Genomic DNA, 66,749 nt, shown 5'->3' on the forward strand with positions numbered 1-66,749 from the left:
CCAACACCCTTGTTAGGAGTTGGATACGAGGTGTAGAGTTCACCATTACCCCTCGGGTGGTGGCTGGGGCTCTTGGGGTGCCGGTTGTTCGGGATGCTGACTATCCCTATGATGAGTCACCCTCTTTAGATGTTGTCATGTCTTACATCACTGGGTCATTTATCTAGTGGGGTTCTGATCCTTGGATCACGTCCACTGAGCTTACCGAGACTGCCTATCTCTTCTTTAGGATTGCGTGTCATTCCTTGTGACCTATCTCTCACTTCCAGACCATCTCTTTAGAGCGATGTGTGTTTTTGTACGCCTTTGCTTCTTGAGCGTCTATTAGTTTTCCTCACTTATTTCTTCGTTCTTTGAACGAGGTTCATAGGAGTTCTGCCGTAGGGCATGCGCTGATTCATCCTATTTTCATTCATAGGATTCTGCTCTATTTAGGTCTAGATGGTTTTCTGTCAGGTGAGCCTGTTCATGTGATAGCTCCCATAGGTGCCACCTTTCTTCGTCAGAGGGCTGCTCAGTTGAGGGTTCCTCCTTCTCGTCCTAGAGGTGTGTCATCTAGTAGTGTTCCCCCTCCTCCCTCTTCTACAGGTTCAGCTGTTGTTGAGCCTTCAGGTGTTGCTGTTGATGCTGATGCTGTTGTTCCTCCACCGACTGCTACGGATGATTCAGACATTCGTCGCACATTGGATCATGTCTTGACCGTTCAGGCGGCTCAAGGACAGATTTTGGTGGATGTGCTTGATGAGATCCGTGCCTTGCGTGCGGAGTTGGCGCAGTTTAGACCACCTCCCTTTTGATGATAGATACCTTGTTTGCCCTTTGGCATTCTGTCACAAAAAGGGGGAGTACTTGTAGAGTTTTTTGCTTTCAGGGGGAGACTTTTTGTTTTTGGTTGGAGCTTGTGGAGTTTTAGATTGTATCTAGGTGCTTCACTGTGTACTTAACATTTTTAGCTCTTACCTTGTTTTTGATGGGATATTCATGTTAGGGGGAGTTTTATGTTTTTGTTGGTACTTTGTTTGTTTCTTGTTTCAAACTACTTATTGATTTATATTTATGAGTTATTCATTGATATATGTCTTTATTTGTGTGTTGTTTGAAATCAAGAAGTTATTTTGTTTACTTGTATTATTTCCACACATGCGGTTATGCATTTTGTTTAGTGTTTCAGGAAATATACAGGTTGATTCAATTGAGCTACTGTCTACACTTGCAATTGATGGATAGTAGTTAGGATTGAATTTGGTTTATGAGCATTATTTTGTAAAGGGCTTTTCATTTTGTAAACTTTGAACTTCTAAATTGTGTTTTGTCACGGATTGCCAAAGGGGGAGTTTGTTAGGTTCTAAAGTGTAGGACTTTATGTATTTAGAACTCTAATTTGTATTGTTGGCAAACCATGATCAAAACAATGCGTTTAGAAGTGTTTGAAGCTAGCTCAAAGTTGTATGTCAATGTAAAGTTGGAATCGAGTGTAAAGCAGAAAGCACTGTGGCTTTCGGCCTGGCTCGATCGATCGAAGCTTAGGCTCGACCGATCGAAGCTCGGGCAGATCGCTTTTCTGCAGAATTTTCCAACTCAGCCCTAGTTGTTTTAAAACGTTTTTAGGGTTTCTTATTTGTCCTAAGTATAAAAGGCAAACCCTAGCCACGTTTTAGTGTTACTCATATTGCGGTTTGTGTAAATCTCTTGTGAGATCTAGATGAGCTTTCCTTTACACAAACTTAGGGTTTTCAAGGAGGAGATATTCTCTACACCTTGATGATCGAAACGGTTGCTGCCATTAAAGCTTAAAGAATACACAAGCGGGGGTGCTTGTAGCTGGTGGGAATCCAAGAAAGAAGGAGTCCGTGGATTCGGAGCTTGCACGCGGTCGTGTCAGTAAGTTCTACTGGTTGGTAGCATTAGGAAGTCAAGCAGGGGTGCTTGTAAGTCCTTTTGTATGAACTTCGATTCTTTCAAGCTAGTGGATTCAAGTTTACCTTGAGGATAGCTAGGTCAAATCCTCCCCAGGTTTTTACCGATTTGGTTTCTTGGGTGATCATATCGTGTGTTATTTATTTTCCGCTGCTTTGCATGATTTAATCTTTATTATTGTGATAACCTAGACTTGTTTAATTGGACTAAGTAACAACTTGACTAATTACCTAGGTTTAATCAATTGTTTAAGGGGTCTAAAAACTGTCATAAAGCAATTCAGGTTTGGAGGGCCTAAAAGGCATTTTGACACCCAACTTTGGGCTTCGTGAGTAGCCTTCCAGTAAGACTTGGAATGCTTGCAGTCCCATGAGGGGTACAAGTGTATAAACTAAGTACAAGGAGAATCTCACTGACATATTAAATAAAATGATTTTTCTCATCAATCTTAAGACAATTAAAATTTTGCAAATGGCCATAACCCCCGAGAATAAGACACCATGCAATAACCAAACACTGAAACACGTGTAGAAGGGGCCTTGCATCTATTGGGCGTGCATTCATCTCTGTCACACCTTAAAACTTTATTTGGTTGCAACTAAGGGAAAAAAAAAAACTAACGCTTTGACTTTTCATGGCATGAAATTTAATATTTTGTTCAAGATTTTAAATTCATCTCTTTCAAATTCACGTGGATATAGAAGTAAAAAAAACATATATCTATCTTTTCATGTCCTTTCCCCTTACAAACCAAACATAGGAAAGCATATTAATTATGTTCTTTTCTTTCTTATTTTCTTCTTATTTCCAAACATACATGGGAGAAGTGTTTTCCTTTCCTTTTTTTATCCATTCTTTTACCTCTATTAATTTCTTCTTTTCTTTCCTCTTAGTTGCAACCAAACAAAGTTTTAGTAGATCCAAAAGCCACAATTCCCCTTTTATTAACAAACCAAATTGAGCTAGTTTAACCCGATTGTCTAGTTTGGTGCAAAATTGGATTAGTCCATTCTCCCGAAAGTCCCTACTTGAGTTTAAAATCACATCGAAACTGGTTCTTCTTAATTCAGCGGGACTCTCGAACTCACTCCTAAAACTGATCTCTTTTCATCTTTTATATTTCACTTAATATCTCACAAAAAACAAACTCATGTTTATTATCTTTATTGAAGTTTCTTCAATTCTTTTGCACATTACTAATGTGACAATGACCAAGATCTAATTATAGTTGTTGTTAAACCAAGGGAGTCAATACCGTACCAGTACTAGCTAGCTGTACTGGGGAGATATACCATACAAGCTGTAAAGTTGTGATTTACAACTATATTTTATGTTGGCTTTATTCCATGACAAAAAGTGTTGTAATTGCTCTAATTTTGTTCATTGTATTTTGTGGGATTTAATTTATATTGGGTTTAGTATTAAGTTGGTGAAGACTCAAGCTTAAATGAAGAATTAGTGGATTTCGCGAGAAGCTCGCGAGAAGCTAAGCCGCGAAAGAGCATGTAGCAAATGACTAGAAGCTGAAAAGTCGTGCTAGGCTGTCATTTTCGCAAGTGTCTTGCGGGTAAGGCCTTCCCGCGAGACAATTGCGAAACATTCTACCTGGAGGATTTTTATGTGTGAATTCCTTACCCTTCACCCATACTATATATACCCTCATTACCCACAAATGTAAGAGAGGTCATTCAGAGAGAAAAAACCCTAAATAGATTTTTTACAACACACACCCATCTTTTTGAGAGAGAGCTACTCATCCTTAGTGAGAATTCATCGTAGCCTCTTCTCCTTCCCTCTCCCATTATCGTACATTGAGAGGAGAATTTGTACCAAAATACAATCCACAGCTTTTCAGAGTGTAGTGAGTGTTTTTGGAGTTGCTGGAAAGCATTGGAAGAAGCCAAGGATGGCAGATGCAACATGGAGCTTGTTGCGGGATCCAGAGAGCTAGATAAGACTCGGTTCCGAGAAACCTTGTTGGAGTAGGAGCTTGGAGGGCTTAGGTACATCGGGTAGATTAGGCTTGGAGGGTCTTTTGCTAACCTATGTATCCCAATTGATTGTCTAGTGGATCGATTATCGCTTGGAGGGCGGCGAGGAGGTTTTTCGCCAAGTTCTTCGATTTCCTCTTCGATAACACGTCTCGGTGTTATCTATGTTTTCATCTCTCTTCCTTACTCTTGTTTATTTCATTTTACTGCTGTGTTGCTTTAATTATGAAGTAGAGTAGTTCTCTTATTTGTTTGCTTGCGTTTACACTATTCTGCACTTAGTATTAAGTTAGTGTAAAATCAATCAAGTCGTAATTTGAATTGGGGGTCTAAACAAGCTCTTGTGTTTTCATAAATTTCGAACTTTCAATTGGTATCAGAGCAGGTACACTTATTTTGGTTTCATTACCTAAGTGTGATCCTTGACCCCTTGTGTGTTTTGCCATGGATAATGTTTTGTATGCTTCTATGGATATTGTTGATTGTAACATGCCATGTGTTTGTGAAAATGCCTCTATGAGTGTTAATCCTCATAATTGTGATGACATGTTATTTAAATCTATAGGTGTTGTTGACAAACTCTTTAAAAAAAAAAAAAAAAACTAAGAAGTTTAATAAGGATTTAAGCAAGTTATTTTGTGAAAATGATGATTTGATTGCTAAACTCAATGAATCCAACAAATTGGTTGAAAAATATAAAAATCTTGCTGAAATTTCTCTTGAAAAGCTGAAAGAGTTTGAGTGTTTGAATATGGACTTGAATGTTAAACTTGTTTTGTCTAACAAACTTGTTGATGATCTTAAATCTGAAAACGAATCTCTTAAGATGCATGCCAAGTGTTTGATTGTTGAACATGTTGCTAAAACGGAAGAAAATATATGTTGCAATCATGTTGTGGTACCCGATTTTGTACCTATTATGTGTTCTACCTCAAAGGACAAATCAGTGTACATTCCTCCACACAAAAGAAATCAAAAAGTGGAGAGAAAGGCCTTTAAGCCTAAGCCTCTGTTTAGATCCTATCCTAAGGATTTAAGTAGATCTAAGTTTGTTCCTAATTGCCACCATTGTGGTGTGATCGGTCACATAAGACCTCAATGCCCTAAGTTAAAGAGAAAACAAACTCATGTTGCTAGATCCCTTCCTAAAAGGCCTAGTGGACCTAAACCCATTGTTTGTCACCATTGTGGTGCCTTTGGTCATCTTAGACCACATTGCTCTAAGTTTCAAGCTCTTAAAAGAATAAAAAGAAATGAGAAACTTGAGCTGTTTAGAAGGTGTGCTATGAAAGCAAAACCGGATTTAGGGGAAAATTATATGTTGTTGAGACAAGTTGTTAACGCTCTTACCTCCTTGTTTATGTGCGTCTCCGGTTCTCATTCTTCCAACCCTTGTCTCACTTCTCTTGAGACACTCATTCCAAACAATCATTCCGTTTGGATGAGGAAGGGTTCCTATGGTTGAGTTTTTGCTCCTTTGGTCCTTGATCTAATTCTTTCGATTTTTGTAGGACCCTTCATGCATTAGATACTTCATTGTCATGCATTTGTGCATTATGCATCTCTTTATATGCATTGTTTTTTTTTTTTTTTTTTATCTTACTTTTATGTCTTTGTTTTGTGTGTGTAAAAATCCAAAATCACATAAAAAGTGAAAAATTCAAAAAGTGAAAAATTCAAAAGGTTTGATCGTATATGTTTCAGCACTTTTCACATGTGAGTTTGGCCTAGTACCTTCGTACTTACGGCGTAGTGCATTTACGAGCTTAGCTTGTTATGTATGCACATATATTTTTGTGGGAGAAATCTTGAAATTTATGTGTGATTGTTGTAAACAGATCTTCAAACTTGTCATGAATGATTGGTCAATAGTCTTGATGATCTTAATACTTGCATAGACTTGAGTCTATATCTCTTCCCACTTTATTTTTATGTTTTTGCTATAGAGCTCACCAAATGTAAATCTCTAAATGAAAAGAAATAATGAGCAGCAAAAGCCTGTCGTACATACTAGTATTTGACTAGGAAAAAGGGAAAGCGACTTTTAAATTAAAATGAAAAGGTGCTCAAAAGCCAAATGCTAACTCTCATTGTTGAAATATCAAAATTTTCAAACACCAATCTCAAAAAGAGATGAAATATCCAAAAATGATCAATTGTAATGAATTATGCAGAGGCCAAATGAAAAGCTTCTAATTTTTGTAATCATTCTCTTGTGGGAGGTCATATATGCTCATTTCTATAATTGAGATAAATTACTTGATTTCGTACTAGTTGTGTATGACTTGATTGAATTGATCATTGAAGCTTCACTCTGGTCTAAGGACTATTCCACAATTGATCCACACACACAACACACAAGTCTAATGTTCTATGAATGTCTATTTCATTTGTGTGATTGTAAATGTTCAAATGTGATATGTGTGTGCTCAACCATATATGGATCAAACCAAAAAGATTTTTGTTCTTTTTGTTTGCTTTTGGAAGTGATTTGTATCACCCATGTCTTTCAAAGATTTTCAAATTGTTTTTGTGTGAAAAACATGTTTTCTAGGTGTTTTCGTGACCCATTTCACGTGTAAGCTCAGCTAGGAGTTAAATGGTCCAAGTCTCAAGTTTTTCAGATTTACACAGAGAGTTTCGCGACTGTTTTGTGCCTGTTTTGCGAGTAAGGCTTGCCAATGAAATACTAGTGAGATACCAACGAAATTTTTGCAGAAAGCTAACCAGCAAGATACTAGCGAAAATTTCCAAATAAGCTTTTTAAAGGGCATTTCGTGGGTCATTTGTTTTAAACGTCTCCCATCTTATCCCAAACCTTTGTTTTAGTGTTTCTACATCAAAACCCAACTAAATTCAAGTGTTTTTCATTTCATTTTCATTAACATCTCTAAGGTAATCTTTAACATTTTTCATTGATTTTGATCTTTAGATTATGTTTTTAGGGGTTTTATGTTCATAGTTGGGATTTTCTCAAATGGGAGTTGGAAAACTTATTTTTTGTCAATCCTTTTTATTGGACTTTGTTTTAAATGATAATTTGCTTTGGATGTTGGTCCTTTGTGGCAAAAATAACATGTATTAAAGCAAGTTTTTCATATGTTCTTGCATTGTTTATCATACATGTGTAGTGTGTGCACTTTAAATGCTTGATAAAATGTCCAAATAGCATTTTCTCGCTGTTTTGGACTCCGATGAGTACCAAACTTTGGGGATCACCATAATTATTTATGTTTATCATGTTTTGATCATTGGTGGTGTGTTTTATGCACTTTTTCCCGTGAGTGCTTATCCATGCATTGGTCATGCATCTTGTAAGGTTGAATTTAATCAACCATCTTGTTGCCTTTATTCCATGCCAAATTTGCTTGTATTTCAGCATTTAGTAACCCTATATTTAGGTGGGATTGTTGTAAGGATAGTGAGTGAGATAGAGTATTAAAATGCTCAAGAGTGTGCAAGAAAACAGAGACTTGCGATCTGATCTCGCGGGTGACTCGTGGCTTCAAGTCGCCAGAAGCAACACACGTGCCAAGCATGCCAGAAGTTGAAACGTCATGCTAGCTGGAGCACTACAAGACAAAATAGGACAACTAACCGTTCTGTTATCTCGCGGCTGGATCTCGCGACTCAGTCAAGTCGCGAGCCAGTCCTGTTTTGAAAATCCTGACTCTTCACATTCCATTCTCACTCCAATATAAATACCCCTTATACCCACAAATGTAAGAGGGCTTCCAGAGAGAATTTTGAGAGAGAAACCCTATAGTAAAACAAGATTGATTCATCCACAATCTTTATATAAGAGACTCTTCAAATTCCTCAACTCTCTTCCTCCCCATTGTTAAACCCTTGAGAGGTCTTTTTACCAAAACCTTTTCTCACCATATCCATTATTGTGAGAGGGCTGTTTGGTGTCCTGGGAAGCAATTAGGAAGGAACCAATCTACATTGGTTGATGCTATGGTCAAGCAGCGGAATCCAGGAAGCTAGAAAAGAAATAGGTTCAGCGCAACCTCGTTGGAGCAAGAAGCTTGGAGGGCTTAGGTACATTGGGTAGATTAGGCTTGGAGGGTCTATTACTGTTCATGTATCCCAACTACATTTTCTAGTGGATTACTTACCTCTTGGAGGGTGGCGGAGAGGTTTTACGCCGAGGGCTTCGGTTTCCTCTTCGATAACACATCGTGTGTTGTCCTTGTGTTTGCATCTTCCTTCCCTTTTATCTTTGCCTTTTATTATTTGCTGTGGTTGTGATTTTAATTGGCTTAGATTGTTTACCAAGTATGTTTATAGCTTTTGTTCATTTTTCGCACACTAGTTGTTTGTCATAAAGTTAGAATTGGTTATTTTGTAATTGGTGGTCTAAACGTTTAAGGATGTTTCATACACTATTTGAACCTTCAATTGGTATCAGAGCCAGGTACACTTTTAGTGGTTTCATTACCATAGTGTGATCCTCTCTATTGAGATGGATCAATCTCAATCTCTAAATGCACCTCCATACTTTGATGGTAGTAATTATGCTTTTTGGAAGGTTCGCATGAAAGCATTTCTATACTCCATTGATGAATCTATTTGGGATGATGTTGATATAGGTTGGACCAAGCCTGAGGAAGCCAAATCCACATGGGATAAGGCAACACTCGCTGCATCTAATGCTAACAGTAAAGCACTTAATGCAATTTTCTGTGGTGTCTCCAGATGAGTTTCATAGGATTTCTCACATTACCGTTGCCAAAGAAGCATGAGAGATATTAGAGACTACCTACGAAGGAACGAAGAAAGTAAAAGATACCAAGTTGCAAATGTTGACCACTCGGTTTGTGGAGCTAAAAATGAGTGAGGATGAGTCCTTTAACTCTTTCTATAGCAAGCTGAATGAGGCGGTTGTAAGCAAGTTCAATTTGGAAGAGAAAACGGAGGATTCAGAAATTGTAAGGAAGATCCTTCGATCATTGTCGGAAAGTTTTCGTGCCAAAGTAATAGCGATTGAAGAGAGTAAGGACCTTAATGACATCAAAGTACAAGAGCTGGTTGGTTCTCTTTAAACTTATGAAATGTCGCTGCCCAATCAACGAAAGAGCAAATCTCTTGCTCTTAAGTCCATTAATGAGAAGGTGGAAGTTCATGACTCATCGGATGAAGATGTGGTTGACAAAGATGTTGCATACCTTGTAAAAAATTTCCGAAAATTCTTGAAATTCAAGAATAATGGCAAATTTGGTGATAAAGGGAAATTCTAAAGTTCAAGAAGGGAGAAAAGGAAATTCAAAAAGAAAGATGGAAAAGAATCCCAATCTACACAAGGTGTCACTTGTTTGGAATGCAACGGACATGGACACTTTAAGAAAGAATGTCCGAATCATTTGAAATCGAAAGGCAAAGTGTATGCCACGACATTGAGTGACTCGGATTCTTCTGACTCAGATTCTGAGGAAAGTTGTGAGGGAGAAGGGAATTATTCAACTTTTATGACTATTGCCCATGTTGAGTCTTCAGACGAGTTGAATTTGCTTGTATGAGAACTTGGAGAACATAGTGATGAAGAATCATTGGGAGTTGTTGAAGAATCAGATGCTGAAGAAGATGAAAGCACAGCCAATCTTCAAGAGAATTATAACTCACTCCTAGAGAAGTCGGGTGAGTACACAAGGTTGGCCAAGGCAACTGTGAGAAAGATAAAGAAGGCAGAGGAGGACTATAAAAGTCTCCTAATTCGCTATAAGGAGGCCAAATGTGAGGTAGAAATACTGAACGGTGAGTTGTCAGAAGTCTACACAAAAGTGAGATTTCTTGAGAAAGAGGTTGTGCAAGCAAATGCTAAGATAGAGAGGGTCACCACCAAGAAGCTAGATGATGTTATTTCATCACAAAAGAGCTTTTCAGACAAATCCAGGTTGGGATATACCGGAGGGAGTAACTCATCTAGCAATATCACTAAAGAAGTGAAGTTTATAAAGGCTAAAGAGTCAGTTAAAGTTGGCCCTACTACTGAAAAGCCCAAGATTGAGGAGAAGAGGAATGTGGAGAACCAACGGATGGTGAACAACCCTCGTAATCAATATGTGGACAGGTCTAAATCTCGAGCCAAGTCTCGTCCACGATCACAAAGAGGTCCTAGATCGAACTATGTGTGTCATCATTGCGGACTTCAAGGGCATATTCGGCCAAATTGTCAAAAACTAAGAGCAATGAATAATACAACTACTCCAAGGTCATGAGGACCTAAAAATGACAGGTGAAATTGGGCTGGTGAACCATCAACAGATCAAAGTGGTGATACCGGAATGATGGACGTGATGAAGATGATTGGTACTTTCACCAACTGCTTGGAAAGCTTCACACGAAAGTTTGAAAGCCCTAACTCTCGTACCCAATCCTATAAGGAAATCACCCCAAACGCAAGTGACGTGTGGGTGAAAAATGGTACTCATGCATAAGCATTACAACATGTCCATGCATCAATACTTCCTATGCTTTGTGACTTTGTTTGGTTGTTTGCTTTTGAATTGTGTCTATTTATTTTTGCATTCTATCGTTTATTCTTTTTTATTGTTTTTGATCAATATTTTCCTTCTTATGTGTCAAAAATCCAAAAACCACATAAAAAGTAGAAAATCAAAAAGTTTGATCGACATTGTTGAGTTTTGTCTCAAAACTTGTTTTGCCTTGTACCTTTGTTCTAATGGCTTTGTGCATTTACGAGCGTAGCTTGTTTCTTTGCACTCTTATCACTGTGGAAGAAATCTTGAAATCTACGTGACTATTGTAAATAGATCTTCAAACTTGTCATAAATGATTAGTAAATGGTTATGTTGATCTTGAGACATGCATAGACTTGTGCCTATATATCTTCCCACTCTTTAATTTTGTTTTTGCTAAAAAGAGCTCACCAAATGTAAATCTCTAAATCAAAAGAGATATTGAGCTGCAAAAGCCTGTCGCACATACTAGTATTTGACTAGGAAAAATGGAAAGCGACCAAAAAATTAAAGTGAATGATTATTCAAAAAGCCAAAGGCTATCTCATCAAGATGAAATATCAAATATCACTCTCACAATGAGATGTGATTGTCTCAAAAGGATCAAAAAGATCAAACATTTTGATTGAAAGTGGAGTCAAATGTAAAACTCCAAAGTTTATAATCAAGTCTTGTGAGAGGTCATATATGCATACTTCTGTAATTGAGATGAGTCACATGATCTAGTGCTAATTGTGTATGCCTTGGTTGAATTGATCATTGAAGCTTCACATTAGACTAAGAACTATCTCATTGTTGATACCCATACACAATACACAAGTTTATGTTCAATGAATGTCATATTCATTTGTGTGATTGTACTTGATAAAATGTGTTTTTCACATGCTCAATCTTTGTTGATTCAAACACAAAAAGATTTTTGAGTGTTTTAGGTGTTTTTGGAAAGTATTTTGTTCTTCAAAAACTGAAAATTTCAAAAAATAGTGTTGCCCTGTTTTGGCGACTCAGTCGCGGGTCATTCAAGTCGCATGCCACAATCACGTGCTCGCAGGTCAGTTTTGGCGACTTGTTCGCGATTGGAAGGTCCAGTCGCGAGGGGTACACAGAGATTTTCGCGGCTCAGCTCGCGACTCCCTCGCGAGTGAGACTTCCAGTCGCGAAAAACACTTAGAAAATTTTTCAAATCTTTTGACTTGAAGTGTTTTGGCGGGTGTATCTGGCGACTTACCTCAGCCGCGAAAAACTCGTGTTTTGCACAGTAAGGGCAGTTTTTTAAATCTCTATCAGTTTTCCCTCGAACTTTATGTCACTGTTCATTTTCTCTTTTGTCTGAAACTTCCCAAACACTCCGTGTAACCCATTTCGAACTCCATTGTTGCTTCATTTCTTCTCAAAATCATCAAGAAAAGGTATGGGTCTTCTCATATTTTATGTTTTGAGTATTATTTTCTTGCATTTTGAGTTGATACTGTATTTTGTAACATACTGTGTTCGAACATTTTACTCTTAGATTGCTGGGTATGGTTGGTTGTGTTTGATGCTGATTTCATCTGTTTTCATATTGTTGGTCACATTGTGCTAATCTTTGTTTAATGCTTTAGTTTTTGTTGGTTTTCATACTCATTTGGTAAATGGGTTTGGTGCTTTTCTGTGCTATACTCCGTTTATGAGTATGAGAGTTTACATATGTCTGTGGCTTTGGTCTGCCTATCTTATATTATTGTGTTTTTATGTTGACATAACATGTGTGTGCTTCTGTCTTGAGGGTATTACTTTAAAACATTCCATTTTCAGTATGTTATGTCCCTCCACCATTTAGTTTATTTTGGTTGTATGTGGTTTTCATTTTTTTAATGTTCTATGCCTGTTCCTATCTTCTGTGGTCTAAGTTGTTCTCTACTGTATTTGATCTGTACATATCATACTCGTGGTAGATTGTCTTTTTGAAAGTTATTTATAAATTTGTGTTACTCTATGCTCTATTGCACTTTCACCATTTTGATGCACCTGCCTCATTCTATACTTTCACCTGACTTATGTTTGTAATTGTGTGCGATATCTTTGGTTTACACTTATATCTGAATCTAATCAAGTTGATATCTCTCCTTTGTGGTGCTGTTTTTGGTTCTTTGCTGTGTGCCTATTCTCTTGCAGATGCCTCGTCGATCCTCTAAGGGCAAAGACATTGTAACTGATGATCCATCAACCCCAGTTGCTAAAAGGACTCGACTCTCATCTCAGTCATCTCAAGACTCCAATTTGGAGAGGTTTAGAACCCCGCTTACCTCACACATCTACTCAAACATTTTTGATAGGGCATCTCCTATAGTGGAACGGGTGGTTGAGTTTGACACCTTGGGGACCACTTTTATCCCTCAAATCTTTGAGCCAAGAGATTGGGCAAACTTATTTGGGAATTTTGACGACCCAATGGATGAACTAGTTAAGGAATGCTACTCTAATTCAAGTGATCTTGGAGTTGAGTTAATTTGCTGGGTAAGAGGAAAGGAATTTATCATCACCCCAAACTCCATAGCCGAAATTCTCCGCATCACTAGACCTACGAATGTGGATCTAGCTCCGTATGATGATCAAACTCCAGAGACTTAAGACATTCTACAAGTTCTTGGATCTGACCATGAAGTCTCTAGTATAGGCACATCCATAAGTACTGTCAAGTTTGCACCTGAGCTGACCACACTAAAGCTGATCATGTTCTCCAATCTCTACCCATTGTCCAACACGACTTTCATCAATCTTGGAAGAGCTCAAATCCTCTATGATCTTATTACAGGAGCCCCCATTGATATTTGTGCCCACATCTTTCAAACCATAAGGAAGAATGCAGCTCTATCAGTAGCTCAAGGATGTATTCCATTTTGCAGTCTCATCATGAAGTTCATTCTTCGTGAAGGTATTATTCCTCCCTTAGATGGGAAAATGATGACCCATCTACGTCCAATTTCCATGTTCACTCTACAAGCCAGCAAAAGTCATTCCTCTAAAACACCAAAGAATGCACACTTCTCTCCAGTTACTCCATCTGCTCCTGAGTCAGAGACACATGTACATACCACACCCACTTCGCGTGTCATCCCTGAAGTTTAACAAACTAGCATTCCACAAGCACAGTCTGATCCTCAAACTGATAGAGTGGGTAGTTTGCTTGAAAGTATTCAGAAGCGCATTGAGGAAATGGTGACACTTCTCTACTCCACCAACAACCATGTTCAAATGTGACTCGAGACCATGGAGAATCAGCTAGAAGCTATTCAACAAAAGTTAGACGACAGCCTTTAACTATTCGTGCCAAAAAGGGGGAGAGCATGCAGTAAGGGGGAGAAGAGTTCAAAGGGAAGTGTGCATAGTAATAGGGGGAGTATACATACTTTTGTTTTAGTCTTACCTTTTAATTTATAGGTTTATGTTTTTGGATAATTATTGTTTCTATGGGTTTGATACACTATGCTTGTTTCTAACTCATATCACATGGATGATTTTGAAACTTGGTTTACTTTATATATATATATATATATATATATATTGTTGATGTTATTCAGTTTATAATTTTGTTTGTACCCATGTTGCTTTTGTAAGCTTTTAAGGTTTATGTTCTTTATCTATAGTCTTTATGGTCTGTACCATGCTTTATGCAGCCTTTTATACTTTGTTAAATCAGTACTGTTAACTAAATGTCATGCATTTTCTTGTTAAGTATTGTCACTCTTGTGCCCTTGTAGGATTGTTCCTAGATGCATATGCATATGCTTAGTGTATTGTTCATTGGTTGAGTGTTGGGCATGCAAGTGACTTGCATTGAGCTTGTTAGCTTGTTTGTTCAAGTGTTCATTCCGAGTGTGAATGAGCATTGTGGTCACTACCTTGTAGTGATTGCTTAGTTGATCAAGCCATGGTTTGTTTCATAACTCCATCTTTGCTTGATCACATATTGCTTGCTTCATATGCATTTCATGCTTTTCTGCATACAATGATCATGGTGTATTGTTGTGTTTCAGGAGTTTCATGTTCATATGATTCAAGAGCTTCACAGTTTCTAGAGTTAGGTGTGAATGAGTTTTGCTCAACTGTTCCCAACTCACATGTTAAGTCTAGAGTCTGTTTTAGGGTTTTGTCACAGAATAGCCAAAGGGGGAGATTGTAAGGTTGAATTTATTCAACCATCTTATTGGCTTTATTCCGTGCCAAATTTGCTTGTATTTCAGCATTTAGTAACCTTGTATTTAGGTGGGATTGTAGTAATGGTAGTGAGTGAGATAGAGTGTTGAAATGCTCAAGAGTGTGTAAGAAAACAGAGACCCGTGACTTGATCTCGCGGGTGACTCGCGGCTTCAAGTCGCCAGAAGCAGCACACGTGCCAAGCATGCCAGAAGTTGAAGCGTCATGCTAGTTGGAGCACTACAGGACAAAATAGGACAACTGGCCGTTCTGTTATCTCGCGGCTGGATCTCGCGACTCAGTCAAGCTGCGAGGCCAAGTCGCGAGCAGGCCAAGTCGCGAGCTAGCCCTGTTTTGAAAATCCTGACTCTTCACATTCCATTCTCACTCCAGTATAAATACCCCTTATACCCACAAAAGAAAGAAGGCTTCCAGAGAGAATTTTGAGAGAGAAACCCTAGAGTAAAACAAGATTAATTCATCCATAATTTTTACATAAAAGACTCTTCAAATTCCTCAACTCTCTTCCTCTCCATTGTTAAACCCTTGAAAGGTCTTTTTACCAAAACATTTTCTCACCATATCCATTACTGTGAGAGGGCTGTTTGGTGTTCTGGGAAGCAGTTAGGAAGGAACCAATCTACATTGGTTGATGCTTTGGTCAAGTTGCGGAATCCGGAAAGCTAAAAAAGAAATAGGTTCGGCGTAACCTCGTTGGAGCAAAAAGCTTGGAGGGCTGAGGTACACTGGGTAGATTAGGCTTGGAGGGTCTATTGCTATTCATGTATCCCAACTACATTTTCTAGTGGATTACTTACCGCTTGGAGGGTGGCAGAAAGGTTTTACGCCGAGGGCTTCGGTTTCCTCTTCGATAACACATCGTGTGTTGTCCTTGTGTTTGCATCTTCCTTCCGTTTTATCTTTACCTTTTATTATTTGCTGTGGTTGTGATTTTAATTGGCTTAGATTGTTTACCAATTATGTTTATAGCTTTTGTTCATTTTCCGCACACTAGTTGTTTGTCATAAAATTTGAATTGGTTATTTTGTAATTGGGGGTCTAAACATTCAATGGTGTTTTATACACTATTTGAACTTTCACATCTCACATGCACACTATATGCACCTTTGTTGCACACACTCTTACACTTGACATGTTTTGCACTTCTTTCATGCTAATCAAGTCTTTTTAGATATTTTAGCACTTAACATGTTCTTGTGTCTTTGTCATGCCTAGGTTTACATCATGTTCCATCATCCTTAGCATGTCATGTTCTTTATGCTTTGTAGCATTTTTTTTTTTTTTTTGACTTATGTTTGAGCTTCATTTTTTCATTCATCTTGCACCCCTCATGCATCATACCCTTGCTCAAATATTCTTTTCTTTCCCTCATTCCTCTTGATTGTTTTGTCTATTCATGACAAAAAGGGAGAGAGTATACCGGAAAGTATACAGATTTGTATCATCATTTCTATATGACTCATGTGCACACTCTTAGGGGGAGTAATTCTACCTCGTGCACATTCGTAGGGGGAGAAAGTTATAGGGGAGATGCATATACTAAGGGTGAGAAGAAATTTTCCTTGTTTTGTTTTGATTTATATTACTCTTGTGCCTTTAGTAGGATTGTTCCTAGATGCATATACTTCATGTATTTTGCATTGGTCGAGTGTTGGACATGCATTTATCCTTATGCTATTGTGCTTTATAGATTGCATGTTTGGATGATCATTTGCTTTGTTATATGATCATTGTGGTCATTTCCATATGACTGTCATATGTTCGATCATGTTGTTCATATGTTTCACAACATGTTTACTTGATTGTATTTTACTTATTACATTATACTTGTTCTTTTATCACTTGATTTACCTTGAGGGTCTAATGTATTTTGTGCAAGTATTTCAGGTTACAGATATATATGTTCCAAGTGCTACACAGCTTCTAAATTTAGGTGTGAGTGAGTTTTGCCATTGTTCCCAAACTCACGTTTAAGTATGGAGTCTGTTATAGGGTGTTTTGTCATGGAATAGCCAAAGGGGGAGATTGTAAAGTTGTGATTTACAACTATGTTTTATGTTGGCTTTATTCCATTACAAAAAGTGTTGTAATTGCTCTAATTTTGGTCCTTGTATTTTGTGGGATTTTATTGTATTGGGTTTAGTATTAGGTTGGTGAAGACTCAAGCTTAAATGAAGAATCAGTGTATTTCGCGAGAAGCTCACGAGAAGCTAAGCCGCAAAAAAGCATGGGAGGAGCACATGACTAGAAGTTGAAGAGTCGTGCCAGGCTGTCGTTTTCGCGAGTGTCTTGCGGGTAAGGTCTTCTCGCAAGACAGTCGCGAAACATTCTGCCTAGAGGATTTTTATGTGCGAATTCCTTACCCTTCACCCATACTATATATACCCTCATTACCCACAAATGTAATAGAGGCCATTCAGAGAGAAAAACCCTAGATAGGTTTTCTACAACACACGCCCATCTTTTTGAGAGAGAGCTACTCATCCTTAGTGAGAATTCATTGTAGCCTCTTCTCCTTCTCTCTCCCATTATCATACATTTAGAGGATATTTGTACCAAAACATAATCCACACCTTTTCAGAGTGTAGTGAGTGTTTTTGGAGTTGCTGGGAAGTATTGGAAGAAGCCAAGGATGGCAAATGCAACATGGAGCTTGTTGCGGGATCCGGAGAGTTAGACAAGACACGGTTCCGAGAAGCCTTGTTGGAGTAGGAGCTTGGAGGGCTTAGGTATATTGGGTAGATTAGGCTTGGAGGGTCTTTTGCTAACCCATGTATCTCAACTGATTGTCTAGTAGATCAATTACCACTTGGAGGGCAGCGGAGAGGTTTTTCGCCAAGTTCTTCGGTTTCCTCTTCGATAACACGTCTCAGTGTTATCTGTGTTTGCATCTCTCTTCCCTACTCTTGTTTATTTCATTTTACTGCTGTGTTGCTTTAATTATGAAGTAGAGTAGTTCTCTTGTCTGTTTGCTTGCGTTTACACTATTCCGAACTTAGTATTAAGTTAGTGTAAAATCAATCAAGCCGTAATTTGAATTGGGGGTCTAAACAAGCTCTTGTGTTTTCATACATTTCGAGCTTTCACAAGCCATTAAATTGGTATTGATACTCCTCCAAAACGTACCAAAAAAATACCATGTTTTACAAGCCTATTTCAGCTATACCGACTTGTACCAGCTAATATTTGGCGTTTTGGCCAGTACCAAAAAAAAAAAAAATATATATATATATATATATATAATCTAATATATTCGTAAATATACATAAGCTAATATGTAGGCTTATAAAATATGTGGAATTTAAATTTTATGTTGATAAACATAAAAATTAATAACTTCTTACTTACATAAATAATATATATATATATATATAGATATATTTATGTATAGAAATATATAAATAGCGGTAAACTCGAAACAGTACAGCAGTATCAACTGGTACCAAAATATTTTGTTCATCTTGTCAAATTGAAACAGCTTATAGTATGAAATTGACTCCCTTGTGTCAAACACATTTGTTGGTATGAATCCTTGAGCTTGACATCTCGTCTCTATTTTTCGCATTTGTTTTTACAAAGAGAGAAAGATGAGTTATTCATTATCCTTATCGGCACACGCAAGTAAAATAATTTTATCTCCCTTTCTATTTCACTTTTTTATTTATTTCTTGATGTCTTTGTTTACTACATAATATTGACTTTGATTTATTATTGAATATGCTTATCTACGCATTACCTAACACATTTTTTAAATCTTACTAATTGTATTTGTTTGGTCATCGTGATATATAATACACTAGCATATATCTTCACCTCTATTTATATGTTTAAGAACCTAAATAACTTTTTTTTTTTTTTAATTTAGCCAAAATAAATAAATAAGAAAATCTAAATAACATTGACTTGAAAAAAAATCTCTTTTTCTTATAAATGTTTTTTTTCCCCTAGTTTATTGTTTAAGGGAAAAACAATAGTAACTGTTAACAAACAACCCATTGGACTTAATTACCCAAAAAACTTAGGTCAAGCCCCTAACCAAAATGTGACATATGTCACAGCCAAAAAAAAAACATCAATTATTGAGCAAAATTATTTAATATAATATATTCGTAAATATACATAAGCTAATATGTAGGCTTATAAAATATGTGGAATTTAAATTTTATGTTGATAAACATAAAAATTAAAAACTTCTTACTTACATAAATAATAAATGTATATATATATATATATATATATTTATGTATAGAAATATATAAATAGCAATAAACTCAAAACAGTACAGCGGTATCAATTGGTATCGAAATATTTCGTTTATCTGGCCAAATCGAAATAGCTTACAGGATGAAATTGACTCCTTATGTCAAACACATTTGTTGGTATGAATCCTTAAGCTTGACATCTAGTCTCTATTTTTCGCATTTGTTTTTACAAAGAAAGAAAGATGAATTATTCCTTATCCTTATCGGCACGTGCAAGTAAAATAATTTTATCTCCCTTTCTATTTCACTTTTTTATTTATTTCTTGATATCTTTGTTTACTCCATAATATTGACTTTTATTTATTATTGAATATGCTTATCTATGCATTACCTAACACATTTTTTAAATCTTACTAATTGTATTTGTTTGGTCATCATGATAATACACTAGCATATATCTTCACCTCTATTTATATGTTTAAGAACCTTTTTTTAATTTTAGCCAAAATAAATAAATAAGAAAATCTATGTAACATTGACTTGAAAAAAAAATCTCTTTTTCTTATAAATATTTTTTTCCCTAGTTTATTGTTTAAGGGAAACACAATGGTAACTGTCAACACACAACCCATTGGACTTAATTACCCAAAAAACTTAGGTCAAGCCCCTAACCAAAATGTGACATATGTCACAGCCGAAAAAAAAAACATCAATTATTGAGCAAAAAGAAACACAATAGTAACTGTCAACAAACAACCCATTGGATTTAATTACCCAAAAAACTTAGGTCAAGCCCCTAACCAAAATGTGACATATGTCACAGGCGAAAAGAAAAAACATCAATTATTGAGCAAAAAGTTGTTTTCTTTGATGAGGCATCTGTATGGTGAGGCATTTGTACCTCATCTATAAAGACATTAGTTTTCTTTGATGTTATGAAAGCGGTAGCTACTTAATAAGTTAAAATACTTAATGCTAGAGAAAAAGGTTGATTTACTTAATATTAAGGGCAAACGTTTAATGAACACGGGGGATGGAAGGAGAAATTATAAGATTTTTATTGTGTATAAGTGATGTGGTCCACTATTCTAGTAAAAGACTTCCACTTGTTTAAAAGTGTGAAGTTTTAAATAAAAACTGAATATTGATTCAGCAATTTTAAATAGGTGAAAGTTTTTTACTGGAATTATGGACAAATGATTAAGGTTTTCAGACCCGGACCGTTCATTGAACCGTTAAAGGGAGAGGTTCAAGGTTTTTGAGGTCGAACCGGGGTCGAACCGTGATGACGTCATAATTAATTAAAGCCTAAATATAGATATTAAATTTATAGAACTAGCAAAATTGACAATATATCTATATATGTGAGGGAAATTTAATGATTTTCAAGCATATATTTAATAATTAAATAAGAAAGTTAATAAAATAAAATAATAACCATGAAAATATTAAAATTTATGATTAATTTTTGAAGTAAAGTTGAATATCTTTGAAGGATTTTAATTATAATTTTTTTTTATTCCTTGTAAGAGATGGATAATTTAATTAAGTAAAATAAAATTGTAAAAAAAAAAAAAATTGCTAAGGGGTTGGATCGCACGGTTCTCACCGGTTCGTACGGTCCAACCCCGGTTTTAACTGTTCACGGAATTAACAAAAAATCCGGTTCTTTATGCTTAAAAAATCGGTTTTCATCCCGGTTCCCGGTTTTTACAGTCCGACCTCCCGGTCCAGTCCGGTTCTGAAAACTATGCAAATGATATGGTCCACCATGAGGACCATATAATTTCTCGGATGGAAGAGGATTATTTTTTTTTTTGGGGGGGACAAATGCGGGTGTCCAGATTTCTTCGAGTAATTGACTATTTTCTTGAGTGTATATAATTTGTCCATTTCATACACACTAGTTTATAATAGGGAGTAATTTCTTGAAGGAGACCTTAGAAGTTTCGAACTCAAAACCTCATAGATATCATGAGACCTTAAAAATCATTAAGGCATTCACTTGAGGAAGAGGATCATTTTGATGACTGAAAAATGAAGCGAGAGAAGCAAGTGGAGCGGACCAGGTTAGTTATCCCTTGCAAAATCGAAAGGTACAAGTTCCTCAAAAAAAAAAAAAAAAATCGAAAGGAACAATGAATCTTTTAGCTAGATGCTTCGGTTTGGGAGTTGGGACAATATTGAAAGGAATGTAACAATTGGTCTTTGTTGTCATGGTGGAGGCCCTAGTTAGTAGCAGCTCGATCAGGAAGAAATAATGGCTTTAAATCAAAGCCTCTTTCACATGTGATTTCAAAAAACGTACAACCACCTTTATAAACTTTTAAATACACCGTACGTAGTTAGACACGTTCTAAATCTTTAACGACAGACAAAATCTTCACAATCAAACAGTTAAACAGTTCATGCCACGTACACATGTCTGTTGTCGGTGGCCACAGCTTGTTCAACGAATTTAAGAGGCAAACCCAACATTCAACGTTTCGGATGCCTTGGGGACCAAACATTTAAAACCTTTAAGGAAAATATTTAAGACCGTTTCATAGAGAAGTTTGAATTTAGTATTTGTAATTTGGTGGAGGTGAAAAAGTGTGTAGTATTGTTTAAAAATTAAAAATGAGTTGTTTAAAAAGAACACTACCAAAGGGCCTATCATTTTTGTGGTGCATTTTTCTTAGAATTGTTTAAAGTTTGGCCCACGGCACTAGGAATCCGCCTCAAAAAATTTGAGTTGCCTCAAGGGTCATCATATAAAAAAAGTTATAAAGATAAGAGGTTTTGTTAGATATTTACTGAATTGAAAGTTGCTATCTTCTGAACGGTTAAGGTGGTAAACTACGTCCAACTAAGTATTAAAAATTATGGGTTGTTTATTTCATTTTTATTTTAAACATAAGTTGAGCTCAAGCTCATCAATAAAACAGATTAAATGTTTAATTCTGTTTTTTTTTTTTTTTTGAATAAGCTTTAAGCTTATTCACTAACTAATTGTCTAACTTAATTTTTTATCATATAAAGTAAAATATATTGACTAAAATTGTTTACCTCTTTTACTAATATTTTAAAAACTAACTTTTAGTTAAAATTATATTTTTTGAATTAATTCGATAGAATTTTTTTTTTTTTAACTTATAAAAATTAGATTCATCAACCTTATATTGTTAAAAAAAAAATTTAAAAAAATTATGTTATGCAAAGGTAGAAGATTTGATACCAATTTATTGTGATATGGGGCCCGTAGAAGCATTTTCACACGAACAAGAAAAACAACCAAACAATACCAAGGGAGTCAATTCCGTACCGTACCGGCTGGTACGACCGGAATATACCGTACCGGTTAGCAATCCGATACGTTCAACCCCCCTGTTTCGTACCAGAAAAAATACCGGCCGGTACAGAAATTTTTTTTTTTTTTTTTTTTTTAAAGTTTTGTAATTTTTGAATTTTTGTTAGGGCAGAATGATAACTTGTTTGCATTAAATTATTAACATTATTTGTTTTCTTAGTATGCAATGGTAACTTTTAAGATTTTTGTAAGGTTGAATTTATTCAACCATCTAATTGGCTTTATTCCGTGCCAAATTTGCTTGTAATTCAGCATTTAGTAACCCTGTATTTAGGTGGGATTGTTGTAAGGGTAGTGAGTGAGATAGTGTGAAGATTGCTCAAGAGTGTGCAAGAAAACAGAGTGTCGCGGTTGGGACTCGCGGCTGGACTCGCGGCTTCAACCCGCCAGAAGATGCACACGTGCCAAGCATGCTGGAAGATGAACAGTCATGCTAGCTGGAGCACTACAGGACAAAACAGGACAACTGGCCATACGGTTAACTCGCGACTGGAACTCGCGACTTAGTCAAGCCGCGAGGTCAAGCCGCGAGCCACCCCTGTTTTGGAAAAACCTGACGTTTCGCATTCCACTCCACTTCAGTATAAATACCCTTTTAACCCACGATTGAAAGAGAGCTTCCAGAGAGAATTTTGAGAGAGAAACCCTAAAGAAAAACCAGATTGTTTCACCCACAATCTCTACCTTAGAGTCTCATCAAATTCCCTCACTCTCTTCCTCTCCATTGTCAAATCCTTGAGAGGCCTTTATACCAAACCTGGTTCTCATCATTATCATCCCTGTGAGACAGTCGTTTGGAGTTCTGGGAAGCAGTTAGGAAGGAGCCAATATTCATTGGTTGATGCTACGGTGTAGTAGCGGAATCCGGAAAGCTAGAAAAGAAAAAGGTTCGGCGCAACCTCGTTGGAGCAAGAAGCTTGGAGGGCTTAGGTGCATTGGGTAGATTAGGCTTGGAGGGTCTATTGCTGTCCTTGTATCCCAACTGTATTTTCTAGTGGATTGATTACCGCTTGGAGGGCGGCGGAGAGGTTTTTCGCCGAGGTCTTCGGTTTCCTCTTCGATAACATATCTGGTGTTATCGCTGTGTTTGCATCTTCCTTCCTCTCTATCTCTGCCTTTACATTAATCTGCTGTGGTTTATTTTGATGTGGCTTAGATAGTTGTTTAATCAATTCCATGTTATAGCATATGTTAAGTTTCCGCACACTAGTTGTTTAACATATTGCTTGTATTGATTAAATTGGTTTTTGGGGGTCTAAACGTTCAAAAGTGTTTTTGTACACGTTTTTGAACTTTCAATTTTTATTTTTTATATTGTGTTTTTTTTTTTTTTCTTCTTTTAATTGATACTAAAGTCTAAACCCATGAATAATTAGTTCTGAATTGAGGAAATGTTTTATGGTAAACTTTTATATTTATTATAATACACACACACACACACACACACACACACATATATATATATATATATATATATTTATAAATATAAAAAATAGCAGTAAACCCGAAACGGTACACCGGTATTAACCGATATCCGAAATATATCGTACCGCTGGCCAAACCGGTACAGCCTTCGGTACGATATTGACTCCCTTGAACAATACAACAATATTTAACGTAGTTTTGCTAACTCTAAAAAAAATCCACTATCAAATATATGAATTACAACCACTCCCAATCAAACCTAACAAATCAAACTCACAGACTCACACAAACAATACTCAGAAACCTTGTAAACATAGAGAAAATATTTCACAAACCACACTCATACAAACTCATAAACCCAAAGTCCCAATATACCCAATAACATTCACACTGACACCCCCCCCCCCCCCCCCCTCCCCAAAAAAATAAAAATCCCTCAACAAACATATATGGGTAGCTTTGAACTCAATCTACCAATTAACCATTTGAAGAAACTCACTCATATTCTTCTAGGAGTTTTCTACTATCCCCATGTAGGATGACCATTTGAAATAATGTCTATTTATAAAACTTCAATTTTATCTCTTGATATGGACAAAGAATACCCCATTACTTTTTTAATAAGAAATAAATTTCCTTCCATATCAAAGAAGTCTTTTTCTTCCACACCAAGCCCAATAACAAAACAAAACCCAAATAAGAATTTACGAAAATTTATAACAGTCTCTAATTGGACTCAAATTCTATCAAACAATTTTCAAGTTCTATCCAAAATATCTCCTTCAAGAAGACAATTATTGTATTCATTGCCAAAGTCAATTTTGCGTGCAAATCTAAATCCCAAGTAATATCGTACATGATACAAATATCGCCTTTATGCCAAGATCAATATCGAGCTCTAATACTTGTTAATGTGCAATAACAGAAACTCTGATACTAATTTGTTGTAATTTGGGGCTAGCAAAAATGTTTTCACACAAATAAGAAACACAAGCACACAAGACAACAATGTTAAATGTGGTTCGACTAATTAACTTCGAGCTTTAAGTCCATCGGTGACGCCAATGGAAAAAATTCACTATCAACACAATATGAATTACAATGACTCTTATCTCACACCACTCACAAACTTTGCAAACATAGACAAAATCTCTCACAATTACAAATACAAAATGACTCACGATCTTCACGCAGTAAAACTCACACTCACAAATCTCCAATGCACTCATAAATTCAATATATTTATATATTAAAAAAACTAATGATATTACTTGTAAAATTGATAGGAATTTGTCAAATAGTGATCCATTTGACAGGTCATAACACAAAAGCTAAAAGGAAAATTATCTTTTACATGTAAACACACACAAAGTAACAAATATTATACACACTTAAAAAGTGCACAATATTTATCACTTTTTACAAATATGTACATTATTGATCACCCTTTGTGAATCTATAATGGAAGTTTACATTGCAAACATAACCGTAAACAAAGTAAACGTATAAAAGTCCATGTAAGCACGGCCCAAAGTTGTGGTCTGTGGCATTGTGGCGTTGACGCCAAAGGAATCCAAACAAAAGCTGACCTTTCATTTGTAAATGGTATGGTAAAAGGTTCCACTGATAGAAAAGCATTTATAGTGCCTCCAACAACTATTGGAAATTTCTGGAATATGACTTTTCAATGTTTTAAATGACCAAAATGGCTCTTCTAGGTCATTCCAATTTCGACCCGTTGTAACAAATAAAAGAGTGAGTGAGAAGCTGCAATCATGAAAAGTTTCCCCACTCCCAACCATATATAATAGCGTTGACTGTAAGTCCGTCTAAAAATCTGATGAATCCTTAAATCCTAATTACTATCACACTCCCAGTAGCCCATCGAATACGTCAGTCCAGACCGAAGGAGCATTATATATCACACACTCATTAGTGGACCAGACAGTGCCAGCCCATACAATCATAATATCTCTCTCTCTCTATATGTACCCCAATGGCCCAGTGTTCGTTGTGCTTATAAAATCATATTATCGTTTGTTTTTGTTTCATTGTTGTCGCTTAATTTGTACTGTACGTGTAACAAGGTTAGAGAAAACTTAAATGGCGAAGTCACCAGAGGTTGAACACCCCAAGAAGGCCTTTGGCTGGGCAGCCAGGGATTCTTCTGGGATATTCTCTCCCTTCAAATTCTCTAGAAGGTCATCTCTCTCTCTCAAACATCCCATCTTGTCTGTTTCATTTATATTTTAGTTCTTGAAAAATGTAAGGAATTGAAAAGGGTAATGGTTTATATGTGACTATCAACAGTTCAACACAAGTACATGCTATGTGTTATACTCATTTGGATAAGCCAAAAAGAAGAGGAAAAAAAGTGTTATACTCATTTGGGAAAAATCTAAAACCACGAATGTTTGTTAATTTGTTATAACAAGTGTAGCAGAGATTTGAATCTTGACTAAGATATCAGATTATATCATTATATTACATCCAGCTATACACTTAAATTCACAACATGCTTAGTGTAACATTGTGGTTGGTACAACTAATTTATTTATTTATTTTCGATCATTAAGTTCTTGTGGTTGATCATGATGCAAATACTGCAATCCGATCACACAATAACACCCAGGATTGGGTGCCAGTTTTGTTTTTGTTTTTGTTTTTATATATTAATAATAGTTGAGAGTGAGAGGATTTGAACTTGAATGTTATTAAATATCTTGTAATCTTGTAGATATTTGAGTCTTGTAGATATCTGTGAGTCATGTAGTTAGTCATGTAGCTATCTGTAGTATCTTGTAGATATTAGTTTAGTTTAGTAGTTTTATATTGTAGTTTGTAAATAAAGTGTTAAGCTACATGCCACTTGTCATGTTTGTATTGGCTGACTTGGGATTGAATATTGTTGGTCAAATATGGCTACTCTGTTTCTATTATATATAAAGAAACAGAGTCAGATAATTATATGATATGAAAATCATTCTCTCATTCCGAATGTTCATTCTCTCTCTTTGCATGCCTTCACGTCTCTGCATGCTTTCCGCCATTGCTGAACCTTCTTTAAGCTTGATTTTCAACATGGTATCAGAGCTGAACTAGATCAGAGAATCGTTCAAGTCTGGTATTCTCTGATTCTTCCTAGTTCAATTTCATTTTCTTTTCGATTTCTTGGTGCTTCTTTCAGATTAATTAGTAATTTTCTTCATTGTGTTTCTGATTGATTCTAGCACTAAGTTCATCATCTTCTAGATCTTGATTTCTTTAGCATATTGAAATCTAGATTCCCCTCTTCATAATTGGAAATTGATTCCTTTCAATCTTAGGGTTTCAATTCCCAATTTGCAGTGAGTTCATCAAGATTGTAAATTGAATCTTGATCTGATCTGACGTTACATTGTATCACAGTGTTCATTACTTGTTCCTTGAAGATTTTTTTTAAGGACAATTCTTGATTTTTCGTTTGCTAAATCCTGTTTGGGACTCTGAATCTTTTTCGTTTGCTAAATCCTGTTTGGGACCTTGAATCTTCAATCAAGTTTCATTTTTTTTCTTGATAAACATTGCACTAAGTATGACTGAAAGTACTTTCAGTGCTACTGCTCCAACTGTTCAGCCTTGGGAAAATTCCTCTAGCCCTTATTTTCTATCCAGTGGTGATAATCCTGGTATTTCATTGGTGGTTCAACCTCTCACTGAGGAGAATTATAGCACCTGGAGTAGGGCAATCCTCATTTCTCTAGATGCCAAGACCAAACTAGGATTCATTGATGGTTCTATTCCCAAACCTCAATCTGTTGATCATCCCTATTACAGAGCTTGGTGTAAATGTAATAGCACAGTCTTGGCTTGGTTGTTTAATTCTGTCTCCAAGGATTTACAACCAAGCATAGTCTATTTCAAGACTGCCCGAGATGTGTGGATTGACTTACAGTTCAGATTTGGACAAGGCAATGGCCCTAGGATCTTTGAGTTGAGAAAGGACATTAGTTCTTTGACTCAAGACAATTTAACCATCAATGCATATTACACCAAATTTAAGGGACTTTGGGATGAATTTTCCAATTATAGGACATGTACCTGTGGTCATCAAGTGGAGGAGTGTACTATGTCTTTTCTGATGGGGTTGAATGAGACTTATGCAGCTGTCAGAGGACAGATTCTGATTATGGATCCTGTGCCTCCCTTGAGCAAGGTGTTTTCTCTTATACTTCAAGATGAGAAGCAAAGGAAGGTTGGTGCTGCCAAGAAAGTACAGCTTGACACAGCAGCTGCTTTGGCATCAGCATTAGCAGCAAAGAATGTCAAGAACTTCAAGAAGGGTAGGCCACAATGTACTCACTGTGGTGCAATGGGTCATGTGGTTGACAAATGCTATAAGTTGCATGGATACCCTCCTGGCTATAAGTTCAAGTCCACTAAAGGCCAGGTTGCAGCTACTCTACCACCTTTTGCCAACAATGTAATTGCTCCTGAAGATGATGCAAGTGGAGGTGTTAGCCTTACTAAGTCAGAATATCAACAGTTACTTAGTTTGTTAAACTCCAACTGCCATTTTGGTACTCAAGGACCTTCTGAGGGAGCTGCAGATACCCATCGGGTTGCAAATATCATCACTCAGCCTTCATTTGATCTTCAAGGACATGAGATATCAGGTATATGGTCTGTTCCCTCTCTTGAATATTCAATTTTTTCTTCTTCCATCAGTACTTCTCATATTCAGTCCACTGATTGGATTCTTGACAGTGGAGCCACTGATCATATGATTCATTCTTTAGCCTTTTTCACTTCCATTACTTCTGTTGTACAAATTTCTGTTAGACTTCCCAATGGTGACTTGGCCAAAGTTACACATATTGGCACCGTGCAACTATCTTCTACCTTAGTTCTTGACAATGTGCTTTGCATTCCTAGTTTTTCCTTTAATCTGATTTCCATTAGTAAACTGACCCAACATCCTTCTTGTTGTTGCATTTTTCTTTCACAATACTGTTTCATTCAGGACTTACAGCACTGGAAGATGATTGGGTTGGGTAGAAATCAAGGTGGATTATACACATTGCAAAGCAGCTTGCCAGATAGTCTACCATCATGTGTTTCCAATGCTCTTTCCAAGCTTTCACCTTCTTTTCCTACTGTAACAGCTACTGTAACAGCTCTTAATTCTTGTGATGTGAATTCTGTTGATACTACTAGTCTATGGCATTGTAGATTAGGTCATCCCTCTGCCAAGAGACTTGATTTGTTGCAATCTGTTGTACCTACCATCATTTCTTGCAATAATAAGAACTTTGATTGTTCTATCTGTCCATTAGCTAAGCAAAAGAGATTGTCTTTTCCTATTTCTACTTCTCATTCATCTGCATGTTTTGATTTAATACATGTTGATATCTGGGGCCCTTACTCTACACCTTCCCTAAATGGCTCTAGGTATTTTCTTACCTTAGTGGATGACTATAGTAGGTGCACTTGGGTGTTTCTAATGAGATACAAGTCAGAGGCTTCATCTTTGATTCAATCCTTTTACAATCTCATTCTTACTCAATTTAAACTTCCTATAAAGGTCATTAGATCAGATAATGGACCTGAATTTGCTTTGAATTCCTTTTATGATTCTAAAGGAATTATACACCAACTGTCTTGTGTGGAAACACCTCAACAAAATTCAGTTGTTGAGAGGAAACACCAACATCTTCTCACTGTGGCTAGAGCTTTGAGATTTCAAGCTAATTTACCTCTCAAATTCTGGGGTGATTGTGTTCTCACTGCCACTTATTTGATTAATAGAACACCTAGTCCACTTCTTCAAAATCTCACTCCTTATGAAAAACTGTTAGGGCATTCACCTTCCTATGGTCATTTAAGAATTTTTGGTTGTTTGTGTTTTGTTTCAACCTTATCTAGAGATAGGACTAAGTTTGATGCCAGGGCTAAGCCTTGTATGTTCCTTGGTTATCCTTTTGGCACTAAAGGCTATAAAGTTTATGATTTGGCTACTAAAACTTGTTTTGTCTCTAGAGATGTTGTTTTTAAAGAAAGTATCTTTCCTTTCAAACATTGGTTGTCCAATTCTAAGTCTGTTCCCATTTCTTCCTGCCCTAACATGTTTCCTTCTCAACCTATCATACCAGATTCCTCTTCTTCTTTTCCCACTGCAGAATTCACTCCCTCTTTCTCCACAGACTTGGCTGTACCTCCTGATGAGTTCCCTGACCTTGTTCATCCTGATTCTAACCATTCTAATTCTTCTTGTGATGTTCCTCAATCCCAACCTAATGATCAACCTGTTAGACAGTCCACTAGAGTTAGGAAACCTCCTAGTTATCTTCAGGACTATCATTGCAACTTGGCTTCTGCACATGTGTCTGCCTCGGTTTCACTTCCTCAATCAGATGCTTCCACTGCTCCTGGTGATACAGGTATTCTTTATCCTCTTGCTTCAACACTTTCCTATGCCAAACTTTCTTCTTCCCATAAATCTTTTGCTCTTGCATTAACCATTGCTAAGGAACCTGAAACTTATGCTCAAGCTTTGAATGATCCTAAGTGGCTTGATGCCATGAAGGCTGAAATTGATGCACTTCAAGCTAACCGTACTTGGGTTATGTGCAAGCTTCCTCCTGGTAAGGTACCAATTGGGTGTAAATGGGTTTATAAAATCAAGTTGAAGGCTGATGGTTCTGTTGAGAGGTATAAGGCTAGGTTAGTGGCCAAAGGTTTTACACAAACTGAAGGTATAGACTTTTATGAGACCTTTTCTCCTGTGGTTAAGTTTGTTACTGTCAGGACTCTTTTGGCTCTTGCTGCTATTCATGGTTGGCATTTAACTCAATTAGATGTCAACAATGCTTTCTTGCATGGAGACTTACATGAAGAGGTTTACATGCTCCCTCCACCTGGGTTTGGCAGCAAGGGGGAGGTTTGTAGACTGACAAAGTCCCTTTATGGGCTTAAACAAGCAAGCAGACAATGGTTTGCAAAGTTATCCTCTACAATTGTGGATCAAGGCTTTGTACAATCAAAGGCTGACTATTCTGTTTTTACTAGGATTAAGGGAGGTTCTATGATCATCATACTCGTTTATGTTGATGATATTCTTATTGCCAGTAATGATGTGGATGCTGTGAATGTGTTTAAGCAATTTCTGGACAGCAAGTTCAAGCTCAAAGATTTGGGAACCTTGAAGTATTTCCTAGGTCTTGAGGTAGCAAGAACTGCCAATGGAATCTCATTATGTCAGAGAAAATACACTCTTGAGCTTCTGTCTGATGCTGGTATGTTAGCTTGTAAGCCAACAAACATTCCTATGGATCAATCAGCTAAATTCAGTAGTTTAGTTGGTGATGCAGTCCCAGATGCTTCATTGTACAGAAGGTTAATAGGAAGACTTTTGTATTTGACATTGACTAGGCCTGACATTTGTTATTCAATCCACAAGTTAAGTCAATTCATGAGTTCACCTAAAGTACCTCACCTTCAAGCTGCTTACAAAATCCTCAAGTACTTGAAGAAAACACCAGGTCAAGGCTTGTTCCTGTCTGCAAGATCAGAATTGCAATTGAAGTCCTATTGCGATGCTGACTGGGCAGCCTGCCCTGATACCAGAAGGTCAATCACAGGGTTTTGTGTGTTTTTAGGAGATTCACTAATCTCTTGGAAGAGTAAAAAACAGCAGGTGGTGTCCAGATCCTCTGCTGAGTCAGAGTATAGATCAATGGCAACAGTCACTAGTGAGGTGGTTTGGCTCATTACTTTGCTCAACACTTTTGGCTTAAATCATTCTCAACCTGCTTTCCTTTATTGTGATAGTAAAGCAGCCCTCTATATAGCTGCTAATCCTGTGTATCATGAACGAACGAAACATATTGAAATAGACTGCCATTTCATTCGAGAAAAGATTGAAGATGGAGTTATTAAAACATTTCATATTCCTACACGGCACCAGATTGCAGATTTCTTTACCAAAGCTCTTGGGCAGAAGCAGTTTCATCACTTACTTTCCAAGATGAACTTTATTAACATATACGGTTCATCTTGAGGGGGAGTATTAAATATCTTGTAATCTTGTAGATATTTGAGTCTTGTAGATATCTGTGAGTCATGTAGTTAGTCATGTAGCTATCTGTAGTATCTTGTAGATATTAGTTTAGTTTAGTAGTTTTATATTGTAGTTTGTAAATAAAGTGTTAAGCTACATGCCACTTGTCATGTTTGTATTGGCTGACTTGGGATTGAATATTGTTGGTCAAATATGGCTACTCTGTTTCTATTATATATAAAGAAACAGAGTCAGATAATTATATGATATGAAAATCATTCTCTCATTCCGAATGTTCATTCTCTCTCTTTGCATGCCTTCACGTCTCTGCATGCTTTCCGCCATTGCTGAACCTTCTTTAAGCTTGATTTTCAACAAATGTCACAATTGAAAGTATCAATAAGTGTTAATCAATTGAGCTATAAGGCTATCAAATGTGCCAATATAAACCACTTATTTTATGCAAGAATAAATTAAATCACATACTTCCATTAGTGTGACAATCAAAATTCCCAACCTCACTCTAAAAAACTCTATCTTAACTGCAAGACATTTGGCGCACTAATACGCACAAAATTGACATTATTTTTCTGAAAAAACTAGTAGTGTTATATTGAACTCTGTGAGAGAGAATTTTTGCTTTTTTGTTTTATAAAGTTTTCCCTAAAGTAAGGAATAAAATAATGAGCTATACTGATAGAATAAAGTGTGCGTATATATATATATATATATATTTTTTTTTTTTTCCTAACTACTTGGATTTTGCTAAAATGGTATGTCTGCAGGGCAACAGGGGAGAAAGATGTAACGTTCAAAATTCTTTATTGTGGAATATGCCACTCGGACCTTCACATGGTCAAGAACGAATGGGGCATGTCCACCTACCCGCTTGTGCCTGGGTATGTTTCTTAGAAATCATCATATTTTTATATATTATCCATATGGTACTAGGTTGAGCACTTTTCTGTTTTGTTTTGTTTTGGAGAAGGGTGTGATTTTGACTGACTAGACTTAATGGTTTATTGCTTAATTATTATATCAGGATTGAGTTGCCAAAAGAAATTCCACAAAACATATCAGTTTTCTGATGCACAGAACAATTTTTGTTTTCCTGAAACAGTTTAGAATACCAAAAGCTCAATCCTTTGACCCGATGTTTTCCTGAAGCATAAATCATGATTTTAATGATGTTGCTAATATTATCGTCTGTTTCCACAAATTCAGTAAATGTTTTAATCATAGCTTTTCCCCTGTGGTCTCTATCACCACATAATGAAAATAATCTTTACAAAAAAAAAAGTTGACAAAAAATGTTAAATGGCTGGATGTCTTATTTTGTACTATTTATAATCCTTACTAAATAAAGATTGCTTGAAAGTAGTACCAGATATTCTACTTTATAAAATGACAGTTCATATTTATGAGTGCTGTTACAATTATTTGACTATGCTACAGATTCAAGTATAGTCAAATAATTGGCTTACATGCAAATGAGTTGCAGAATGTTTGGCTTATATAGTTGCCTGCGAGGGATCAAACTGAGTCATAAAAAATAGATAGAACTGAAGAATTATAGTAGGAGAAGTTTTAAATGCAAAAAATTATGGAAGAAGAACATGTCCTGAATTTTTTTTTTCTAACCAATTTTGGATGAATGAACACGAACATTGCAAGATCTTTTTCACAATTCAAATAAATGAAATAGCCATTTCAATTCAACACTCCTAAAAATGCCTGAACTTACATGCTATTTATCTTTTTTTACATGTAAACACATTATCAATCAAATGCGTGAATGGATTTCATGCCAACTGAATTGGATAATGCAGGCATGAGATTGTGGGCGTGGTGACAGAGGTGGGGAGCAAGGTACATAGATTCAAAGTTGGAGACAAGGTTGGCGTGGGATGCCTTGTTGGAGCATGTCGCTCTTGCAATGACTGTTCCAACAACCTTGAGAATTACTGCCCCAAAGCGATTCTTACTTATGGTGCCGTGTACCATGATGGAACCACCACATATGGAGGCTACTCTGACATCATGGTTGCGGATGAGCACTTTGTGATCCGTATTCCAGACAATCTTCCACTTGATGCTGGTGCCCCCCTTCTCTGTGCTGGGATCACAGTGTACAGCCCCTTGAAATTTTATGGGCTTGACAAACCTGGTTTGCATGTGGGTGTGGTTGGCCTTGGTGGTCTAGGCCATGTTGCAGTGAAGTTTGCTAAAGCTATGGGGGTTAAGATCACAGTGATTAGTACATCGCCTAACAAGAAAACGGAAGCTTTAGAACATCTTGGTGCAGACTCTTTTTTGGTTAGCACAGACCAAGGTCAGATACAGGTATTTGGTTCCTAACATGTTGCATTGACAAGTAGAAGTGAGTTAAACATAAGTGTATTGTATCTATGTTTCTAACTTTATCAACCATATAGGCTGCTCTGGGCACATTGGATGGTATCATTGATACGGTCTCTGCTGTGCACCCTCTCCTACCTCTAATTGGTCTATTGAAGTCACATGGCAAGCTCATTATGGTTGGTGCACCCGAGAAGCCACTTGAGCTACCTATCTTTCCTATACTCTTGGGTAAGCATATGACATTTAAGAATTGTTACTTTGGTGGAGAAAGGAGGATCTGATATTGACTTGTAATCATATAAGAATTTATGTGTTCTATACCCTTGCATTGTACAAGCCTAATTGCTTGTTTGAGCGCTTGCTGATTGGCATTTAGGTGCTTGGTATCTTTTCTTCATTGCTCTTTGCCCTTAGGTGGAAGCCTCTTGTGGTTGCTGATTGTGTACTAATAAATATTCTGGAATGACAGGACGGAAGATAGTTGGTGGTAGCTGCATTGGAGGCCTGAAAGAGACACAAGAGATGATTGATTTTGCAGCCAAACACAATATTACTGCTGACATTGAGGTGATTCCAATTGATTATGTGAACACTGCCATGGAACGACTTGTGAAAGCAGATGTCAGATACCGATTTGTCATTGATATTGGAAACACATTGAAGGTGAGCTCTTGAATTTTGCTGCCTTTTTAGCATGGTTCACTAGTGAGACGACTATACTTTTTAGTGGATTAAGCTATCTTCAGTTGCTTTTAGTCTTGTTTTCAGTTTCGAAACATTTCTTCCTCATAGTTTGGTAAAGATGTAAGAGTTGTATTTGTGATAAATGAGAAATAAATTGATTTTTGGTTTGGGATTTTAAACATTCAGTGAATTATTGTCTCTTGCAATTTCTTCCCTTCTTTAGATTTGTTTCATTGCCTTTCTTCCTCGTACTGTAGTAGAACTGTTCTGAATCTTGCATGACAAAAAAAAAAAAAAAAAAAAAAAAAAAAAAAACACTCACTCGCCATTAAACAGCTAAATAGTTCATATGAACCGTAAATCTCCAAATGGAGTATCTTATGATTCTTATCCATCAAGTGATACGATACCCTTCTTAGTTCTTACATTTATATATATCAGCCACATAAATGTGGACTCTACATATTCTTAAGTGTGGTGTTTCATGCATCCAAGATTTAAGCTTGTTGGAGTGATTCAAATTCAAGTTCTGACCATGAGAACCGACCAACACCATTAAACCACAACACCCTTGACCTCGAAAACCGAACACACTCTAGGCTCAACACAATTGCACCTGTATATTATGGTTTTAAAAAGCAGTTGGTGAAAAAACCAGAAAAGGGATCGGTTACCGATTTTTTGGTTGATTTGGGGTTCGACTGATGGTCGAACCGGTAACGTCATAAATAATTTAATTAATAATTATAAAAATAAATAAATAAATAAATCATTTTATAACTGGTCATTTTAACTAAAAAATTAAATAGTAGTAAAACATTAAACTTTAGTTTACCAACTTTTAGACACTGCTCAACATAATTCAACTAAAACAAAAAAAACATATATAAGCACCCATAACCCACAAGCCCACTATAAAATATTTTAGTTATTTTTTAACTTTTCAAATAACAAAAAGTAAGTGCACCAATGGGTAGCAATATCATTGCCCACTTGATTTTTTTTTTTTTTTTTTCCCTCCACACATTTACACGTTAATATCCCAACTATCACACATTTTGAAATGCATACATCCACATGTTTGGTTCAACAATAGTTATGTGCATATAATTTTACCATCTCACTTTTTGCTTTTCATCTCTCTCTCTCTCTCTCTCTCTCTCTCGTGAATATGTGCATGTGCAAGAGGCAAGAGTAGCCAAAAAAAGCCTCAACTGAAACAGACAGATCATTATAAATCTACTTATCTTTGGGTTTCTTTGGTTCTTCCTCAACAAAAATATAGTAAATCTGATTTCTTTTTTTCTTTTGAGCAAAAGGTAAGTAAATCTAATATTTTTGGGTCACTATGGGTGTCTTAGGGGCCGTTTGGATTGAGTTTTTTGATAACTCAATTCTCTGTTTCCATAACTCATAACTCAAAAATGGTGGGACCCATAGTAAAAAGGTTGTTTGGCCAAACGATAACTTTGTTTCCATAACTCTGTTTCCATCACTCAATTCTCTGATTTTTGAGTTATGAGTTATGGAAACTGAAAACAGCCTTTTGTTGTTTTCAGTTTCCATAACTCATAACTCAATGGCATTTCCGTAAATAAACACACATGAGGGACCCACAGCCGCAACTTTTGACCACCTTTTGACTTTTTTTTTTTTTTTCTTTCTGGGTTGGCGTTGGCTTTTTTTTTTTTTTTTTTTTTTTTCTTTTCCTGGGTTGGCCGTTCAATTTTTTTTTTTTTTTTTTTTTTTTTTTTTTTTTTTTTTTTTCTGGGTTGGCGTTGTTCTTTTTTTTTTTTTTCTTTTCTGGGTTGGCGTTGTTCTTTTTTTTTTTTTTTTTTCTTTTTCTTTTTCTTTTCCTGGGTTGGCGTTGTTCTTTTTTTTTTTTTTTTTTTTTTAAGCTTCGGTGAGTTGGGTATTAATAAAAAAAAAAAAAAACTACTGTACTGGCTGACCGGTGTGGGACCCATGAATAGTGTGAAAAAATTGAGTGATGAAAATAAAAGTGATGTTGCCAAATGAGTGTGAAAAAATGAGTGATGAGTGATGAGTGATGAGTTATGAGTTATGAGTGATGAGTGATGAGTGATGGAAATTGAGTGATGGAAATTGAGTGATGAAAAAAGGTTACCCAAACAGGCCCTTAGGCTTCACTACTTCATACTTGAGAGAGATTTTTCAAAACCAAATCTCTCTTCTTCTTAAATTTGAAACAAGATCTCTCTCTTTTTATTTATTTATTTTTGGGTTAAAAACCACAATAGTTGAAGTATTTATGAAGAATTGCTAAAACCAGTTTAACCACACCAGTTTTTGGTCATGTCAGTTGAATTGGCAGTTTGTCCTATTTGCTCGGTTTTTCTTTCATTTCCAATTTTAAATAATAACCAAACCAGATTAAGGTCTAATTCCTGGTTGAACTGGCCAGTGCGGTCCAGTTTTTAAAACCATGTTGTACATATCCCATACACATAGTATGTAACTATCATCACTCTATGTTTTTATATATAATAACCCACCTATTGTTCAAGGGAGTTCCTTAGCAATTTAGCATTCTTCTTGTATATCCAAATGCCCATGTTTTCTCACTCCAGTCTAATTTGCAAAATACAAGAAATCATATGTTTCTACTTCAACCATATTAAATGGTGTGCAAACAATGAACGAGTTACATAGAATAACCTAACTACCTAAGTATAAATCACTACAAGAAGACTGATCTATTGTGACGGGTGTGAAAAACGCCGCTATATGTCACCTATTGTGGCGTTTTTGCGGACCGTTGCTATACATCAACTCTATAGTAGCGTTCAAGTGGACTGCCACTATAAATCTGGTCTTTTGCAGTGTACTACAGCGGCGAGTAGATGGAGCACCACAATATGTATGTTTTAGTGGCGTTATACCTAGTTATAGTGGTGCCTCATAAACTCGCCGCTATAGCTAAGATTTATCGGCGTTTGTTTCTATCTATAGTAGCGGTTTTGTGACTGCTGTAATAGACCTTTGAATTGCCCATAATTAGTCCAATTTTTCCCTTTTTTCCCCCCACCTAAATCTATAATTTAGACCCTAACTTTTTCATTTCTCATTTGATTGTATCCTTCTAAAACACACACACACACACACACACACTCTCTCTCTCTCTCTCTCTCTCTCTCTCTCTCTCTCTCTCTCTCTCTCTCTCTCTCAAATTAAAATCTCACATCGTTGATCTCAATACCCAAAGATCTATCTTCCCACCATCACCATGCATTCTCACTCTCAAACCCTAGATTGGGCCACACACACACACACACACACACACACACACACACACACACACACACACACACACACACACTCTCTCTCTCTCTCTCTCTCTCTCTCTCTCTCTCTCTCTCAAATTAAAATCTCACATCGTTGATCTCAATACCCAAAGATCTATCTTCCCACCATCACCATGCATTCTCACTCTCAAACCCTAGATTGGGCCTCTCTATTAGCACTCACCCCCGCCACTAGCCGATTGAAGCCCCCAATGATCAATACTTGAATATTAATTTCACCAAGTCTAGTGGTATCGAGACTATCTATTAAGTTTGACCGGGTTTGACCAACTTAAACTAAACTTTCACCGCGCCTTTTTCTAAATCCGACCATTTGATTGTGACCATAATTTACCAAAATTAACTTTTCATTACACTCTTCAAATCCAACATTTAGATTTCAAATTTAAGTTTGGCACATGATAGACATGTGCTGTGTACCTATATGGTTATATTTTCTCAATTTGATCATCTAATTGGTCTCAAATTTTCACCAACACTAATGGGTCACCATACTTTTCAATCACAATGATCAAGATTTAAATATGATTTTCACCAAGTCCAGTGGTCTCGGGACCATCTATTAAGTTTGACTGGGTTTGACCAGGTTTGACCAACTATGATTAAACTTTGACCGTGCTTTTCTTTAAATCCAACCGTTTAATCGTGACCATAATTTACCAGAATTAACCTTTCATTACACTCTTCAAATCCAACGGTTAAATTTCAAACCTAAGCATGGCGCATGATAGACATGTGTTGTGTACCTATATGACTATATTCTCTCAATCTGACCACTTAATTGGTCTCAAATTTTACCAACACCAATATGTCACCATACTCTTCAATCCTAATTGTAAAGTTGTAATTTTCAACTAATTTATGTTGGCTTTAATTCAGTACCAAATTTGATTGTAATTATGTTCAATCTTATGTACCTAGTATTTTATGTGGGATTTATTTGTAAGAGTTATGTGTGAGAGAGAGAGTGTGTGTGAAGACTCAAGGCAATTGAAGACCAAAGCTGCTTTCACAGGTAGCTCGCAAGTAGGCTTCCTACGAAGTGAAGCATGTGCCCTGCACATGACTGGAATGCGAAGAGTCAGGACAGGATGGAGACAACTGGTTTTCGCGAGTGTCTCGCGGGTAAGGCTTTCCCGCGAGATACCCGCGAAACCTTCTGTTTTGATGAACTGTCATATTTGATACACACTTTCTGTACCCACACTATATATACCCCCATTACCCACAAATGTTGAGGTGTGCTTTTGAGAGAAAACTCTAACCACAAACCTTGAGAGTTAGAGATTGTTATACCCATAATTTTCTACACAATTCATTGTGGATTTTCCTCAACTCCTACCTCTCAATTTTCATACCCTTGAGAGGTTGATAGCCCAAACACTTACCCACCCTTTCAAAGTGTCAAGTGAGGTTTTGGTGTTGCTGGGAAGCATTGGAAGAAGCCAAACTTTGGCAGATGCAATCGGGCGTATTACGGGATCTGGAGAGCTAGACAAGACACGGTTCCGAGAAGTCTTGTTGGAGTAGAAGCTTGGAGGGCTTAGGTGCATTGGGTAGATTAGTCTTGGAGGGTCACTTGCTATTCGTGTATCCCAACTGATTGTCTAGTGGATCGATTACCGCTTGGAGGGCGGCAGAGAGGTTTTTCGCCGAGTTCTTCGGTTTCCTCTTCGATAATACATCGGCGTGTTATCTTGTATTTGCATTCTTCTTCCATACTCTTTTAACTTTCATTTTATTGTTGTGCTTTAATGAATATGGCGTAGAGTAGTTATTTTGTTTATCTGCTCACATTTACTTTATTACGCACTTAGTATAAGTTAGAATAAAATCAATCAAGTCGTAATTTTTAATTTGAGGGTCTAAACAGCTCTTGTGTTTTTAACACATTTTCGAGCTTTCACTAATGATCAAGATTTGAATATGAATTTCACCAAGTCCAATAGTATTGGGACCATTTATTAAGTTTGATCGGGTTTGACCAACTTTGACTAAACTTTGACCGTGCCTTTCTCTAAATCCAATCGTTTAATTGTGACCATAATTTACCAAAATGAACCTTTCATTACACTTTGTAAATTTAACGATTAGATTTCAAATCTAAGAATGGCACGTGATGGACATGTGCTATGTACCTATATGGCTATATATATTCTCTTAATCTGATCATCCAATTGGTCTTAAATTTTACCAACACCAATACATCACCATGCTCTTCAATCCTAATGATCAAGATTTAAATATGAATTTCGCCAAGTCCAGTGGTATCGGGATCATCTATTAAGTTTCATCGGGTTTGACTAATTTTGACTAAACTTTGACTGTGCCTTTCTCTAAATCTAACCGTTTAATTGTGACCATAATTTACTAAAATGAACCTTTCATTACACTCTTCAAATCTAACGGTTAGATTTCAAATCTAAGAATGGCATGTGATGGACATGTATTATGTACCTATATGGCTATATATATTCTCTCAATCTGACCATCCAATTGGTTTCAAATTTCACCAACATCAATATGTCACCATACTCTTCAATCCTAATGATCAAGATTTGAATATGATTTTCACCAAGTCCAGTGGTATTGGGACCAACTATTAAGTTTGATTGGATTTGACCAACTTTGACTAAACTTTGACCATGCATTTCTCTAAATCCAATCATTTGATTATGACCATAATTTACTAGAATTAACATTTCATTATACTCTTCAAATCTGATGGTTAGATTTTAAACTTAAGTATGGCGCATAATGGACATGTAATGTGTACTTGTATGGTTATGTTTACTCAATTTGACTATCCAATTGGTCTCAAATTTCACCAACACCAGTATGCCACCATACTCTTCATTCCTATTGATCAAGATTTGAATATGAGTTTCACCAAGTCCAGTGGTCTTGGGACCATCTATTAAGTTTGACTGGGTTTGACCTACTTTGACTAAATTTTGACTGCGTCTTTCTCTAAATCCAACTGTTTGATTGTGACCATAATTTACCAGAATTAATCTTTCATTACACTTTTCAAATCTAATGGTTAGATTTCAAATCTAAGTATGGTGCGTGATGGACATGTGCTGTGTACTTGTATGGTTATGTTCTCTCAATCTAACCATCCAATTAGTCATATTATTTTTTTTTTTTTAAAAATATAGTTAGTCATGTATTAAAATTCTTACATAAATTTAATAATTTCTATGATCATTTTTTTTAAAATTTTTAATAAGATAGAATGTGTGATAATTTTTGTTGTGTGGTATTTTTTTTTTTTTTTGAGAAAGTTGTGTGATGATTTTTATTGAGTATACGTGATTGTTTTTTGTTTTTAAATTTTATTTCATAGCTCATTATTAGATTCTTAATATTTTGCACTCATTAACTCACTTAGATATATAGATGTGTTCGATTCATGTACAAATACAAAATGCATGACAAAATGGTAATTGCTAGTAAAAAATGGCAATTAATTAAAATTGTCTTCTTTTATTTTTATTTTTTCCTCAAAATAAATCTATATTCTTTTATTTTTCCCACCCAAAAATTCCCAAAAATTTGTTTCCCTCCTAACGTGTTTCACTTAGCTTTCCCCCCCCACCCCTAGGGATGGCAATGGGGCGGGGCGGGGCCGGAGGATGGGATCTTCATCCCCGCCCCGCATGGTTGTTGCCCTTCCCCGTCCCCGCCCCGCCCCGGGGTGTGGGGCATACTTGCCCCATCCCCGCCCCTTGGGGCCCCATGGGGACCCGCCTCGCCCCGCCTCTAATACAATTTTATATATATAAATAAATTTTTTGCTACAATAATATAAATCACAACAAAACAAAATGTTTTAAAATCCAAGCATTTAAATAAATCAAGTACTTAAATAGTCTAATATGTAACAACATAATTCAAAATTTCTTATAACAAAATAAACATTGTCTTTGCATGAACAAAATCATCAAGGATAAGTGACCGGCCTTTTTTTTTTTTCCTTTCAACTGTGCTCCTTTAATAGCTACAAACAAAAACACTAATTTTAGATAGAAAAAAAGAACCAAAATTCAAACCGAAAAAAACAGATTTAAGAAAGACTAAAACAAAAGGAATGAGATGAACCTAAAAAGTAAAAATCAACGTCTTGGACTTGGAGTGGAGTTTGGCTTAAAATTGAAAAATGTGTATAGGCTATAGAGAAGGGAGAAGGGTCAGTGGCAATAGCAGTAGGTTTAGAATAAAAAATATTTTATCTAATGTCTTGTGTTTCACTTTAAATATTAGTGATTTAGGGTTTACTAAATTTGCAATTATAGTCCTTATTAGTGCGGGGCGAAGACGGGGTGGGACGGGGATTAAAATACTAAACCCATCCTTGTCCTGTCCCGAGGTACGGGGACAAAATATTGTCCCATCCCCGCCCACCACTTTTGCGAGGCGGGAAAAACCCATGCAGGGTGGGGCGGGGCAAAATTGCCATCCACCCAAAACCCACCCACCACCCCCCAAGCCAAAATCTGACTTTTTACTTAGGGTTTTTTCACCCAAAATTTGTTTTTTCCCTCTCTCTAAGCCGTCACTCTTCTTCTCTCTCTCCATCCTCATCAGCCATCCTCACCAGTCGCCGCCGCCGCCAGAGCTCTTTGGCTCTCTCTCTCAATCGAGTGCGGGCCATTTTCAGGAAGGAGTAGGCCAGCCGTTCATCTACTGACCACACCGACGAGAGGAAGTGCCTTTGCAAATGTCGCCGATTGAAGCCCATTTTTAGGTACCGTACCTGTGGGTTTGATCGTTCTAGTTAGCCTTTTGGGACTGTGTAGGATTGGTTCGGTTTCTTTGGTTGTGGACACTCTTATCATTTCTTACTTGTTATTTTAGTTGAATCTTGAAATGGGTATTGGCTTATGTGCCTGTTTTTATGCATTATTGTTCTTGGCTTGGAATTATTAGTATTATTTTTAATTTATTTTCTACTAAATAATTTTAATGTGAACATATGCTTAAATATTTGACATGAGTATGGTAATAAGTGTGTTTAAAATTGCTTGGGCATTTTCCTTTTGATCTTTGATAAAACTGGAATAAATGAATTAATGTACTTGATATTATGTTAGTTCTTGCTTTTAGTTTTATTATTATTATTATTTGTACAAGATGAACACCATCTGTCTGACCAAAGTCCTCATCGGCTTAAGTGTGACATGATATGCAATGCAAGGGTTATTGAATCTATGGATGTATGGTACTATGGTTCGAAGACATCCTTGATGTAATCACAAAGCGCACAGCACGGTGGATGTATCCCATTTAGATTCATTTAATAAAAATTTATCAATGACCTTTGTACATTGTAATCTAGTGGAATATAAATTGTTTGATAAAAATACTGAGTGAGATTCTGAAAGAGGAATTTTTAAACGTGGCTTAGGAATTTAAATTAGTTTGAAAGTATTGTGAATTTTAATTAACTATTGGTCATGGATTCCCATTACCTTAATTTTGTATTGACAATGAATATGATTGAATGTTTCGTGAACCATTGTTATGAAATACTAATAACTATCACTTGTTGTCTTTGGACAAATGAGAGAAATATTATTGGAGAGTTGCAATAGTTGGACTAACTTTATCAAGCAATCTTTTCTGGAGTTCATTTGATATACTACCTTTTTAAAGGATCCATTTTAGTAAAAAAAATTAAATTATAAATTGTGCCTACTGAGCCTCATGCACCTCCCTATATCTTGCAGAGAATGGTGTCCTTGCTTAAAGTGAACCATCAGCAACACTTTGCAGTTTTCTCCAGTGGTATTAGACCCAATAACAAGACCTTTCATCGCAAGTCATCTTTCATCTCAATGTCTTCCTGGTCATCCACAACAATTCAACATCTTCACAATACAGTGTCACCATCTTCGAATCACAGCCTCAACATTCCCATCATGGTACTCTTTACATTTACAATGCTATCCATATTTAATATTCAAATTGCGCTGCTGTATTACTTAAATTTTTGACATGAGTATGGTAATAAGTGTGTTTAAAATTGGTTTGTTTCAATTCTGTCACAAAGAAAGTCAGAATTTACTAAGTTGTATCTTGTGAAGGTATTCCTTAAAACAAGTGGGTGCTTTGGGTTTGGGTCTTGAAATATGAATAAAGAAATAAATAATATATAAAATGACATTGTAAAGAGGTGTTTGTTTAATTTATTTATATTTTTTCTCTTGAATGTTTAGAGATGGAGAACAAACATATATGTAATGCTGTAACTACAGGGGGCTTCTTTCTTCATTTTCTTTTCCTATTAAGTGGGTTCATTGTGATCTTCAACACACCTTTCTTCAGACATTTTGACATGTACCATATTACTATGTTGTGTAAATAACTGTACAGCTGTCTTATAGGCCCTTAACAAGTGTAGTACAAGTATAACAAGGTATTGAACATAGGGGTGGCAATTTGTGTTGGTGGGTCATATGCATGTTGTGTTGAGGTAGGCATTGTTAGAGTTGGGTCAAGGTAGAGAGATTCAATTACATGAATTGACACAAACAAGATCCATTTAAAAATCATGTCAAAAACCCCTCATTCCTAACATAACCCTCATTGGAGTCATGTCTAGGTAAAGACAACTTGTTTCACCTGTTTAATAAATATGACCCAAAAAATTGAAATGGTAACATAATTTTATATTTTATAAGTACATAAATTATAATAATTGTAAATAAAAAAATTCCATACAAATTCTAATATCATAGTAACATTGATTAAAGTACAATTAGCACACCAATTCTATTTATGAGATGAGTTAAGATTTCTTGTAAAACACAACTAATTTTCCAATGCAAGAAGGGCAGTGATTAACAATGAATTAATTTATTATGTCTAGCAAGTCATAATCTAAATCCTATACTCAAGAAGGGTGTGTGAATTAATTTATTACATCTAGCAAGTCATAAAAATTTATTATTAGCAGAAAGTTTGTTGAAGGTAATAAGAGAGGGAAGATGGGGTGGGGTTATTGGAGGCCATCATGTAGGCTGTCATCCCACAAAAACATCATGGGAAGACAAGCTGAGATACAAAAAAAATAAAAATCAAAACTTCTGCTTTTATTTAAGTTTCTAGCATAAAACTTGGTTATGCGTTTGCCATGATTATTGAGGTTCCATGACTGGTTTGCCAACTAACTATACTGTTAACCTGATTGTTAGGCATAAGAATTGCAACAATGACTGTTACTTCAGTAAGAGTCTTATATGTTAAAGGTAGGAATTGAGGTAGGACTGTTAGGAATTTAGCACTAAATTAGATTAATTAATGAAAAGGATTTGATATTTATTCATATTTAAATTTATTCCACATGATAAGATCAAAAGGATGGTCATTCCTGATGGTTTTGAGGCTTCAGGCTGGACATAAGTATTGTTTGTTGGGCAAGCTTTCATCTGAGGTTGGATGGAACCACAATGACACTTTTAAGGTCAGTCCATTTGTCTTTTTGTTTCAACTTTGTAGATTTCTTTTTGCCTTCGTCAGATGTTCATTTCCCACAAATTTCTATTTCTCTTATAATCTTTATTCTTTGCTAATAGTTTTACTTTTATATATGTGTGTGTGTATATATATATATAAAGTGTCTTAATGCATTTTATCTACATTTAAACCACTTCTAATCTACATTTAAAGCAAAACAAATATAATTTTATTGTGCTTATATATATTCTTTCCTTGTTGGCAGATTGTAAAAAGAAAATGCATTACAAGTTCGTGTGAACAAAGCAAGTGAACTTGTTTGTGTTAGACTTAAGGTACTCTCTCTCTCTCTCTCTCTCTGTGGTGGGCTGTTGAATTGGGGCAAGCAAGTGGCTTGCATGGAAATATAAGGTGGTTTTAGAGGATATTGAGAGTGTTAACTGTTTTGTGTAATATTGGATGATTCTTGTTGATTTGTTTTTATTCGATTAATTCATTTTAGGGGCTTCTCTCTATCTTTTTCACATATGAGGAACACTAAAATGAAATGGGATATTTAAAGAGATGTCCATTCCTAAAGAATATTACCAGTAATGATGTTATAGTTACCAAATGTGTTGATAACTTTTGTATATGTTTAAATTCATTATTTTCTTAGGAACATAGCTGGTTGTTGGGTCACTTGACTAGTCAATTAGGCCAGCATAGATATGATACTACTCTCCATAGCCTACTTTGGAATGTGATGGACATACTTATAGTATTTTTACAGTTTTGGATGCTATTAAATGATAGTAGCAATTTGTAGTATGTTAGGTTCTTTGCTTTTTTGTCTTTAGAACACCCTATTTTATTTTGATAAGTTACATTCTATCCTAATTATAGCAGCTAGCATGTATGGCATGAAGTTGGCTAGTAGCATTTATCCCATTTCAAATTGTTCTGAAAACAAGTAGCCAGTCATGCCATTTTAGTTTGCAAAACCACAACTTTAATTCGTTTGAGATTTCCAGTTTCACATAGTAACATGCCCCAAGTGTTGGACCTTCCAACATTTACTTTCAAGACTTATTAAAAGTAATTCAATTCTTAAAAATGGTGGAACTCTATTTTCCATAATAAAGACCTTAACATGTCTCAGTATTTAATTTTTATGATGACTGTACTTGTTTATTTTTTACGCACGCCCCTCTAGTTTATTGACTATATTTTACACCATGCTAATTTGTTTAGTTAGCCATTTGATATTTATTTACTAGGTGCCCTTAATTTCTTCAGTTAGCCATTTGAAATCAAAAGTTCTTTGCAATGCTGAAAATAGATTTGATGCTAGCTATTAGCTTAGATGACTTTTGCAAGAGCCTTCAGTTAAGTAGCACTACAATTCTATCCAAATCAGTTAGATCATATATATATTTATGGGACATTGTTTGAACTTGTTCCCATTTATTGCCTTGGTAATATTTTCTTATCATTCTATTCCATTTATATGCACTTATTGAGTAATCATAATCTGTATGTAGGATGTTCCTCCAATCCAACAATCTCCACATATCCAAAAATCATCAACTGCATCCCATCACCAAAGAAGCTTATAGATTTTATCTTGGTGTTCGAGGACTCTTTTGTGTATAAAGAACTTCATTGCTACAACCGCATTTTTTGCAAGTGTTGGAGGATATTTGTAAACATTTTGGAACTTTGATTATAGTATTAGCTTGGAACTTTAATGATGGTTATAGAAAATATTATGTATTTGATAATATATTTCCATGTTAATATAATGTTAGTTTGGAGACATTTGTGGTGTTGTTAATTAGTTACATCTGTGGTATTGTTTAAGTAGAATTGAAATTATTATAGGTTGTTTGTAGTGGGACGGTGGTTTTAAACCTAGGGGGGAAAAAAAAATTAACTTATAGCGGCGGGCAAAAAGCGCTACTAAAAGTCTAAAATTATACTATAATTGAAGCCCTATAATAGTGTTTATAACTTGTCGCTAAAGCTTCACATATATAGCGGCAAGCGTAACCGTCACTAAAAGGTGCATATGGTTAATTGTACACAAAGTCCTATAGCAGCGTGCATATCCTGCCGCTAAAAGGTCAATTGACCAGAATTTTAACCTCATATGACAGCGTTTTTTTGCCCATCACAATAGACCAAAACCGTTGCTAAATGATAGATCTATTGCAGTGGTAAGATCTATAGCGGCACTACAATGGTGGTGGGAGGAACCGTCACAATAGCATCCGCTGCTAAAGGTCAAATGTACCTTTAGTAGCGCTTTGTGGGCTTTAGCAGCGCATTTGGCCTGCCACAATAATCCGTTTTTCTTGTAGTGAATCCAAGGCATTCTTGAATGGGCATCAAGGCCAGCTCAATACAATTTAAGGCCTAAGACGATAATTTTAAATGACTATTTTATATTTTTACTATTAGTTGTATAATATTTAATTTATTTACTGTTAACTTAGTTAATGTTTTAAATTAAAATTCATTATCCATAATTTTTAATATGATACGAGTAATTTACTTGAGCTATAATAGAGAAATTACAAATTTCACTATGTAGGTCTTACAAACTAATAGGTCACCAATTTAAAAAAAAAAAAAAAGGTGATTAAAATATTTATTTATTATATTGTTTAAGTGACACTAATCACATTCTTGTCGCATCAATTTATAAGTTTTTTTTGTAATAAAATTTGTAATAGCTTTAACATTTTTCATCCACAATTTTTTTTGGGATAATACAAATGCTACTACAAATTTTAATACAATAGGTTTACAAATTGATATGCCAATAAATGTAATTGATGGCACTTCAACAAGATAATAACTGGGTATTTTGAATTATTTCATGTGATTAGTGACATGTTAATTTGTAAGTCCTATATAATTAAATTTGTATATTTCTAATATAACTCAATTTTTGGACATTTTTAAGAGTAGAGCAAAAAATATACTAATCACAGTTTTTTTTTTAAAATTACTTATTGCCCCAGATTTTGAGGTCTTTCTTTATAAGGGGCCTTAGGCCTTGAGCCAACCCTAGGGGTCGCCTTGATCATGAACCAAGGCCCTAGAAGGTACCACAAATACCTTGCTTGGAGGTTGATGGGGGGTAGCTTCACATTGAAGCCAAAGTGGTCACGAGACCACCCTAACCTAGAAAAAAAAATTATTATATATAAATTTAAAAAATTTTATGACCACCCTAAATTTTTCTAGGCCCAACATAATTAAACTTTAGACAAAGTTTGACAAGAAACTTGGTTGTAGTCTAAAGTTACAACCCTTTTTATTTTTTTTTTATTGGATGTAAATTTTAACAAATTCATTATTAGATTACATTTTTTTCATATATCTTCCATGCTTGCAAAATTTCAAGAATATCAAAGATCAATAGTTATGTTATCAATCATATATTTAAATTTCGAGTTATTTTAGTATAAAATTGTACATAAAAAATAAGTTTATGAATCGAATAATAATTAACATTCGATTGACAAGATACTTGACACTTGTTTTAAAAACATAGAGAACATGCAATTTAACAATTAGATTTTCAAATTAAGTTATGCTAATTTGTTTTAATGAGATTTGTAGCCTTAAATTACAACTAAGTTCATAGTCAAATTTTGTCCTTAAACCTTGATCCTCTTAACAATATATTAGGTCCTTACAAACAAAAAGAAAAGGCCAAGAAAATTTTTATTTAACTAAAATTTTGAAAGAGATGTAGCTTACAATATTGATAATGAAATAATCATGCAAGTATGGAATGATTTCAAAAAAAAAAAAAAAAAAAAAACTCGTACAAGAAAATTGTAAACTTTATGTGTTTTTTTTTTTTTTGGTCAATATCTAAAACAAATATCTTTTTATTAAATTTTGCATCATGGGTAGGAATCAAAGCGCCATAAAGGGGGAACACTATGAAGCTTTTGGTTTGGAGGGATTGAAATAAAGATTGGGATGATTAGGCAATCATCATCAATGGACTAACACCGTGATTCTCGCATTAGCTTTGATCGTGTGAGTGAGTTTCCTTAGTAAGTAATATTTTCATGGGTGACATTTCATATTGTTTTATTAATAAAATTAGTACAAAGTTTAGTTATAAAATTGGTTCTAACCTAAAGTAGGGGTGGCAAATTGGCGAATTGGGTCATAAATGAGTTGGGTGTGTAATTACTCATTTATGACCCGTTTATATATAGATTAATTATCTATTACCAACCTAACCCATTTAATTAGTAACCCACCCATTTATCCTGATATGATCCAAATACCTTTAAAACTACTTGAATACTCTCTTGACCTCCAAAATTATCAAAAGACCCTCAAATACCTAAAATGGCCCAAATACACCTACACTTCCAAAATTACCAATATACCCTTGGACATCCAAAATTATCCCCAAAATCTCTAAAATAAGCAAAATAACCTAACGGGTCATTTTGATAATTTTATGGTTTCAGGGGTATTTTGGTCATTTTTAAGTTTCATGGGGGTATTTTGGTTATTTTTTAAGTTTTGGTGGTATTTCATTCATTTTCTAAAATTTTAGAATTTATGTTGTTTATTTAAATTTTAGATGGGCGAAGACCTTATAGGTGAATTGGCACCTCCCCATGTACAAAGTGCTTGGAGGTCTAGGGGGGAAAGCGTTTGAACTGCGGGATTGACAGCATATTATAATTATTTCTCCAAAAAAAAAAAAGATGGGTTTTAGTGGGTATTAGTGGGTTTATCCATTAATTAAATAACCTAATGGGTTTTTACCCATTTAACCCAAATACTCAAACGGGTTGGGTTAAAACTTATCCAAATAAGGTGGGTAATGAGTGAGTTCATGGATATGGATAATATTGCCACCCTTAGGTACAACCTTACTCAATAAAATAAAAATTAATAAATATTTTGAAAGTCTAATAGGATATTGCATGTTCTTTACGTTCTTAATATACATGTCAAATTTTATGTCAATTAGATGTTATTTACTATACTATCTATAAGTTTATATTTTATGAATAATTTTAAAATTACAAAAACTTGCAATTTAAAAATTTTATGAATAATTTTATGAATAATTTTAAAAATTTACAAGAAGAAAATGTAATCCAATAGTGGATTTGTCAAAATTCACCTTCTATTCTATAAAAAGATATTGAGTAAGATTGTAATATTTTGTAACTAAACTTTGCCCATAAAATAATTAATTTACTTGAACCTTTATTTTCATGAGTTTTTAACACAGCTCTACCCCTTCCTCCACCCCCACCCCCAACCCCAACCAAAAAAAAAAAAAAAAACAAAAAACAAAAAACAAAACGTTTCAATGAAAAGTACTTCCACCCTTTAAGGTTTTATAAATACAATAGATAAATTCATCTCCACTCACATTGATTACTTTCTTAATAGAATAGTGTGTAAACTATGTATTTAGTCCCTATCCTATGCACTATATTTCAATTTGGTCCCTAACCTTTCAATTGTGTCAATTTGGTCCCTAACTTTTTAGTATTGTGTCAATTTAGTCTCTGCCATTATCTTTTGGATTAAAATTGATAACGCGTCTAATGGCCAAAATAAAAAATTAGCTTTCATTGATGTGAAAATACTCTAAAATTTTATTTTGGCCGTTTGATATGTTACCAATTTTTATACAAAAGATAATGACAATAACTAAATTGACACGATACTGAAAGTTTAGGGACCCAATTGACACAATTAGAAGGTTATGGTCCAAATTGAAATATGATGTATAAGATAGGGACTAAATTTGTAATTTACTCTAGAATATTCCATTAGATGAGAGTGTCAATGCAAAAGAGGAGATTAGCTTATTTGTTTCATTTATAGAACTTTTTTTTTTTTTTTTTTTTTGAGGAAAACATATATAGAACATTAATGGTGAAAGTGTTTAGTATTTCTTAAAAAAATTGAGAGAAAAGAATTTTTTTTTTTAATTTAAAGAAAAAAAATGGTAACCATTGCTATTTTACTTTCATGTATTAATTATCTATAGATTTGGGGCAGTAGGTTAATTGGGTAACTGCGTTTACTTCCATTTATTAATTATCTACAAATAACTTGTGGGCAGTGGGCAAGAGAAAAACGTGCGGATTTTGACTTTTTTTTCTTCTCCCAAAAGCGAACGAAGAAAAATAAGCAAAGAGAACCAAAAAATTCCTATCCCTTACCTAATTACCTTTCCAAAAAGAGTATAGAAGAGTAGTCAGCAACAAGATTTTCAGACCCGGACCGTTCATTGAACCGTAAAAGGGAGAGGTTCAAGGGTTTTGAGGTTGGACCGAGGTCGAACCGGGGTCGAACCGTGATGACGTCATAATTAATTTAATAATTATTTTAAATATATATAAAAACATTAAATTAATAAAAAAATAGAAAAATTAACTAAAATAGCCTAATTCATTTAGAAAAGCTTATTTCTAAAAAATACATAAAACTTACAAAAATACAGTACACAATTACACATTGTTACACACTAGACAAAAAAAACTCCTTCCCATAAAAAATGCATGAAAGAAACAAGTCACTAGACAAAAAAACTTTTCAAATGTAACATCCTTTCCACAAGTTAATTGAACCATAATACAAAAACTGATCCCTAAAACATCCTAATCCCACATTCACTTTTCCTTTTCAACTTTCCACAGAACCTACTCATTATGCAACAGACCCCAAAAAAAAAAAAAAAAAAAAACTAAATAATTAACTTGTATTGCTGGGAAAGCATAGGGTTTCTGAGAATAATGTCTTCTTATCTGGGAAAGCACAGGGTTTCTGCAAGTCATTGGTACTTGTATTACTGTTTTTGCTTCTTCTCACTTTGACTAGCTATTAGCTTACTTTTGTTTCACATTTTGATTAGTCATTTCTTCTTCATTGTGCTTGTCAAGTATGTGAGACATTAGGGCCAATTGTTTTCAGGACACCATCATAAGAAAAAGCTAGTTAAGATACTATAAGGCGTCTGCCTGTTCTATCACTGAACTCATTTTGAAACAGGTCCATGGTCCACCTGTTCTATTCTTGAGGGTCATTTTTCTTCTTCTCTTTTTATTTTTTTATTAATATGTGGTCTGATAGCTGTAGTTAAGTAAATTTGAAATCTAGCATATTCAGATGCTATGTTAATTCTGGGATTTCAATTATGTTGAGATTGCTTTTAGTAATGGGGCAAATGATTTGAGAATAATGTAAATATTATTGAAACCAACAGCAATAAAAAATACAAAAAAAAAAAAAAAAAAAAAATGCAGCAAGAAGTTGCAGACACAACAAAGTAATTTTGGCAGACAGAAACACCAATTGACCCAAATCAATTTTCACAATTACAATAATATCACAAGCCTTGTCTTCACATACACCAACACTTCAGATCTATATCATCATCCATAATCAATTTTCAATTGACCCAAATCAATTTACACACCAACACTTCAAATCTATATCATCATCCACAATCAACTTGCAAATATTAACAAAGAAAAAACAGATTAAAGTACCAACGACGGCGACGGCGACGAGGCACAGAGTGAGCTGCGACGGGGACGAGGGAGAGAGGCAAAGATGAGCGTGAGAGAGTGAGCTACGATCTGGGTTGAGCTGCGACGGCAACGAGGGAGAGAGGTAAAGATGAGAGAGTGATTGAGACTTTGAGAGAGTGAGGAAGAGATCTGGGCTGAGTTGCAACAGTGCGACGGCGACGAGGGAGAGAGTGATTGAGAGAGTGAGGATTGAGGAAGAAATCTGGGCTGAGCTACGACAGTGCGACGGTGACGAGGGAGAGGCAGAGACGAGAGAGTGATTGAGACTTGAGAGAGTGAGGATTGAGAGTGATTTTTGAGAGAGGCAGAGACGAGTGAGGATTGAGAGTGATTGAGAGAGGGTTTCAGAGTGAGGCTAAGAGTGATTTTTGAGAGAGGGTTAAAAAAAAAAAAAAAAAAAAAAAAAAAAAAAAAAAAAGAGGCTGAAATTAGGGAACCGTCCGAACCGTGTGAACCGGTCACGGTTCACAGACCCGGACGGTCGGACCGCGGTCCGGACGGTTCCATGCTTTTTTCGCATGGAACGGTTCCTTACCTTAAATGGACCGTGAATCTGAACGGTTCCCGGGTTTTCCGGTTGGACCGTACGGTCCGGTCCGGGTTTAATAACCTTGGTCAGCAAGAAAGTTTGAAATTTGTATCCCCCTGTGATGTCCTACTACCTCTTAGTCTCACTCCGATTTGCTAAGCCAATATGTCACCAGACTCACCACACACCCCTAGAGTCCCTTATTTCTACTACTATATATACACACATTTGTGCTTAAAATCATTCACTTATTTGTCATTCCTAGGCATTTCATTTCAATCGTTTCATATCAGCTTAATTTCTACGTGTGACAAAAGAGAAAACTAAATGGCGAAATCACCAGAAGTTGAGAAACCGAACAAGGCCTTTGGCTGGGCAGCCAGAGATCCTTCTGGGGTCCTTTCTCCCTTCAATTTCTCAAGAAGGTCCTCTCTCTCTCTCTCTCTCTCCATTCTTGTTTGATTTTTTTTTTTTTCATTTTAATCCCATATTTTGATTATCCTAAGAAATTGGATCATTTTGTTATGTTTTATAATCTTTTTGTTTTCCTCCTTCAATCAAAATGAAATTGGATCATTCAATTACTAAATACTTTTATTCCAAATGAAATTGATTGTTTTAATTTGATAATTATTATAATAATATAGGAGGTGTATCTAAATCATAATTCTTCTTATAAAGAAGAATGGATAATATCAGTTGAGTTACAAATTCCCTTCAATCATTTGAACATTAGTAAAGCTCCTGTTTATTCTTATTTTCATTTATTTTATTAAACATATTCGTTATTTTATACTTATTTTTAAAAATGAGATTATTTAAAAAAAAATTAACAAAATAAGAATGCATTTCTTTGATCAATTAATCATAGTGGTGCGCATAGTGACTGGTCAACTAGTATCAACAAGTATCCATCCTTTTTAATGATCCATCCTTTTTGTTCTCTCTTCTTCTTTTTTTTTTTTTTTTTTGGCAAAAATATTTTTTTTTGTCCTTATATTTTGGGGTTACATTGATATTGGTCCCTAGATTTTGATAAAAATCAATTTAGTTTTTATTATTTTCAATGTGCAGTTAATTTGATTCCAACATTAACTCATTAACGGAAAATACCTATGTTGTAATGGTGTGCACTACTAGCATTTAACTTAAAGGACTCAATTAATTGAAAGCAAAGATAGAATGCTGAAATGAATTTTGGAAAAATTCTGTGTACACTTTGTATTTTTGCCTATTTTTTATAATTATTTTAGTCACTTGTTTGTTAACAATGCACATTGTTTACCACATATGCATTTTTCGTTAGTGAGTTAACGATATGGACTAAATTAATTGCAAATTGCAAATATCATGACCGAATTAATTGTTACTAAAATGTAGGGATCAAATTAATTGTGACCCCAAAATGATTTTTTTTTTTTTTGGGTTCTAAATTGTTGGTTTATGCTAAATAAAATGGTTTGGTATGTTTGCAGGGCAACAGGAGAGAAGGACGTAAGGTTCAAAGTTATTTATTGTGGGGTATGCCACTCCGACCTTCACACGGTCAAGAACGATTGGGGCACGTCCACCTACCCACTTGTCCCTGGGTATGTTAATCGAATCATCATACTTCTATCTCTATATCTTACCTTTTCATAAAGAATCATGTTGTCCTAAAATCATTCTCTTCATTTCAATTAGATGAACCAATTTTCTATATATTATAATATGTACAAAGTTTAGCTACAAATTAGGTTGTAATTAATAGCTATTACTTAGGTTGTAATTAATAGCTATTACTAAGTTTGTAACCAAACTTTGCTTTTATAGTATTCAAAATTATATTTTATTATAATATGGACGAAATTTAGCTATAAATTTAGTTGTAACTTAAGACTATAACTTTCACTAAAAACAATTAACATGATTACATATTTTGAAAATCTAACTGTTGGATTATATATATTTTATGTTCTTAACACATATCAAATTTCATGTTAATTGAATGTTATTTTCTATTTGATTCATAGACACATTTTTTATACGTAATTTTAGACTACAAAAGTTTGAAATTTAAACATTTGATTGATGACATAACTATTAATCTTTGATCTTTTATAAATTTTGCAAGAAAGAAGGATATAAGAAGAAAATGTAATTTAATAGTAGATTTGTTAAGATTCACATTCAATAAAAAGATATTGAATAGAATTATAGCCTTAGGTTATAACGTACCAAGTTTATAGTCAAACTTTATCCTTATAATATACGGTGGTATTAATCTTTGATCTTCCAAAAATTTTATAAGAATTGAGGATATAAGAAGAAAATGTAATCCAATGGTAGATTTGTTAAAATTCACATCCAATATATTCAAACTTTATCCTTATAATATACGATGATATTTTCTTTCTTTACTTTGGAGAACAATGTGATCCTTTTTGTCTATATTTAAGGATAGAATAACCTAAAAGATTGTGGGCCCATTTGATAAAAGATTTATAGTATCGTTGTTTAAATGTCTTGGAAATAAGTGTAAATTAGAAAGTTTTGTAGTTTTTAAACACTGAAAACTGTTATTTAAACAACAGTACCAAACACCCCCTATAACACTCAACAAATCATAATAGGTTTCTAAAGCACAATATAGTTTTTGTTTTCAATGACTTTTTGCAAATTAGCTATATTGATGGATTCTCTCTCTCTCTCTCTCTCTCTCTCTCTCTCTATATATATATATATATATATTGTGAGGTCAGAGGATTTGTGACCCTGGTCCACTTTACATTGGAGCCCAAGACCCGAGCCAATGAGGGATATAGCTGAGGACCTACAGTGAAGTCCAAATAGCCTTGAGACATGGCCAAGGATGACTCTATCCTCGGCATCCCCAGGGCACTCCTAAAAGAAGGGGCAAGAACGATATAGGAATAGTTTTGGGAAGAGCCGAACACATCCGCGTTGATAGACAAAGGAGCCCTGGACAACATGGCAACAAAGGACAAAGGAAAGGCTGCTATTACTGTAATTAAATACTCTGCACTAGACAGAACAATGTTTTTCAGCTTTTACAACCACCCCCAACCACTTTGGGTATGGGCTGATGGGACAAGTATCAACCCTGGAAAGTTGAACCTACACGTGGACGTTGGAAGAGGGGTAAAGGCTAATATAAAAGGAGAAGTAAGCAGTCCAGAAAAAGGGGCTAGGAAAAAAGGCCAAGAACCAGAGCCTCCCAGGCCGTATCGAGGAGAAAGACTCCTCGAGCGAACATGGTTTAATTCTGTATGAATACCATGACTAACCACCGTTTGGTGACTAAGGCCTAGCCTTTTAAGCCCACGCTCTACAAATTTTATTGTTTGGGCCTTTTAACGTACGAACCCAACATCATTTTGGGGTCGTTACAAATTGAGTCCTTACATATATATATATATATATATATATAAAATGAATCTTTGATGCTGTTTCATGTTTGGTTCCTTTGCTTTTTTTTTTTTTTTTTTCCTGCGTTGTTATTTATAGTAGTTTAAATTACAAATTACATTATTTAATTTTGATATGTTTTTATTTTTTTCTTAGTAATTTTTTAATTTCAAAGGCTTACGTATGATTTCAATGTGTTATTCCATCCATATCGCGCTTTTAAAGCTCATAAATGACGTAGTTTTGCTATTGAAAATAAATGGAGTTTAAAAACAAAGTTTAGATAGAGATTGATGGAAGGACAACACATTAAAAACAAATGTTTAAGTTAAAAGACAAAGAATTAAATATTAAAACTGCAAAGACGAAAATAAAAAACAAATCCAAGTTAGTGGGTGTAATTTCTAAAATCTTCAATTCAACACTTTTCCAAAATTTTACATGCCATTTGTCCATTACATGTTCACATTAGGGTTTCTAAAAATTACTTATTTTACACTATATATAAAGAGTTAATTTATTTATTTTATCAACTTATTTAACAATATACTCAACATGTCATTTCTTATTTTTAGATATAACATGACAAAATAATAGAGAGAGAGAGAGAGAGAGAGAGAGAGAGAGAATGATAGGGTCAAAGAGAAGAGAGTAGAGAAAAGTGAGAATAAAAAATAGGGATAATTACACATAACCCACCTGTGGTTAGGGCGAAAATCACTTTGCCTACCCGTGGTTTGAAAAGTATCACTTAACTCACCTGTGGTATGTTTCCGTCAATCTCCGTAATCCACCTCAAGCCCAGCCGTTACAAAAACACCTCTTAACACCAAAACACAACATAACGCGAATCAAAACACCCAAAACTCAAAAACTTTTCAAGAGAGAGACTTGTGGTGAGATCAACGTGTTCTTCGTGGTTTTTATATCTCTTTTTCAACCTGTCCTGGCCCGGTGGTTTCATCTCATCACGGTGGTTCTGGCTCTCCATAAGTGGTTACAAATTTTCTCGCCATTAATGAGTTGTGGCTCTCCATTTGGTGGTTTTGTGTCACCATTTGTGGGTTTTGTTGGTTTTTGCATTTGGGTGTGCTTTATTTTTTTTGGCAGAAATCACGGTGGCCAGTGGTTATGGGTTCACAATAGAGAGAAAAGAAAGATAGAAGTTTTCACCATTGCCTCCCTCAACCCTTTGGCTAACTCCTCGAATTAAAAAAAAAAAAAAAAAAAAAAAAAAAAAAAAAAAAAGATTGAAAACCAAAAAGCATAACATAAACTACATTTGGGAACCATTAACAACATAAATTGTTGCCAGCACCACCACTACCTTCACCTCTCCCACCAGAACCTCCATAGCCACCCGACCCACCATTCAAAACTGTAGAAACTAGAAAATGATCAAAACCCAGTTGCCCAAATCGCATTTCAGAACAACCCAAATTCTTAAACTCGGCTCCATGGCTAGAACTCAACGGGTGAGAGTAAGAGTGGCACGAAGAACAAGTACGAAACCCACTAATCTGAACTGGGTTTGTGGGAATTCGGGTGGAATGCGAAATGGGTCTGCAAGAAAACCCCATGAAACTGAAAGAGAGTAGGGATTTGCGGGTGAGTGATGCTGGGTTTGGAACCATTTGTTTCTATGAAAACTGAAGAAAAACAGGAGTTGTGGGAAAGTCTGTGTGACTGTGCTGTGGGTTTTGAGGGTTTTTTTTTTCACTGGTATAGGATAGGAGTGCGGCTCTTGGGTTGAGGGAGGCAATGGGGTTAGGCTTTTAATTTTTTTTGGGTATGTTCTTCATGTTCTTCATGTTTAAAATTTGTGTGAATGGAGAGAGAAATAAATACCACTTTTTGATTTTGTTTCTCTTGCATTTTTGCTTTATTTTTTGTTTTGGGAGGAGAGAGACATAAAGTTTGAGCCACCGTGACGACATGAAACCACCGGGCTGGGACAGACTGAAAAAGAGATCTAAAAACCACGAAGAACACGTTGATCTCACCACAAGTCTCTCTCTTGAAAGTTTCTGAGTTTTGGGTGTTTTGATTCGCGTTATGTTGTGTTTTGGTGTTAAGAGGTGTTTTTGTAATGGCTGGGCTTGAGGTGGGTTATGGAGATTGACGGAAACATACCACAGGTGGGTTAAGTGATACTTTTCAAACCACGGGTAGGTAAAGTGATTTTCGCCCTAACCACAGGTGGGTTATGTGTAATTATCCCCAAAAAATAAATACAAATTTGCTACAGTTGTTGCTATAAATAAAAACTATTGGTTCACATCAGGGTGAAGGTCAATTTGAGCGTGTGTTGCTAAAATAGCCATTTGGAGGGTTTTATGCTCATATTAATACATTATCAATGAAACGAGTCCAAGAATTTTACTTTCTAGTATGTTTAGTATCCCATATTGAAATCATGTGAACTGAATTGGATAATGCAGGCATGAGATTGTGGGCGAAGTGACTGAGGTGGGGAGCAAGGTACAAAAGTTCAAAGTTGGGGACAAGGTTGGCGTTGGCGGCATGGTTGGAGCATGTCACTCTTGTGATAACTGTGCCAAGAACCTTGAAAATTACTGCTCCAAAATGATTCTCACCTATGGTGCCAAGTACTATGATGGAACCATCACATATGGAGGCTACTCTGACACCATGGTTTCCGATGAGCACTTTGTGATCCATATTCCAGACAACCTTCCGCTTGATGCTAGTGCCCCTCTCCTTTGTGCTGGGATCACAGTGTACAGTCCCTTGAGATTTTATGGACTTGACAAACCTGGTATGCATGTGGGTGTGGTTGGCCTCGGTGGCCTAGGCCATGTTGCTGTGAAGTTTGCTAAAGCTATGGGGGTTAAGGTGACAATTATCAGTACTTCACCCAACAAGAAGAAGGAAGCTTTGGAACATCTTGGTGCTGACTCCTTTTTGGTTAGCAAAGACCAAGATCAGATGCAGGTACCTAGTTGTTAACATGTTGCATTGTTAAGTTAGTATGTGTGAGTTACAATAGGTGTACATTATCTAAGTTTCAAATTTTACCTACCATATAGGCTGCCCAGGGAACATTGGATGGTATCATTGATACAGTCTCTGCTCAGCACCCTCTCCTGCCTCTAATTAGTCTATTGAAGACACAAGGAAAGCTCGTTGTGGTTGGTGCGCCAGAGAAGCCACTTGAGTTACCAGTCTTACCACTACTCATGGGTAAGCATATTAATTACAACTAACAATTGTTACATTTGATTTGATATGGGGTCCGAAGTTGCTTGTTATGTTAATTTGACTTGGTAATTAATTATATGAGGCTGTTTGTGTATTATTATTATATCCTCTTGTGTTGTACAGGCTTAATTGTTGCCTGTGCATTTTAACTGATGAATTTTGTAGTAATAAGTATTATGAAATGACAGGAAGGAAGTTACTGGGTGGTAGTTGTGCTGGAGGCATGAAGGAGACACAAGAAATGATTGACTTTGCAGCCAAACATAACATAACTGCTGACATTGAGATTATTCCAATTGATTATGTGAACACAGCCATGGAACGACTTGTGAAAACAGATGTTAGATACCGATTTGTCATTGATATTGGAAACACATTGAAGTCAAGTTCTTGATTTTTGTTGCCTTTTCGAACAAATTAATTATTTCGCAATCTATGAAATAATAAGTGGGATCATAGTATTATAAAATAAACACTTGATATTTATCCATGTGAGCAAAGCTTCATTCAAGAAAATTCTCCATCTAATGTAATACTTTCTTGGCTACGATCTGGTGTCTTTGAAAAGTCAAATTTAGATTGAAAATATTATACATTTGGAGCTAGAAGAATGAATGCATTCATTTTACTGTTAAAATTTTATTTCTTAAATCTAAAAGTATACAGTGTCATATCAGTTAAAATTGTGACATTAGATGCATATTTAAATATTTAATATTTAATTTGAACTATAAATTAGATCCATATCAAATAGATCATTTTCCACTACTAAAGACACTATTTGTTTTTATTGTTTTCATAGTAATTCTTCCCAATCAAATGGCAATCTTAAGCTGTGGCATGTGAGGATTCCTTTTGTCCAAGGGAGAGGATTCTTACTCAACTTTTTATCCATTAAAAATTTTGTATTAAAGTTAAAAAGATGTAACAACTAAATTAAATGTAATATTAAAACAAATTGCAAAAGAGGTATGCATAGGAAGCACACATAGGAAAAAAATAGGAATGTTTCATCATTTAAGAGTGATAGGCCAAGAATGTATTGACCCCTTAGGTAAATTAACCAATTAATTAGTTAAGTGAATTAATTAAGTCAATTAACATACAATATGCGTGGTAATACAAACAAATCACCAAATAACTAAATGCAGCATAAATTAAATTTGACACGAGTGATTTGTTTACGAATGGGGAAAACCACCGAGGCAAAACCCCACAGAGTGAATTTAAGGTCACCACTCCTGAGAATCCACTATTATCAAAATAAGCGATTACAAGTAAAGAAATCTCAGTACCTTATACTAACCTACAGTTAAACCCTTACCCCAATACATAATTGGACTTGTAATGTGCATGTAGTGACAATCTCTCCTTTTAATGCACAGCTTCAAGTTCGTGACTAACCAATCGGTGCACGAATCCTAGTACGTGATTAACACACTAACTTGAGAAGGATGTTGACTGCAAAATTCTTCAGTTCATCCACACGATGAAAATCAAGAAACTCTTTGGTTACAAAACCCTACGGTCTACAAACGCAACAGCTTCTTTAAGAGAAAGATGAATTAAGGCAGATTGTCTCCGGTCACAATATGCATGTAACAACAAGTGCGACAACCTTTGAATCAACTGAGACGGCCCTTAAAATAATCCTTATATATGTCTAGGGTTGTGAGAAAAGAAACCATACACAAATAACTTGGATATGTGTGAAAAACATATCTGAAAATCTGAATTTCGTAATTCTCGATAGATATAAGTGCCGTTTGGATTCGGCTGAATGTTGCGTCTGCGTCCGCGTTTCAGCTCTTTTTTTTTTTTTTTTTTTTTTCATTTCACGCGTTTTGCAGAAAGGCAGGGACATTAACACTGTAGCAGTACTGTTCATGGGACCCACAGTCACTTTATTCATAAAAAAAATATTAAAAATGGGTCCCACGACACTATTCACACATTTAAAAATTATTTTGCTACAGTGTTTTCAGTTTTCAGTTTCAGCAACAATAAGTTCAATCCAAATGGACCCATAGCTGTAGAGCTATTTGTCAAGTTTCAAATATTAAATCTTAATAGATACATCTGTTGAGTTTTAATGAACAACACTTCTTCACTTGATTTTTGGACAGATTTGTATGGCTTCAATATTGGACTTGAACTCTTGTTTCTTGAAGAATTAAACACATCCTAAATCTGCCCAATTACAGTAAAGTGTGTTTTGTCAAAGGATTAGCCAATTCTAAATGACATGTGTTCATAATATGTTCCACGTATGTCCTAACAAAGAGGTCCACCAATATTATTATGAAATCCATGAAATAATAAGTTTTTTTTTTTTTTTGAAACATGAAATAATAAGTTGAATCACAGTATCACCAAATAAAAAGTTGATGTTTATCCCAAAGGGACCAAAAATCGTGTTTTTTTTATGCCATCCCTACTATAGCTCTAATTGCCTGCAATTGCTCAATAGTGATCTTGCCTACAATATCTATCATTTATTTGAAAAAAAGATACAACTTCTCACCAATAACAAATAGAATTATTAAGTTCAAAATTAAAAAAAAAAAAATCATTTATACAATGCACAATATTTGTGATAAAAAAAAAATGCATATATGTAGGTTACAAGACGTTGCAAGGGCACCAAAAAATAAATAAAAAATAGTGATGCCAAAGCTATCAAGTTATTAACTTATTATGTAAAGTTGTGATTTCCAACTAGCCTTTGTTGGCTTTAATTTCATGCCAAATTTGATTGTAATTTCTTCAATCATTTTCCTGTATTTATGTGGGTTTATTTGTAAGGGATGAGTGTGAGAGATTGGTGAAGAATCAAGCGTTAGAGAAGAATTAGTGCAATTCGTGACTAGCTCGCGAGAAAGTAACCCGCAAAAAGGTCACGTGTGAAGCACATGACTAGAAGCTGAAAAGTCATGCCAGCCTATCATTTCACGGGTACTTCATAAGAAAGGCCATCTCGTGAGGTACCCGCGAAACATTCTGTTTGGCAAAAAGTTAAGTTGCTTTACCAAATTCTTTACACACACTATATATACCCTCATTACCCACGAATTGTAAAGAGTTCTTTTCAGAGAGAAAATCCTAGAAAATACACTTAAGAGTTAGAGATTGTTATACTCACAATCATTTACACATTTTCTCTTGGTTTTCCTCTACTTCTACCTCTCCATCTCAACATCTTTGAGAGGTTCTTAGTCCAAACACTTACCACACCCAATCTGAGTGTTAAGTGAAGTTTTGGTGCTGTTGGGAAGCATTGCAATGAGCCATTTAGTGGTGGATGTCATCGGGTTGAATTACGGGATCCGGAAAGCTAGAGAAGACAAGACTCTGAGAAGTCCGTTGATAGTAGGAGCTTGAAGGGCTCAAGTACATGGGATGGACTAGGCTTGGAGGGTCTTTTGTTATTCGTGTATTCCAACTATATTCTTTAGTGGATCGATTTCGACTTGGAGGGTCGTAGAGAGGTTTTTCACTAAGTTCTTCGGTTTTCTCTTCGATCACACATCCTAGTGTTATCTTATGTTTGTATCTCTCTTCCCTACTCTTTAAGCTTTCATTTTATTGTTCATTGTGGATGGATATGGCTTAGAGTAGTGTATCGGAATATTGCATTATTTATTTACTCTTATTTCGCACTTTGATAAGTTAGGAAAAAACAATCTAACGGTAATGTAAGGTTGAATTTATTCAACCATCTAATTGGCTTTATTCCGTGCCAAATTTGCTTGTAATTCAGCATTTAGTAACCCTGTATTTAGGTGGGTTTGTTGTAAGGGTAGTGAGTGAGATAGAGTGAAGATTGCTCAAGAGTGTGCAAGAAAACAGAGACTCGCAACTGGGACTCGCGGGTGACTCGCGGCTGCAAGCCGCCAGAAGCGGCACACGTGCCAAGCATGCTGGAAGATGAACAGTCATGCTAACTGGAGCACTACAGGACAAAATAGGACAACTGGCCATACGGTTAACTCGCGACTGGATCTCGCGACTTAGTCAAGCCGCGAGGTCAAGCCGCGAGCCACCCCTGTTTTGTAAAACCTGACGTTTCACATTTCTCTCCCACTCCAGTATAAATACCCCTTTTACCCACGATTGAAAGAGAGCTTCCAGAGAGAATTTTGAGAGAGAAACCCTAAAGAAAAACCAGATTGTTTCACCCACAATCTCTACCTTAGAGTCTCTTCAAATTCCCCTACTCTCTTCCTCTCCATTGTCAAATCCTTGAGAGGCATTATACCAAACCTGGTTCTCACCATCATCATCACTGTGAGACAGTTGTTTGGATTTCTGGGAAGCAGTTAGGAAGGAACCAATCTTCATTGGTTGATGCTACGGTCTAGTAGCGGAATCCGGGAAGCTAGAAAAGAAAAAGGTTCGGCGTAACCTCGTTGGAGCAAGAAGCTTGGAGGGTTTAGGTGCACTGGGTAGATTAGGCTTGGAGGCTCTATTGCTGTCCTTGTATCCCAACTGTATTTTCTAGTAGATTGATTACCGCTTGGAGGGCGGCGGAGAGGTTTTTCGCCGAGGACTTCGGTTTCCTCTTCGATAACACATCGCGTGTTGTCTTTGTGTTTGCATCTTTCTTCCTCTCTATCTTTGCCTTTTTATTATCTGCTGTGGTTTTTATTTTGTTATGGCTTAGATAGTTTTTAACCAATTTCATATTATAGCATGTGTTAAGTTTCCGCACACTAGTTGTTTGACATATTGCTTGAATTGGTTAAGTTGTAATTTGGGGGTCTATACGTTCAAAGGTGTTTTGTACACGTTTTTGAACTTTTAATTGGTATCAGAGCGGGTACACTGCGATTGGTTTCATTACCATTGTGTGATCCTTGACTCCCTTTTGAGATGGATAGGTCTCAATCCCTAAATGCACCTCCATATTTTGATGGTAGTAATTATGCTTTTTGGAAGGTTCGCATGAGAGCTTTTCTGTGTTCTATTGATGAATCCGTTTGGGATGCTGTTGAGATTGGTTGGACCAAACCTGAGGCAGCCAAATCCACATGGGATAAGGCAGCACTTGCTGCATCTAATGCTAACAGTAAAGCACTCAATGCTATTTTCTGTGGTGTGTCTCCAGATGAATTTCACAGGATTTCTCACATTACCATTGCCAAAGAAGCATGGGAGATTCTGGAAACCACTTATGAAGGCACGAAGAAAGTGAAAGACACCAAGTTACAAATGCTGACCACTCGGTTTGAGGAGCTCAAAATGAGTGAGGATGAGTCTTTTGACTCTTTCTATGGAAAGCTAAATGAGGTGGTTGTCAGTAAGTTCAACTTGGGGGAGAAAACGGAGGACTCAAAGATTGTAAGGAAGATCCTTCGATCATTGCCGGAAAGTTTTCGTGCTAAAGTGACAGCAATTGAAGAGAGCAAGGATCTTGATGACATCAAAGTACAGGAGCTGGTTGGTTCTCTGCAGACTTATGAGATGTCGCTGCCCAATCAACGGAAGAGTAAATCCCTTGCTCTAAAGACCATTAATGAGAAGGTGGAAGATCAAGACTCATCGGGAGAAGATGTGATTGACAAAGATGTAGCCTACCTTGTCAAAAATTTCAGAAAGTTCTTGAAATTAAAAAATAATGGCAAATTTGATGATAAAAGAAAATTCCAAAGTTCTGGAAGGGAGAAGAGGGATTTCAAAAAGAAAGATGGAAAAGAATCCCAATCCACACAAGGTGTCACTTGTTTCGAATGTAACGGGTATGGACACTTTAAGAAGGAATGTCCGAATTATTTGAAATCGAAAGGTAAAGTGTATGCCACGACCTTGAGTGACTCAGATTCGTCTGACTCAGAATCTGAAGAGAGCTGTGATGGAGAGGGGAACTATTCAGCTTTTATGACTATTACTCATGTTGAGTCTTCGGATGAGTTAAATCTACTTGTACGAGACCTTGGAGAACATAGTGATGATGAATCACTAGGAATTGTTGAAGAATCGGATGCTGAAGAAGATGAAAGCACAGCAAATCTTCAAGAGAATTATAACTCACTCTTAGAGAAGTCGGGTGAGTATACAAGGGTTGGCCAAGGCTGTTGTGAGAAAAATGAAGAAAGCTGAGGAGGACTACAAAAGTCTCCTAATCTGATATAGGGAGGCCAAATGTGAGATAGAAATACTGAATGGTGAGTTGTCCGAAACTTACACAAAAGTGAGATCTCTTGAGAATGAGGTTGTGCAAGCGAATGCTAAAATAGAGAGGGTCACCACCAAGAAGCTAGATGATGTTATATCATCTCAGAAGAGCTTTTCAGACAAATCCGGATTGGGATATACCGGAGGAAGTAGTTCATCTGGAAATGTCACTAAAGAAGTGAAGTTTGTAAAGGCCAAAGATCCAGTTGTAGCTGACCTTACTGGTGAGAAGCTCAAGGTGGAGGAGAAGAAGAATGTGGTGAACCAACGGATGCTGAATCCCCGTAATCAGTCTGTGGGCAGGTCTGAATCTCGTGCCAAGTCACGTCCACGACCACAAAGAGGTCCTAAAGGAACTTATGTGTGCCATTATTGCGGACTTCAAGGGCATACTCGACCA

General features: G+C 35.7%; 2 protein-coding genes and 1 long non-coding RNA gene across 4 annotated transcripts; all 3 read left to right on the top strand.

Annotated features, from left to right (window-relative positions):
* Positions 1–25,357: 25,357 nt before the first annotated feature.
* On the top strand, positions 25,358–34,825 carry LOC126733028 (probable mannitol dehydrogenase). Its single transcript, XM_050436142.1, has 5 exons — positions 25,358–25,764; positions 32,387–32,500; positions 33,431–33,944; positions 34,037–34,190; positions 34,432–34,825. Exons 1-5 carry the CDS (start codon positions 25,667–25,669, stop codon positions 34,635–34,637), a joined length of 1,086 nt encoding a protein of 361 aa, XP_050292099.1. The 5' UTR covers positions 25,358–25,666; the 3' UTR covers positions 34,638–34,825.
* A 7,696-nt stretch (positions 34,826–42,521) lies between these two features.
* On the top strand, positions 42,522–47,233 carry LOC126733033 (uncharacterized). 2 transcript variants are annotated; one of them, XR_007659606.1, is made up of 5 exons: positions 42,522–42,722; positions 43,705–43,899; positions 45,369–45,440; positions 45,699–45,768; positions 46,957–47,233. It is a non-coding gene; the product is annotated as an uncharacterized LOC126733033 (long non-coding RNA). The 2 variants fall into 2 exon arrangements; XR_007659607.1 differs by lacking the exons at positions 42,522–42,722; positions 43,705–43,899 and having other exon boundaries at positions 45,336–45,440.
* A 6,573-nt stretch (positions 47,234–53,806) lies between these two features.
* Positions 53,807–60,665, top strand: LOC126733031 (probable mannitol dehydrogenase). The gene is made up of 5 exons (XM_050436148.1): positions 53,807–53,970; positions 55,021–55,134; positions 59,395–59,908; positions 60,004–60,157; positions 60,364–60,665. Exons 1-5 carry the CDS (start codon positions 53,873–53,875, stop codon positions 60,567–60,569), a joined length of 1,086 nt encoding a protein of 361 aa, XP_050292105.1. The 5' UTR covers positions 53,807–53,872; the 3' UTR covers positions 60,570–60,665.
* The last annotated feature ends 6,084 nt before the right edge of the window (positions 60,666–66,749 follow it).

Source organism: Quercus robur, chromosome 6 (genome assembly GCF_932294415.1).
Source record: "Quercus robur chromosome 6, dhQueRobu3.1, whole genome shotgun sequence".
In the NCBI taxonomy this organism is placed as follows: domain Eukaryota; kingdom Viridiplantae; phylum Streptophyta; class Magnoliopsida; order Fagales; family Fagaceae; genus Quercus; species Quercus robur.

Bases quoted from the DNA above. Each gene is read 5' to 3' on its own strand.
- LOC126733031 (XM_050436148.1), top strand. From the start codon at position 53,873: ATGGCGAAATCACCAGAAGTTGAGAAACCGAACAAGGCCTTTGGCTGG. The intron at 53,971-55,020 runs GTCCTCTCTCTC...GTATGTTTGCAG, and splicing joins CCCTTCAATTTCTCAAGAAG to GGCAACAGGAGAGAAGGACG. The intron at 55,135-59,394 runs GTATGTTAATCG...TGGATAATGCAG, and splicing joins ACCTACCCACTTGTCCCTGG to GCATGAGATTGTGGGCGAAG.
- LOC126733028 (XM_050436142.1), top strand. From the start codon at position 25,667: ATGGCGAAGTCACCAGAGGTTGAACACCCCAAGAAGGCCTTTGGCTGG. The intron at 25,765-32,386 runs GTCATCTCTCTC...GTATGTCTGCAG, and splicing joins CCCTTCAAATTCTCTAGAAG to GGCAACAGGGGAGAAAGATG. The intron at 34,191-34,431 runs GTAAGCATATGA...CTGGAATGACAG, and splicing joins TATCTTTCCTATACTCTTGG to GACGGAAGATAGTTGGTGGT.